General features: G+C 50.7%; 1 protein-coding gene and 6 non-coding genes across 7 annotated transcripts in view; 3 read left to right on the plus strand and 4 right to left on the minus strand.

The window, feature by feature from the left end:
• Window positions 1–16292, minus strand: part of LOC120381684 (zinc finger protein 850-like) — a gene marked incomplete at both ends in the record, with an annotated part of 320266 nt that extends 303974 nt beyond the window's left edge. The window contains one exon of the mRNA XM_039499810.1: window positions 15551–16292. Coding sequence (XP_039355744.1) covers window positions 15551–16292 — 742 coding nt within the window. The remainder of the gene's footprint in view (window positions 1–15550) is intronic.
• TRNAN-AUU lies at window positions 4162–4235 on the plus strand. The gene has a single exon. It is a non-coding gene; the product is annotated as a tRNA-Asn (tRNA).
• On the minus strand, window positions 7149–7221 carry TRNAV-AAC. The gene has a single exon. It is a non-coding gene; the product is annotated as a tRNA-Val (tRNA).
• On the plus strand, window positions 11045–11116 carry TRNAC-ACA. Its single transcript has one exon. It is a non-coding gene; the product is annotated as a tRNA-Cys (tRNA).
• Window positions 16293–46416: 30124 nt separating the features above from the next.
• Window positions 46417–46498, minus strand: TRNAS-GCU. The gene has a single exon. It is a non-coding gene; the product is annotated as a tRNA-Ser (tRNA).
• A 6820-nt stretch (window positions 46499–53318) lies between these two features.
• TRNAC-GCA lies at window positions 53319–53390 on the minus strand. The gene has a single exon. It is a non-coding gene; the product is annotated as a tRNA-Cys (tRNA).
• A 6347-nt stretch (window positions 53391–59737) lies between these two features.
• On the plus strand, window positions 59738–59809 carry TRNAV-AAC. The gene has a single exon. It is a non-coding gene; the product is annotated as a tRNA-Val (tRNA).
• The last annotated feature ends 8341 nt before the right edge of the window (window positions 59810–68150 follow it).

Raw genomic sequence — 68150 nt, forward strand, 5'->3', positions numbered from 1 at the left:
ATGTCCGGGGCTCTCCATGTCGACGCCGCCACCGCCGTTCGGGGCGGTGGAGTTACGGAATCGATAGAAGCGCGTTCGGGGATCGATATATCGCGTCTAGATGAGACGCGATATATCGATCCCTGAAAAATCGATCGCTACCCGCCGATACGGCGGGTAGTGTAGACGTAGCCTCAGTCCTCAGAGAGAGACCTGGAGAAGGAGACTTGCTGGAGCAAAGCCACAGGGGTCTCTGAGGTTTCCCTGGCCCCTCGCCCCTGTCCTGCCTGGCTGATGTCAGCATCTCTCTGTGAGGTCACCACCTCCCCCCCACACCTTTGACCAATAGTCTGAGGTCCTGCAAAAGGCCTTTGTGATGTCACTGCCACACCCCTCCCTTGCTGTGCCAATGTCCTGCCCCTGGCCAGGCACTTTGCAGGTTTCAACTAGTCCCTGTGGATCACCCCACTCAAGGAGCGTTCGTTCTAGGCAGCAAGCCGGCTAGACAGGGAAACATCAGATGCTGCTCCCAATGCTACACTCAGTTTTTCAGAAATTAGTTGACTTTATGGCCAAAAGAGACCATTAGAGCATCTAATCTGACCCCCTGCATATCACAGGCCTCCTGTATGACACAAGAGCTACTTTTGGGGCAAACACATTCCAGAAAGGCATCTAGTCTTCATGAAATGACATCACGAGATGGAGAATCCACCACATTCCTTGGTAGCTTGTTCCTGTGGTGAATCATCCTCGCTGTTGAATATTTGTGCCTTAGTTGCAATATGAATTTGTCTCTTTTCACCTTCCAGCCATTGGATCTTGTTATGCCTTTCTCTGCTAGATTCAAGAGCCCTTTAATACCCAGTATTTTCTCTCCAATATGGCACTTCAACGGAAGTCACCTTCAATCTTCTTATGATAAGCTAAACAGGTTGAGCTCTTTCAGTAGCTCATTAGAAGGGATTTTTCTGCAGCCCTCAGAACATTTGGTGGCTCTTTGCTGCCCCAGCTCCAATTTCACAACATCTTTTTCAAACGAGGACACCAAAACTGGAGGCAGTATTCCAGTATCAGTCTCACTGATGCCGTGTCACCTCCTGTGACGTTATTGACATAATGTGTAACTGTATAGATCACCGTTGCCACCACTGTTCTATATTTGCAGCCAATATTGTAGAAAGGTGTTGTGCAAGGGGTCTATGAAGAGGTTCTGATTGGCTGATTATAAGGATGCTATCTCTAGATGTCTATCATTTTTGTAGTTCACGTTATGAACATTGGCTCTATGCTGCCTGTATTTCAATCTTGTGCTCTGCTTCCGGGGAACACCCCAGACAAGCTGGTGTCAGTTCTGCGTAGCCTGCTTGATGGCCCATTAAGGACCATCAGCTGTACAATCGCCCCATTGAGAGAAGGCAGATACGCCTTGTGACTCAGCAAGGTAGCAGGGACCTGCCTATGGAGAGAACTCTAAGGTTTTTCTATGCCACGTGCTAGACAGAGTGTCTTTGGGACAAAGAAAGCAAAGACCACATGGCAAGAGACTATAAAAGGCTGATGCCTCGTCTCCATCTTGTCTTCAATCCTGCTTCATACCTCTGGAGGGACTTTGCTACAAACTGAAGATCTGTACAAATGACTGAATGACTCATCCCAGCTGTGGATGGACTCCAGAGACTTGATTTGAACCTGCAGTTTATTCCATCACTGTTACAAGCCTGAACCAAGAACTTTGCCATTACTGTATGTGAAGGGTTCAAATCCATGTGCATTTTATATAACAACCTGATCTATGGATTGTGCCAGCTCTTTTCCAGACCCAAAATCCAGAGTATGGTCAAGGACCAGAGGCATAGCAAATAGTGACCAGCTAAGAGAAAGCTGGGTAAACAGAAAGCCTTGCTTGCTAAGATAGGCCTGGTGAGCAAATTGCCAGGTGTTGGAGCTAAGAACTAAATGATTGTGTCTTATTCAGAATTGCAGACTGAACAAAGAATCCCTATTCCTATTGTGTTTGTTTCTTCTCTAGGGAGACATTCTTCCCACAGATCCAACCTTGAGTTTATGAAAAGTTGGCACGTCAGTATAAGATATGGCATCCTTCCACCTCCCTTCCAAGGGACCAATGCCTGCCTTAAGACACACAGAAAACAATCTTTATTGCCATATACTTTCACTCTTTCTTTGCTTTAACCCCCAGGAATGTACCTATTGGACAATCAAAGGAGTTGCTCCATTCCTATGGATCCCAAATCAGAATTCAACATATATTTTTTATACTAATAACATTTTATCAAAGTATTAATGAAATGTTAACTTGAGACCATGGGTGGAGACATTATGTAACCTGTTAACCATTGGCTACTGTGCTATCTTGTCTTGCTGCAAAACCTGTCCCAGGGTTTGGAACTGCCTACGCCGTCACTTTCCCCCGCCCATGGAAAATCTATATATTCTATTGTAATTAATTAATTAACAGTGTCTCTGAGCCTAATAAGCCCACTCCGCCAGCGTGGTGTGTAATAAAGTCATATTCTTGACCTCTACACGATGGAGATTTATGTCCTTCACAGACACCTGCTGAATAAAGAGGAGATTCAGCATCCAGCTTGGCTGAATGCGTCTCCTCTCCCCACAGCTTGGTGATCTTTTGAGGAAATGGAGAAGACTGCCTTTACCTAGCTATACATCGCTTGCAAAAGAAACAGGTCTTTTTGGTGACAAGTGTTGAAAAGAGCCATTAGACAAATGTGGAGACAGGAAAAATGCCCCCCAATTGAACTGGCATCCGTGGAGGCTGAAGCCACAGCACAGAGCGCTAAACACTATATGAGAACGGGTGGTGTCAGAAGAGTCTCTACCAAAGCCTTTTCCCACCAGCAGGGGCCTCTCTGTGCACAGAACTCCTGGTAGCATGATGGCTGCAGGCAGTGGAGAACTCCATTTTGGCATCTCTTTTGTGGTGAACATCTGCAGTGGCTATTAAAAGGTCTCTAGATAGTGATCTTTGTGAAGAGCTGGCTGAAGAACCTTCCTACTAATCAGGAGAGCCTGACTTGGTCTGCCAGTTCTTCCTTGCCGAACCTAGTGTGTCTGTTGGCTCCTTTTTTTGTATCTCTTTTCAGAAAAAGAAAAGATCTGTCAGCAGAATCCTTCTAAGTGCTTGTTCAAGACAGAGAGAGCCTTCCTTGCCGCTGAGTCTTGGTGCTATGGGGCATGCCTCACTGCAGCACCTCCTGCTGACCATCCTAGCAATTAGCTCTGGTTCACCGGTGCGCCTTCATCTAGTAGCGTCTGGCCACCATCGGTTCTATCATTAGGACCCATGTTGCTCTCAGGACTTCAGTGTCCTCTTATGGACACAGCCCTCTGGCTGTGCCCCACTCAGTTCTCTCCCCCCTGCTGGGTGGGTGGGGGTGTCCTCTACCCAGACACTTGCCTCAGTGGCCGGCTGCAGTCCAGGGTGTAGCCACCTGTGTCAGTGGCTACTGAGGCAAAAAGTGTGAACCTCCAACCCTGCCATCTGTTTCCCTGAACCATTTCCCAACAGACCTAGAACCTTCCTCCACCTTTGTATCAGGGCCTTAGTCTGGCAGTAGTCAGCCAGGAGGTCACTCATGCACCCATTACCCCAGCACTACTCTGATCATGGTGCCCTCCCGGCTCCTTCCTTCCTGGCAGCCAATCCTCCCTCCTCAAACTCCAAGGAGTGATTAACTCTTGCTGTGCTGAGCAGCTCTTTATATATGGGCTGCTCCAGCAAGCCTTCTCCTGATTGGCTCTCCCAATAAGCCCTTTCTTGATAGGCTGGGTTCTGCACCGCCTCTTCAAGGCTGCCTTAATCTTTCTCCTGCTTGTTTCAGGCAGACAGCCGACCACACATGGAAAGTGGCAAATGAGAAGTCTGGAGCTGAAGGAAAGGTTACCATGACTCAGAACTGAGCTGAGGTTGCTGCGACTGAAACACAGATCACTAACCATTATCTGATCACAGTGACTGGTGGGAGAGGCACATCTTAGAAGCCCTCTGTCTACTCAGCTGTGGCTTTCTGTGCACAGAGAGCCAGACACCTCAAGGTCTGCAAGTCTTGAGGGAAATGGGGAACGTCTGTACTTTCAAATTTGCAGGTGTTGACTTGAACCATCAAATGAAACAGTTGCAAATACTTTCTTCAGGCAGGCACCATGGCTTAGCTGGCTAAAGCACCTGTCTATTAAACAGGAGATCTTGGGTTCAACTCCCAGTGGTGCTTTGGTTTGGTGTATGGCTTTTGTCTCCTCTGCTCACATTTTCCTGTGTCTTCCTAGGAAACAGAAGAGGCCTCCCTTGGTATCCAAGTCATTGCTTGCTAAGGAAAAGGCTTCTTTGGAGAGAAGCATTGGAAACAATCAAATCATAAACCTGGAGTTGATGAAAACGCTGCTATGACTGGCATTGGCATGGCGGTTGCTTCGACTGCAATTGCTGCAACACGAGAGCCTGCGCCACACATCCTTGTGATTCCCTGGAGATGTTCACACACAGATGTCATGTCACCTTCCTTTTGATTGTCACTGATGAAAAATGGAGCGGTTGGGAGAAAAGTCCCAGAGAGTCGCACCGTGGCTAAGCTGGGTGACTCACCTGCCAGGTAAAGTGGAGTTAGGGATGCAGCTCCCAGTAGTGCCTTAACAAATGTGTCTGCTCTTCCCACCTTTTGGTGACTCTTTTGCGGAAACAGAGAAGACTGCATCTGCCTTGCAATGCAAATGCTTGCAAAAGAAACCAGTTGTTTTTTCTGACAAGTGTCAGAAGGAGGCACATAAGAAATGTGGAGACAAGGAAAAGGTCATCGTAACTCAACATGCATCCATGGCTCTTGAGGCCAGAACGCAGAGCACTAAGCACTTTATGACCACAGCAAAATGTAAACTTTACACCTTATTACACTAGGCAGTAGTTAGGTCAAGCAATTTTCTCATCCTACTGGATGTTACCCTCCTTAATACATAGAATTCCCCCTAAAACCTGGATTACTGTCCTCAGATGACCTTCATTTTCTCAGGATTCCTGCTGCTTCCAGAATAGGTGGGGGAGGAGAAAGGCAAAACATGATGCCACAGTCTCCTATTTTATATCCTTAGTTCAAGTGTCTAAGAGACATTTGCCCAGACGTGTCCGGGTGGGCTCTGCTGAGTCACTAGGTTGGGGAATCCTCCTGGTGTGGTCTTGTGCAACTGAGTCATAGACTTGAGCGGTCCCCACAGTGTTGTGTTTGGGCATCTGTCACTGAAATGGAAATCCCTTAATTACAATTCCTCTGCTGATTCATGGCTGTTGAACACCCTCCTCGGCAGGGGTCACTAGCAAAATTATAGCCTATTTCAGTAACAACCATACAGCAAAATGCATAACTTCACACACCCTCATGCTATACATATTTGGACAGAATAACCGATTTCAGCAGATCATGACTTTTCATACGATAACTTACATGGAATGGTTTGTAGGACATATCACAGCCATATATGAATGATGACTATGTGAGCTACAGGGAGCTAGTTTGAAGTACATCATGTCACAAAAGCCTCTAGAGACTGGCCTTTGGGAAGTGCTGGCTGAAGAGCCTTCTGAGTAACTGAGAGATCCAGGCTTGGCCCTGCCAGTTTGTGCTTGTGAACTAAACTTGTCCGTTGGGCTCCCTTTTTTGTGTCTCTTTCACAGAAACTGAGCAGAAGTTCTTGGCCAATCCTTGAAAGTGCTTGTTCAAGACACAGGGAGCCTCTGTGCTGGGGCAGGGGTAGGGGTGCAGAGGTGCTTTCCTCGGGCAGCACAGCTCCCAAAGTGACTGGCACACACTCCCCTCCGGCAGTGGCTCCTAGGCAGTGGGATACGAGGGCGGGTCAGCTGTGCAGTTTGCACTCAGGGCTGCAGGGATATGCCGGCCACTTCCAGGAGCAGTGTGGCAGGGAGGGAGGGGGCAGAGTGGGCAGGGAGCCGCCTTAGCGCTGCTGGCACATCTCCGTGTGTCACTTGGGGAGGCATCAGGTCTCTGTGGGCTGCCGGGGGCAGGGGCAGGGGCCGAGGGGGCTTGGGCCACCCCTTTGCCTCCTCTCTCCAGGCTCCCAGCCCATCTTGCCGGCCGACAGGGATTTTAGGGTGCAGCAGCACAGGGAGCAGGAAGGGCAAACCACAGCGGCTGCCTCCCCCCCCGACATGCAGGAAAATGGCTTGACCTGCTGGCCCCACGGACTAAGGCACCAGGCCTCCAGCTTGCCCCATTCGACCCAATGGGTTGATCTTGTGGCCAGAATTATTTGCAGTTGGGATTTCCCCCAACAGTGCCCCACGGGGTCCAGGGTCAGCTCCAGCACGGGCCACGCAGGAAGGCTTAATGCTCGAGCTGCAGCACATGCTGGGTAGGCTTAAGGCCGGGCTCCCCATGGCAGGAGAGAAGAAGAAGACTGGGCCCCTGGAGGGGCAGGCTGGGGCTTCCTGGATCCCATTTGCTCACAGCCAGCGCCCTGCCCCCACTCCCATGTCATCAATGGCGCCCCCAGGTCAGCCAGAATGGAGCAGCGGTTTTCACTGCACCAAGTCCACTTATGGCTTACAGGCAACTCCCAACGCCCCACCACAGCCCACCATCTGGGCCAGAAAGGAGCCCACTCAACCTCGCCATTGCTGCTTTTCCGTCCCCCTAGAACCCCGCTTCTCCTGGGCTGCAAGGAACCACCCCTGGGAAGCCAAGAGGCAGGCACAGGATTCTGCCTCCCAGCAGCCAACAGCACCTCCCCCGGCTTTGCAGAACGAATGGTGATGCTCTACTAACCCGATTTAGCCGCAATGATGTGCTTACTTTCTGCCCTGCCTTTCTCAGCTCGACTTTCCTCTTTTGCCCCATTCCTGCCTCACTTCCTCCTTTGGCAAGTCACGCAGAGGAGGCCAGCAGGAAGAGCCGGCCTCCACCGGCCAACCTCCAACAGCAGAGGAGGCCAAGCCACAAGCCTCCAAAAGGTGACATGCCGCACTCCTCTAGGTTCTCCAGACTGATGCCAAGGTGCTTTCTCCACTGCTGTCAGCACCCTCTGTCATGCGGGGGTTGGAGTTATCCCATGGACAGGCCAATAGGAGAAGGAGGAGGCCTTCCTGAACAGCAAGGGGATCTGGGAAAAGGAAGCCAGCATATTTCTGCCTGGTTTTGAACCAGGGACCTTTTGCATGTTAGGCAAATGCGATAACCACTACACTACAGAAACACCATCTGCTTGGTTCTTGCTCACCCTGGCACAGACCGATGGACAAACCTGGAGAAAGTGGTGACAGCCCTTCAATAGGTCAGCTGGCAGAGCAGAGCACTGGAGCCGGCGCTCAGGAAGTCGTCCTTACGTCGCCCTTGTGACTCCAGCTTGAGGGAGAGCTTCTTTTTCTTCCCCTTGCTGACAAAGAGCAAGAGAAGAATGAAAGGTCAGGGGGGCCAACTCGGTGCAGAAGCCCATGCTGTCTTTTCCTGCTGCATAGCCTGAAATGAGGGACTCGTGGCAGTTAAAGGAACTGCTGCACTTTCAGAAAACATCCCACCCGTGCACAAAGGGGGATAGACGAGCGTGTTAATCTAGCACGCTCCCAACTGAGCTACTTCAGCAGCTGCTCAGTTTCTTTTTGGCCTCCTGCTTTTCTGTCTGGGATGTTGTTGTCAGCTGTGGCACAGAAAAAGGACGTCATTGCGAACGGCCCATGCAGACAAGATTCACTTTTGCCTTCCTTGCTCGGCTTTACTTGCTTCCTCGCCCTATTCCTGCCTTAGTTCCTGGGTTACCTGAAGGCAACGGGGAGCCAGCAATACCAGGAGGAAGTTGGGCAGCTAGACCCTGGTGGCAAAAGTCCTGCCGCCACTTGCCACTCCACTCTCTTCTCCCAGCGTCACATATTGGTCACCAGGGACTTGGGGCCCAGCAGCGCAATGGAAGGCAGTGGACAGAGCCACCCTCGCCTTGAAGCTCCAGCTCATTAAACCACATCTTCAGTCGCTGATGGCCAATGAGAGACAGACATCACTTGCTATTTTAGCACTTAGAAATGCCATTGGTCAGTCATTGGATCTCTGTAATGCTGTTACAGAACAAATGAACACAGAATCTCAGTGTGACATTCTATACCTTTCGGGGAGCGGCTGTAACCCCCATAATCATCGTGATCTTACATATAGAGCATGACTTGTAAGGTATCAGGGAAAGGATATGATCGGCTGAAAGTCACTTCTCTACCCATAGATGTAGACCACTCATGCATATGAAGTCATGAGAATTGTGCAGTGTGATTGTCACTGTGCTGCAAGGTGGGGGAGTCAGCCAAATATTAGCTCCCTAGTGGCAACAGCAAGGAAAATAACCAACACCCGGACAGGGTGTCAAACAACCAATCGACAGTCATTGTCCAGCAAGGGAGCTACAATGCAATGACTCACCTGCATGAGGACACCCCAGGGGAATTGCTCAGACTTGCTTGGAGAGACGCAGTGATGCTCACCTGACTCTGAAGGGGGGGAGGGGGGGCAAAGCCATGAGGGAAGAAAGGACATGATAAAAGGAGAGACATTTGCTAGGCTTTATCTCTCTCTGTCACCTACATCTACAGCCACCCCCACACCAAGCAACTGAAGTGCTGATGAAAGGGGAGAGCCTGGCTGAAAAGCCACCAGCCAGCCTGTGGTGAGAAGCATCTGAGTTTGCAAGGGTACTGAAAGGGTTAAGATCAGCTTAGTATTAAAAGCAATGAGGAGTCCGGTGGCACCTTAAGGACTAACAGATTTATTTGGGCATAAGCGTTCGTGGGTAAAAAGCCCACTTCTTCAGATGCATGGAGTGCAAATTGCAGATAGAGGCATAAATATAGATTGGAACATGAAGTGATGGGAGTTACCGTACAAGGGGAGAACCAGTGTTGAAGGCTAATTCAGTCAGGGTGGATGTGGTCCTCTCCCCATAATTGATGGGGAGGTGTCAATACCAAGAGAGGGAAAATTGCTTTTGTCGTGAGCCAGCTACTCCCAGTCCTTATTCAAGCTCAAATTAATGGTGTTAAGTTTGCAAATCAATTGTAACTCTGCAATTTCTCTTTGAAGTCTGTTTTTGAAGGTTTTTTGAATGGCTACTTTGAATTATTAGGTGTGAATGTGTAAATGTGCTATTGATTATACAAGTCCCATATGATCTCATGATTTGGATTCCTGGTTTTTCACCCAGGCGGCCTGGGTTCAATTCCCAGTGTGGGAACAATGCAGAGCTTTTGCTCAGAGGGGAGGCAGGAAATGAAAGGAATGGGAAGGGATCCTGCCAGCAGGGGAGTTGGACAGTGTTGGAAGGGGATCCCAGAAGTGGGGGTGGGGCAGTGGTCCTGGGGGGAGATGAGGGAAGGATCCCAGCTCTGTGGGAAGTTGACATTCTGGAGAGCACAGGCCTGGCATGGGGGGTGGGAGGAGTGAGTGTGTCCCTCTAAACTCACCACCAGCAGACTTGGAAGAATTACGTATTTGTTGGTAAATGTCAATTTCTGTGTAAACACACGACCCAATGGCAAAATCTTTCCATTGATAATCATCAAAACTAACAGATGGGCAAAGTAAGAAACATGTTGCTTGAGAACTTATCCTATTCTAATCCTCTAGGGTTCCCTTTTGCCTTAGGCACCACCACGTGGGCATTTCATATCCCTCCTCATTTTCACACAGACACACAATTTCCTTTGCACAGATCCATGAACAGCAAAACCTCCCTGTGTCTATTGTCTGAGCCAGGGCATTCGATTCCACTGAAACCTTCTCTCCTGCAATGGCAATGGTCAGACAGAGGGAATGCGTCCACCTTCCCCCTGGCAGTGAGATATTCACTCTCCTCTTCATGCTGCTGTTATTCCTGAGTCATCAAGGATGGAATAAAAAGCTGAGTTTACTCCAGGGTGAGGAAAGAAAGGAGCCACCAATGCTCTCAAAAATCTCAGCGCCCAGAGAAAACCTGCCTCTGTTATTGGACTCACAGAGGTGCTGGCAATACAACGGGAAAAGGGACTGTCTGAATTTCCAGGGCAGGGAATGAACAATCTACAGCAACATCATTAACCACAAACACACCCTCATCATGCTCCAGCCAGTAGGGAAATGGGCAGGAATTCTTGCTGTTCAGCCATGGCCACACGTACAGAGCTGCACAGCAGTGAGTGTGCTGGGGAAGCTGGTCTGAGCAAACAATTTGTAATGACCCTTCAGTGAGAAGAGAACCAGAGTGTAGAAAGGCCCCTGTGTTAAGTGGTTGTGGCTGAGGCCTTAGGTAGCTGGGCTAGAAAACCATGGGTGTCCTCCTGTGGAGGTTTGATCCTTGCCAGCTAGGCAAGGCTGGTGTGTGGTGTCTCCATGGCTGTACTTCCAGGGTCTGATCACCCACGGTGCCATAGGGAGCCAAGCCTAGACATATTCAGAGGCTAAGGCCAGGTCAATGTTTCAAACAGTGAGTCTATGCTGCTGCAGCTCAGTAATGGACATGCTCTGTGCCAGGGTTTCTCAAACGTCCTTTCACTGCAACCTCCTTCTGCCAAAATAACTTAATACGTAGCCCTGGAAAGAGGGACCAAGCCCCTCCACTTGGGGGGGGGTGCCAAAGACTGAGCCCCAGTGGGGGGAGGGCAAAACCAAAGCCTGAGGGATTCAGCCCTGGGTGGGGGGGCTCAGACTTTTGGCTTCAGCCCCAGGACCCAACAAGTCTAATGCCAGCCCTGGTGACCCCATTAAAACAGGATCACAACCCACTTTGTGGTCCTGACCCACAGCTTGAGAACCACTGCTCCATGCTAAGGGGGGAGAGTTTTCCTGTTGGTGTAGTCAATCCACTTCCCCAGGAGGTGGCAGCTCTGTCATGGGGAGAAGCTATATCGGTGGGTGTGCAAGCTGTGGTGTTTACCACATTTAAGAAGTTTAATCAAACCCCATTTTTAAAACCACCTGTGGTCTGGGAATGGCAAAGGAGCTCGATGAAGCAGGATCTGTCCTTCAAAGTCCTGGAGACCACGATTCCATACTCCTGTTGTAATGGGGGTATAGCTCAGTGGTAGAGTGTTTGATTACAGATCAAGTGGTCCTTTGTTCAAACCCAGGTGCTCTCTTAAAGAAAAGAAAAACATTTCCATTCTCCATTATGTTCAGGAGCTCCACCATATGAGGATGCTTGAAATGAATGTGAACACTCAGCATTTTGCTGTCCAAATGCATAAAAACCTAGCAAACCTGCCCATCAGCTGAAATCAGTTCCAATCCTCTAAGTGTCTAGTTTATGTTTTCATCAATTAAACAAAGGTATCATTCCCTGAAGCAGAGCACAAGTTTGAAATACAGGCAGCACAGAGCTAATATTCATAATGTCAACTACAAAAAAACGATACACATCTAGAGATAGCATCATTATAATCAGCTAATCAGAACCTCTCCATAGACACCTTACACGACCACTTCTCTGTAATATTGGCTGCAAATATAGAACAGTGGTCGCAACGGTGAGCTATACAGTTACAGATTATGTCAATAATGTCACAGGAGGTGACACGGCATCAGTGAGACTGATACTGGAATACTGCCTCCAGTTTTGGTGTCCTCATTTGAAAAAGATGTTGTGAAATTGGAGCTGGGGCAGCAAAGAGCCACCTAATGTTCTGAGGACTGGAAAAAATACCTTCTAGGGAGCTATTGAAAGAGCTCAACCTGTTTAGCTTATCAAAAGAAGATTGAAAGGTGACTTCACTGAAGTGTTGAAGTGCCTTAATGGAGAGATAAGATTGGGTATTAAAGGGCTCTTTAATCGAGCAGAGAAAGGCCTAACAAGAGCCAATGGCTGGAAGGTGAAAAGAGACAAATTCATATTACAACTAAGGCACAAATATTCAACAGTGAGGATGATTCATCACAGGAACAAGCTACCAAGGAAACTGGTGGATTCTCCATCTCTTGATGTCATTTCATGAAGACTAGATGCCTTTCTGGAATGTGTTTGCCTCAAAAGTAGCTCTTGTGTCCTACAGGAGGCCTGTGATATGCAGGGGGTCAGATTAGATGCTCTAATGGTCTCTTCTGGCCATAAAGTCAACTAATTTCTGAAAAACTGAGTGTAGCACTGGGAGCAGCATCTGATGTTTTCCTGTCTAGCCGGCTTGCTGCCTAGAACGAACGCTCCTTGAGTGGGGTGATCCACAGGGAGTAGCTCAAACCTGCAAAGTGCCTGTCCAGGGGCAGGACATTAGCCCAGCAAGGGAGGGGTGCGGCAGTGACATCACAAAGGCCTTTTGCAGGACCTCAGCCAATTGGTCAGATTTGGTGACCTCACAGAGAGATGCTGACATCAGCCAGGCAGGACAGGGGCGAGAGGCCAGGGAAACCTCAGAGACCCCTGTGGCTTTGCTTCAGCAAGTCTCCTTCTCCAGGTCTCTCTCTGAGGACTGAGAGAGTATTCGGGTGTGAGCACCAGGAGGAACCTCTTTCGAGTTTTCTCCTTCCCTTTTCGTGATTTTACTAGAAAACAGCCGTCCCTGTTTACAAGGTAAGAGGCACCTGGAGGTTTGAAACCTGTTCAGTCTGATCCATCTGGTGACAGTTGAATTCTAGGCATGGAAAACACGAGCTTAAGGAGGCAGAACTTTATTCTGCACCTGGGATTTTGTCCCTTAGAATTACTGGGGCCATTAGGGTTTGTTCTTTTTGCTTCCCCTCTTCCTCCCTCCTCTTTTTCTCTTGCTTCCTTTGTCCTTTTACCTGTTCCCCTCCCAACACCAGGAGGGTGTGCGTGTGTGTGTTGCGGGGGAGTGTTCTGCAGCTCCCACTGTGGGAGGTCCACCCAAAAATATGGGGCTGAAATAGTGCTTGGGCAGTGATCCCATCAGTGACCTGGGCCATCCTTTGGGCTCGCTGGTGAGAACCCTCAGCCTCCCATCCTCAGTCTCTACCCCGATTGGCTGAGCATGGGGTTATTGACAGGGAGGAGATTCTGGTCCTTGGTGTTCTCTCTTAAGAACAAGGAAATAAGTCAGAACCAGTTCTATTTTTGATGAATTTTGCTGCTTCTCTGCATTAATGGTCTCTGAGCAGTTCACAAATCTCTCTATCGTTGCAGTTCTCCTCAAATACTTGCTGAATAATTACTGTCACTGTTGTTGGTCTGGAGCTCATCAGAGCACTTTATTCAGGTCATTCACTGTCTGAAATTCAAGATCCGATGGTTAGTTTGAAAATCAGGGCTCTTAGGTCCTATTCCCAACTCAGCCACTGACTGGCTGTGTGACCCAAGACAAGTCAATTCTCCTTTCTCAGCCTTAGCTTCTCCCTCTTTCAAGTAGGGATAATAATGATCCGCTCATACCTACCTCACGGTGAGTGGAGGCAGGGCCGGCTCTAGGTTTTTTGCCATTCCAAGCAAAAAAAATTTTGGCTGCCCCCACCTCAGCCCTGGGGTCCCCCGGCAGACGTGCCTGCTAACCGAGCCCTGGGCTTCCCCCCACCCCCACAGCCCCCTGCCACCCCAGCCCTGGGCTCTACCCCCGACACCCTGTGCCAACAACATAGGTTTGGTTCTCCCCAGTCCACCCAGGCTGAGCTGCTCCCGTTTATACTCCGTCTCCAGTCAGAACATGCCCAGAGAGGGTGAGGGGGTGTGGCCTCTTCAACCCACATGGCGCAGTTAACCCTAGCAGTGCCAGTGCAGGGTGGATGCACCTCATCACAGACAGCATTTCCCAAAATGTTGGGATTAACTAGGAGATCTCTTCAGGAGTAACCTCCTGTAGGGACTGGGTCACAAATACCTTGGGAACCAAATACCTGGGCGTTTTCCTAGTTCTGAATCACTTGCTGTGGAATTCTATCCCTGGATCATCTGAGACAATATTGACTTAAACAACTGAACTACCCTGTGACCATGTGCACTTACTTCGGTCAGTTGCACCCATTTGGGGTCTGCTGCTGTTCACCTTTTCAGAGTGGAGATTTAAACATAAGACTGTTTCTCTGATAATATGTCCAACAGCTTGGAGTATTCTCTCCTGTTGACTGAACTGCATTTGAATTTTCTCCATGTCATCATGCAGGGATAGGGGGGGAAAACAAACCTGAAGTAAAAACATGGTAATTTGTCTGAAATTTCCCCAAAAATCTGAGCTACATTCTGTCAAACAAAACTAACATGCAGTTATATGACCAAGGAGCCTTCATGAAAGATAGAAAACCCATATCACAGAGAGGTAGAAGACACTTTCATTTTAATTTAAAGTGAAATTCCAGACTAGGTTACATCTGATGTCTCAGAATCAGGATGAGAGGTTCTCCCATGATCCAGTGAAACCTGCTTCACCCAGCGCTTTCTCATGCATCCGACGAAGTGGGTATTCACCCACGAAAGCTCATGCTCCAAAAGTCTGATAGTCTATAAGGTGCCACAGGATTCTTTGCTGCTTTTACAGATCCAGACTAACACGGCTACCCCTCTGATACCTTTCTCATTAGTGTTATTTACAGGAAAACAGCCGACCTTCCCAGAAGCGGCTTTGCCATTGAGGGAAAAGGGGATTTGAACGGTGCTTGGGATCCATTTGAAATCCCCTTCCAAGTCTGACACTTTCATCTCCTGCCAGACTGACTCTGATTTAGGATCAAAGACGTGTACAAGCACCATTCCCAAGCATGGACAGGCAAGAACATGACCCCACCAGACACGCTGGGAAGCGAAGGAATACGAAGGGGTGAACTGTGCATGGCTCAGGCACAAGGTAACAGTTCTGGGGTGATGGGGAAGGATGGAATGTCTGAGTCGCCCCATCTCCTTCCAGTGTCACAGAGCCTAAAATGACCCTTATTTCCCTGACACTGCTCCAGCTCTTCTTCATATTTAAATATATTTTAAATGAGAAAAAAAAGTCAGCAAAATAACTGCTGTTCTGCACAATCCAGGGTACTGTGAGAACAACTGGGAATGAGACAATCTGTCCTCAAAGAGGAACTTGACGTCTCTAACAGTAACTTTGCACTGGGAGGAGGAGTATAAATGTGAATCTCCAGGTTTGTTTAGACAAGGAAATGTGACGATGGTTAGCTCAGATCAGGAGGAAATGTGCTAGATAACCCCACTGACTATCCATAGCCCATGTCTTTACTGCAAGAATAGCTGTCTTATTACATCAGGAAAATGAACTCAAGCTAGCTAACTCCATGGCAACCACAGTGATGAGACCCAGGTAGATTTTATCTCAACGTAGCTGGTTGAAGACACCCCCCCATCTCCCCCACCTGGGGTGATGACATTCCTGGTAGAAAGGACACAGGCTCCCATGACTCGCAGGACAATGGAGTTGATACAAAGGACCACAGAATCCACCCCAAAGATGGGCGAGCTTCAAAAGTGGGCAACTCATGTGTGGGAGCTGAGGGACTACAGTATGCAAAAGATGCAAACAGCCTTAACACTCACTACCTGGGAACTGTCAAAAGAATTAAAGAAAAAATCTCCTGACAGCTCTAGAGAAGGTTTTTATGAAGTTTGTCTCCTTTATGGATTCTCTGATGTTTAGAAAGGCCTGAACTATGAGTGAAGCTTTTCCCACACTCGCAGCATTCATATGGTCTCTCTCCGGTGTGGACTCCGTAATGTGTAACAAGGGTTGAGCTTCGAGAGAAGCTTTTCCCGCACTCACTGCATTCATAGGGTTTCTCTCCCGTGTGGACACTCTGGTGAGAGATAAGAGAGAAGAGGTGAGTGAAACTTTTCCCGCACTCACTGCATTCATAGGGTCTCTCTCCTGTGTGGATCCTCTGATGCATAGTAAGATTTGAGCTCCGAGAGAAGCTTTTTCCACACTCGCAACATTCATAGGGTCTCTCTCCCGTGTGGACTCTCTGGTGAGAGATAAGGGAGGAGAAGTGACTGAAACTTTTCCTGCACTCACGGCATTCATAAGGTCTCTCTCCTGTGTGGATCCTCTGATGCACAGTAAGGTTTGAGCTTCGGGTGAAGTTTTTCCCGCACTCACAGCATTCGTAGGGTCGCTCTCCTGTGTGCATTGTCTGATGAGAGATAAGGGCTGATCTCTGAGTGAAGCTTTTCCTGCACTTGCAGCATTCGTAGGGTCGCTCTTCTGTGTGGATTCTCTGATGAGAGTAAAGGGTATATCTCTGAGAGAAGCTTTTCCCACACTCACAGCATTCATAGGGTTTGTCTCCTCTGTGTATTCGCTGATGCCTACTAAGGGCTGAGGTACGATTGAAGCTTTTCCCACACTCACAGCATTTGTAGGGTCTCTCTTTCGTGTGGATTATCTCATGTCGAATAAGGACTGAGCGGTAATGGAAGTTTTTCCCACACTCACTACATGTATTCTCTCGCTTTTCCGTGAGGATTTTCTCCTGGGACGTAGTTTCCTTGAGGTCCCTGTGAGTTCCCTGACAATTAATGGGTTCATCCACTCTCTCCTCTGAGTGGTTTCCCTGCTCTCTCTCTGGTCTGGGGTAACTTTCACCAGCTTTTCCCTGCTCACGGGGGCTGGACACACTCCCTTTGGCTCTTCGCAGTAATTCCCCATGCGCTTCGGCGAGCTCAGCATCTTCCTGGTGAGGATTCTGCTCCTCGCTCTCCCTCACCACCCCATCACCTGCTAGAAGAGAGGAGAAGTCTCAGAATTGGGGATGGAAAGGCAGAGAGCAAACCCAAGTAAGTGCTGGAGAGACAGAAAATAAAAATCAGGGACTGAATTCCCCCTAACTCTTCCCCACAGGGGACAGTGGAGGGGATCAATTCTGCTCCCCACCCAGGACCGGCCTTTCGGGGGGGCCGTACCCAAGGGGGTGCCGGGCACAGGGTTTGGATTCCCACCTGACCTGCTGCCGAGAGGCTCGCTGGGCTGATGAACGCGGCACAGGGAGCAGATAAGCAGCTGCGTGGGGGAGTGGGAGAGACCCGAGCTGCAGGGGGCAGCTGGACGACCAGCCGTCAGAGTCAGGTGACTGCTCCGGAGCAGAGGGGCCCCTCCACGGCCCTGCTCCACGTGTGCAGCTGCTGCTGTTCCTGTCCCCCCACGCCCCGTTCACCCCCGGAGTCGCCCCGTCCACCCCCGACTGGGAGCATCCTCCTGACTGCTCTGCAGGGGGGAGGTGCTGATTGATGGCGGGGTGATCCCCTCCCCCCAACCCAGGTACCCAATTTCCACTGAGCTGGGGTGACGGGACGGGGGAATCTGCATGTGCTGCTGCCTCTCTGGGGCCGGAGCTGCCGGCAGCTGCTTGTGTCTGAACAAGCCTAGTTCAGGCTCCTGACCCTGAGAACTTTCTTAAAGAGACAGCGCGCTCACTCACTCAGGCACACACACACTCTTTAATATCCTCCCCTCAACACACACACACACAGTCCCCCCCAACACACACCCCAGGGCTCCCTGCATCCAGGTCACTTCCCCACCTGGGCGGTGCTGAGACATCAGGAGCAGCTGCTCTCCTGCCCTCCCCTTACACAGCCTGCAAGGAAGGTGACCTGGGTGCAGGAAGCCCTGACGTTGCTCCTTGCTCCCCTCTCCCAGCCCCCCAGGGCTGTGTGGGGCGGGGGAGCAGCAGTCCAGTGGGGGAGCGAGCAGCAGTGCCAGCTGCTTTGTGCATCCAGGTCAGGTTCCCCACTTGGGTGCAGGGGGGGATGCCGGGGTTAGAGGCAAAGGGGGCACAGTGCAGGGGTTGAGGGCACAGGAGAGTGGTGCAGGGGGTAGCAGTGAAGGGCTGCATAGAACCATAAAATATCAGGGTTGGAAGGGACCTCAGGATGTATCTAGTCCAATCCCCTGCTCAAAGCAGGACCAATTCCCAACTAAATCATCCCAGCCAGGGCTTTGTCAAGCCGGGCCTTAAAAACCTCTAAGGAAGGAGACTCCACCTCCCTAGGGAACCCATTCCAGTGCTTCACCATCCTCCTAGTGAAATAGTGTTTCCAAAGATCCAACCTAAACCTCCCCCACTGCAACTTGAGGTCAGTACTCCTTGTTCTGTCATCTGCTACCACTAAGGACAGTCTAGATCCATCCTCTTTGGAACCCTCCTTTAGGCAGTTGAAAGCAGCGATCAAATCCCCCCCCCCCCCAGTCTTCTCTTCTGCAGACTAAACAATCCCAGTTCCCTCAGCCTCTCCTCATAAGTCATGTGCTCCAGCCCACTAATCATTTTTTGTTGCCCTCTGCTGGACTCTTTCCAATTTTTCCACATCCTTCTTGTAGTGTGGGGCCCAAAACTGGATACAGTACTCCAGATGAGGCCTCACCAATGTCGAATAGAGGGGAACGATCTGCTGGCAATGCCCCTATTTACAGCCAAAATGCCGTTAGCCTTCTTGGCAACAAGGGCACACTGTTGACTCAGCCAGCTTCTCATCCATTATAACCCCTAGGTCCTTTTCTGCAGAACTGCTTCCTAGCCATTCGGTCCCTAGTCTGTAGCAGTGCATGGGATTCTTCTGTCCTAAGTGCTGGACTCTGCACTTGTCCTTGTTGAACCTCATCAGGTTTCTTTTGGCCCAATCCTCTAATTTGTCTAGGTCCCTCTGTATCCTATCCCTACCCTCCAGCGTATCTACCACTCTTCCCAGTTTAGTGTCATCTGCAAACTTGCTGAGAGTGCAGTCCACAACATCCTCCAGATCATTAATGATTGCGGCACAGGAGTGGAGTGCAAGGGCTGGAGTGAAGGGGGCACAGTGCAGGGGTTAGGGGCTCAGGAGGGGGCAGGTATTGGGGTGCATGAGGCGGGCAGAGGTTAGGAATGAAGGGGTGTAGGGATTAGGGGTGCAGGAGGGGGAGCAGGCATTTGGGGCAAAGGGACACAGTGCAGAGGTTGGGGGGAAGGGAACGTGGGTTGCCTAGGGAGCCCATGGGAGCCAGGGGCACCAAAATGCAAGTTTGCCCAGGGTGCCACTTCCCCAAGGCCGGCCCTGCCCACATCCCATCCAAACACTCAGTAGGAAGGGAGGGAGCTCCAGCCAAGGTGTCAATCATCATCTGTAGGAAGCCAGGAGTGAGATCTGCTGGGGACTGTCCTGAGCTCACAGAGTCTGTGTGGGGAATCCTAGCGGGTTCTCTCAGGCACTTACAGTTTCTGGGTTGGTTTAATGTTTCCTCACCTGTGCAGGGACTTCCCAGGATCTCGCTTTCCACTGAACCAGGGAGATCCAGGACCCACGGCTCTTCCCCTCCTTCCAGCTGGAAGATCACAGAGGGTTGGGAAACTGGAAACCCTGCTCAAGGGAAAGAAAACAAAGGAGATCAGGGGAATTCATAGGCCATTTATCATCATAAAAAACATTCTATTAGTTTAACCCCAGTCCACTTTAAACAATAAAATCGCAGGGCCAACTCCCCAGGTGCTCAAAGGTGCAGAACACTCTGCTTAGGAGGGATTTAATTATCCCCATCTTTGCTGGGAACACACACAGCCAGACACTCATTATCAAAGAGGCTCCTAAAAAACAGAGACTGGAACTGCATTTCCCAGAAAGTGAAGACTCCAGACAGAGGGCAAGTGTCCCTGGCACTGCTTCTTGCTGACAGACAGGTCCAGAGCCAAAGAGAGAGTCCAGGGGAAGCTGGGAACAGGAAGCATGGGCTGGGGGGTTCAGTGGAGTAAGGACTAGGAAGGGCAGGGATATCACTGAAGGCAGGATCTCAGCAGCATTAGATGTCAGGAAAGCACATCCTGCGGCATTAGGGAACCTAGTGAGTCAGATATAAAGGGAGGGAGCATAAAAAACACTGTGTGTGGAGAAAGCTGGCAAATTAGATGGTGTAGTTCAAGAGCCACAGACCAATTCTTCTGCCAAAGGAGAATGTGAAAAATAAGAATCAGGCCATGTGACTTCAGGAGGGACAAATTCGAAGATCCAAAGAACATGCAGAGAAGAGAGACGGCGGCTCTTGCAGGTGGGGATGGAAAAGGAAGAGTCTCCGTGGTTCATGGAGCCAATTAGTTCGTTTTATCATTCATTGATCATTGTTATGGTGATCTCATATGTTATTTCAGATGTAGTCACTGTGTACGCAATAGATTTAAGTTGTAGGTATAGACAGAAGTAAGACAGGTAGAGCCCTGCATGGATAAAAAATTTATATCCGCATTCGATCTGCGATCCGCAAAAATGGCCCATGGATATCTGCAGATTTTCAGGGCTCTAGGAACAAAATTTGCACCCACAGACGAGCCACAAAAATGGTTCGAATTCTCCACCAGGAGACGTGATCAAAGCGAAGGGCTAAGGCAATGAATCCTAAAATCTTCTAATATAGGCTGGAAGGGACCTCAAGGAGTCATCTACTCCATTCCCATCGCCCTGCGGCAGGATCAGGTGTAAATATGCCAGAAGTTTGTCTGACCTGTTCTTAAAACCCTCCTGGGACAAGAATTCCACAACCTCTCTTTGTAATCCATTCCAGCACTTCCCTATCCTTATCGCTGGAAAGGTTTTGGTATTACCCACCCTCAACCTCCCTTGCAGCAGATCAAGCCAATTACTTCTCCTCCTACCTTCAGTGGACGTGACGAACAGTTAATCACTGCTCTCTTATAACCACCCTTGACATATTTGAAGTCTGTTCTCAGTTCCCCACTCACTCTTTTCTCAAAACTAAACATGCCCAGTTCTTTCAACCTTCCCTCATAAGTCATGTTCGAGGACCAGGAGGGCGCTTTTTCCTTCTGAATGGAGATGCGCAAGGTGAGGTCAGAGAAAAGGATGTTGGAGTAACCGAGACAGGAGAGGATGACTAAGAGCTCTAGCTGCACGGATGGATAGGAAAGGCCAATTGTTAAGGATGTTACGCAAAGAAAATGCCAGGTGTACGCACAGCCTGGATAGGAGGCCCCAGAGGGAGCTCCGTGTGCACAGTTATGGGCCTGAGTGACAGGCAGCACAATGGTGCTGTCTGCGGCGGTAGAGAAAGAAGGTGGGGGGAGGGCTTGGGGGGAATATTAAGAGCTTTGCTTCAGCTGTTGATCTTTAGCTGATGGCTGGAGATCAGTGAGGAGATGAGAGAGAGAGAGAGAGGCGCCGAGATTTCAGTTGCGACAGAAGGAGACAGGCCAGAAGCAGAGAAGCAGAACTGTGAGTTAGGAGCACAGAGATGGTAGTTGAATGTGTGTGTGCGCGGATGAGATTCCCAGAAATAAGGTGCAGAGGAAGAAAAGAAGAGGCCCAAGGACAGAGCCCCGTGGAACCCAAACAGAAGGCTGGAACGGGGGTCAGCCGGCTCATTCTAAATACACTCTAATGCAGCGACTGGAGGAGGATATGACTCATCATGGACCTCTTGATGCCACCTGGCAGAGGGCACAGGGTGCCTAATGTTTTACTGGGTTCCCACGGACCAGGTACACGCATATTCGTTCACCCAAAGGGGGCGTGTCAGGTGTCTGTCGAGGAACTAGTTAGGTAGGTCTTAGGTAGCTCTTAAAAGCTTTGCCAGTCCAGCTCTATTGTTTAAGGCTGTGAAAAAGTGCACTCACGCATGCGCACAGACGCACACCATCCAACATGGCTCTGCTGGCCAAAGCTCAATTACAGACACAGCTATAGCGGCAAAAGCATCCATTTTTTAAAACAGGAAACTAAATGCTCATAAGCTACATTAATGCAGCGTTAAGGTTGCCCAGTGCTGTCTCCTGCCTTGCACCATATGGACAGTGAGTAAACTTAAACCTCTGCAGACCAGGAAATGAAAAGTTAATGTAAACTTTCCCCCAACCCTTAACCCTGTAGCTGGCCAGAACCAGTGAGAATGGTTCTGTGTGGGTCGTGCAAAGGTTAACCAACTGCCACAGGGACTCAGGTATTCAGCTCAATGCAGCAGTAACGGGATGAATTCTATGGTCTGTGGTATAAAGGACGTCAGAGTAGACGACCTAATAGTCACATCTGGCCTTCAAAGCTATGAACCTATAATCGACCCAAGGAAAGACTAAGACTAAGACGTTGTCTGTGCTGTGCTCACAGGTGGGAATCCCAGCATTTATCCGCATGCCTCCAGCTGTGTGCACTGGGCCTGCTGTAGCTGTGACTGGCTGATGGAGGGATTGGTTGCAGCAGCTGGGCAGAGCTGTGCCTGTGCTATGCAGAGAGGTGCATGTGAAACTTGGGGGGCAATTCTGCCTCATTTCCGTGCTGAGTGTTGTAGGCTTTGTCAGCAAAGGTGCCCAAGGGCGTGTTCTTGCCATGGGAGTTGTCAGCACCCTGGTGGCGTATGTTCGAGTGATCTGTGGGGCTTAGTGAGGGGTAAGTGAAGGCAGTGACTCAAAAGGAAAACTCAGGCTGAGGGCAAGGGGGTAGTAACACTGTGCAAGTCTCAGATGGCCTGTGTGCAGGCGGTTCAGTACTGGAGAGCAGGCCAGGGGGAGGAAGCTGCTGTTTGCTATGATGGAGTTGAACCCGAATATTATCTTAGCAAAGAGAAGAACATGTTAGACATTCTGCTGTACTGCTCTGTTCCCAGAGCGCTGTGTAACAGGGGAGGGGAGAGGGCTAGTGTGGGTGTCTCTGGCATGTCGGGGTGATGCTGAAACAGGGCAGAGCAGAGGTGGCACTGGGGGACTGGCATGAACCTTAACTCTGCATTTCTCCTTCTAAAAACTGAGGGAACAGGAATCCTTACCCAGCGAGGTCACATTCTCACAGTTCTCCTGCATGACGGCTCTGCAGAGGGCTCTCTGAGTGGGGTCCAGCAGAGCCCCCTCTCCCCTGGTGAAATACACAGCCACCTCCTCGAAGGTCACCAGCCCCTGAAAGAGCAAGAGCCCAACATTCAGCACCTGCTGCCACACTCTCAGCCCCACTATTCATGGAGGAAAGGAGCCAATCAAATGGAAGCTCAGAGAGTCAGCAGAGTCCTATCCCCATACTGCTGAGAGCAGCCAGGAGACATCTGGGTGAGGGGACGAAGTGAGAGCCCCTTGTCTCTCCCAGCAGATCCACCACAGACCTACTAGCCAGAGGCTGTTACAGGAGATGGAGTCCCCAGTAGGGTCCAGGCACAGCCCCATGGTAGAGGACCCAACACCCTCCCCACTGCCAGCAGCTGGATGTGAGGGGCCGGGACATCTTCCCTACACCTCCCTGCTGGGTGCCCCCTTTCCACGTCACACCAGCCCCTGGCTAGCAGGCTGAGGGTTCAGCACTGGAAGTCTGGTCAGTTTTCCCAGCCCCGCCCAGGGAGTTGCTTTGTCTGTTTCCTGTTTCACAAATTAGGGAATTTTCTCCCCCAACACCCAAGTGTTTGTTCTGAGGATCTAGGCCCATGTTAACATAAGAACATAAGAACGGCTGTACCGGGTCAGACCAAAGGTCCATCTAGCCCAGTATCTGTCTACCGACAGTGGCCAATGCCAGGTGCCCCTGAGGGAGTGAACCTAACAGGCAATGATCAAGTGATCTCTCTCCTGCCATCCATCTCCATCCTCTGACGAACAGAGGCTAGGGGCACCATTCTCACCCATCCTAGCTAATAGTCATTTATGGACTTAACCACCATGAATTTATCCAGTCCCCTTTTAAACATTGTTATAGTCCTAGCCTTCACAACCACCTCAGGTAAAGAGTTCCACAAGTTGACTGTGCGCTGCGTGAAGAAGAACTTCCTTTTATTTGTTTTAAACTTGCTGCCTATTAATTTCATTTGGTAACCCCTAGTTCTTGGATTATGGGAATAAGTAAATAACTTTTCCTTATCCACTTTCTCCACATCACTCATGATTTTGTAGACCTCTATCATATCCCCCCTTAGTCTTCTCTTTCTAAACCCCTAATCATTTTAGTTGCCCTTCTCTGAACCTTTTCTAGTGCTAGAATATCTTTTTTGAGGTGAGGAGACCACATCTGTATACAGTATTCGAGATGTGGGTGTACCATGGATTTATATAAGGGCAATAAAATATTCTCTGTCTTATTTTCTATCCCCTTTTTAATGATTCCTAACATCCTGTTTGGTTTTTTGACCGCCTCTGCACACTGCGTGGACATCTTCAGAGAACTATCCACGATGACTCCGAGATCTTTTTCCTGACTCGTTGTAGCTAAATTAGCCCCCATAATGTTGTATGTATAGTTGGGGTTATTTTTTCCCAATGTGCATTACTTTACATTTATCCACATTAAATTTCATTTGCCATTTTGTTGCCCAATCACTTAGTTTTGTGAGACCTTTTGAAGTTCTTCACAATCTGCTTTGGTCTTAACTATCTTGAGCAGTTTAGTATCATCTGCAAACTTTGCCACCTCACTGTTTACCCCTTTCTCCAGATCATTTATGAATAAACTGAATAGGACTGGTCCCAGGACAAGTTCCAGCAGGTTTGTCACACTCTGTCCCCACTCCCTATCCTCACCCAGACCTAACTCCCCAGAAGTTGCCACCTCTTCAGTATTTCCTGCCTCTCTCCCTCCAGCAGGAACCCACCAGCAACCCCCCAATAACCCCTACCTGAGCTGGCTCCACTGCAGCCATTTCTCCTGTCCCATGGGAGGCTGGGACGAGCTGGAGTGAGAGGTGGGCGTCATTCTGCAGCCTGGCAGGGCGAGAAGGGCAGTGGTGGAGGTTTCAGAACAGGCTTTAGTTCATTTCACATCACGATTCCCCCAGGCCCTTTCCCTGGGGACAGAGATTGTAGATTCTGCCAGGCTGGGAACATGCTCAGTCCCCACAGTGCAGCACAGACCTGGCCCCTGGCCCCTCCTTTCCCCCTTGTGCTCCCCCAGCAGCAGGAACCAACCAAGACATTTTGAAGCCCTCCCAGCAACAGGGTGTGAATCAAACCCTGGACCAGACCAGACCCAACGGAGCCCCCTTGGGGGGATCCCCCGACACTGCCCCCAGGGCAGCGCACTCCTGCCGCAGGGGGAACAGGGAGAGTCCGGGGCTGGTTCTTCCTCTCTCTGCTCCTCACCTCGGTCACAGGGCAGTGACCCTGGGCAGGGAGGCTGCAGTGAGTGTGCGGGGGGGGGGGGTCAGAGATCTGGGAACCTGCCCCCCCCCATTTCCCCTCACACCCTCTCCCGTCCCCTCCCCCCCTTCCCTAGCGCCCTGCCCCGGGCTGGGAGCCGGGGTCACCGCCCCGTTCCCGGGGGCTCCCCCCGCGGCTGCCCCGCTCCGCCCGTGCGGGGAAGGGGGCACCGGGCGGGGGGACCCGCTTCACCCCCCCGGTACCGGGCACAGCAGAGCCGGGGGGGGGCGGCTCAGACGCGCTGCGGGAAGGATCCTCCCGGCCTCAGCGCTGCAGCAGCTCCGGGCCCCGGGGCAGCGATGGGGGCACCGCGCAGAGCCGGGACCTGCCCCGCCCCGGGCTCGGTCACCGGGAGCCTCAGCAGAGCCAGGGCGGGGCCCAGCTGGAGAAAGCTCCGCCCCCCCCGCCGGGCCCCGCCCCCCAGCTGGGATGGGGGGGGCGGATCCTGCTGCGGCTCCGCTGGGGCCGGGGCGGCTCGGAGGCTTCTCCCGGGTTCCCCGGGGCAGAGTCACGTGCCCGCCCCCCGGGGTCTCTCACTCCCCGGGGGCTCCGGGCGGGGCTGGGGCGGGCAGAGCCCGGGGCTGCCCGGGGGGCGGGGCCCAGCTGGAGAAACCCCCCCCGGCCGGGCCCCCCCGCACAGACCCGCCCCCCCGGGGAGCAGCAGCGGCTCAGCCCGGGCCCGGCTCACGCGGAGGCGGCAGCAGCAGCTTTGTTCTCTCACCCCCAGCGGGGCTTGCACGGCGCATGCGCAGTAACAGCTGCTGGAACCCTCCCTTCCCTGGGCTGCGGAGAGAGCGGAAGCGGCCCCGGGGCAGGCTGGGAGATGTAGTTCCTGACTCTCCCTGGAACGGAAGTGACGTCGGCGGGGGAGCCGGAGCCGGAGCCGGGCTGCGAACGAGCGTTGGCTCTGCCTGGCTCGCGCGGGGCCGTTGGAGCCTCTCCCGGACCGGAGAAGGGTTGGGGCCGTTGGAGCTCTGGGCATGCGCAGATCGCGGCGGGAGAGCCCTTCATTAACCCGGGGGTCCCTGCGTGGGGCGGGCGGGAAATGTCGGTGCAGCCCAGACCTGGCCGGGGGGGCGAGCAGGTGACCCCCCCGAGGAGCGGGGAGAGAAAGGGGGGGGGGCTGAGATCCCCTCGGATTTACCGCTGCCCCCTCCCGTGGGGACCCCCCTCCCCTCCCGTCCTGCCCCCTTTCTCCCTAGAGAGCCACGAGCAGCGCCCAGGGTGACCCCCCTCCCCCAACCCCTGAGAAGTTCCCTGTCCCCCCCCCCCCGATTGTGCCCCATTTTCTCTCCCCTTCGCCAGTGGCCAGTTCAGGTCTCAGGTTTGGGGGTTTCCCCCATTTCCCCCTGCAGGGATTTGTCCTTGTGCGGGTGGGAAATGGTTCCCCCGAGGGATTCCTGAGCTGGGCAGAGGGTGAATGGGCAGAGGCTGGGGGGGCCCTGAGACAGGGACACCTCTGGGCTGGGCTGGGGGGGCCACTCTCTGCTGGCAACGGGGCCTGGGAAGGGCCAGGAAGGGGAGGGAGGAGCAAGTGTCCCCCATGGAGCCGGCCCAGCCCCAGGTTTCCCAGTCCCAGCTACTCCCCCCACATCACGTGCTAGTCACATTCCCAGACCCCACTGCCAGCCCCTCCCCACAGCCAGCGACTTTCTTACTCCAGTCCCACTCCTGTCCCCTGTGAGTGTGAGGCAAGAAGAATCTGTCCCATTCTGTTGTTGATTCAATATTCCTGTATAATCCCCTCACATTTCCCATCTTTTCTCTTGAATGGTGACATAAACTCTCCCCACATGTTGATGCTTGTCCCTTATATTGGCAAATATTTAGTTTGTGCCCCATTTTCTCCTCAGTTCTGAAATACTAATATCAAATTCTCAAAAATCTTCCCACTTTTCTCTCCAGGTGTGTGACTGAGATCAGGGCTCCTATCGTATTGAGCGTGGCCCTGTTCTGCCAGCTGCTGCAGAGACCCCAACTGAGATCTGGGCCCTTTTCTGCCAGGCACTGAAGAGACCCCAGGTGAGATCAGAACCCACTGTTGTGCCCGGTAAAACTGAGACCTGGACCGAGATCACGGCCCCCCTTGTGCCAGGCAGCGGACGACTGCGACCCAAACCACTGCCTTTATTGTGCTGGGCGCTTCAGAGACCTCAACTGAGATCTGTGTCCCCGTTGGGTCAGGCATTGCATTGACTCTAACAAAGATCACACCCCACCACTGTACTGGGCACTGCACAGACCCTGACAGAGATCCTGGCCCCACATTTTGCCAGTTGCTGCAGGGGCCCTAAACAAAATCCGGGATCCTGTAATGCTGGGAGTTGCAGAGTCCCCGACTGAGGTCAGGCCCCTGTTGCGCAGGGCTGTGCACAGACACCGAGATCAGGGTCCCCATTGTGACAGGTGCGGAACAGACACCAAGGGTATCTCTGCCCTGCCACTAAAAGCCCCGAGCTGGCCCATGCCAGGTGACTCAGGCTCACAGGGCTCAGATAAAGGGGCTGTTTAATTGCAGTGTAGGTGTCTGGGCTCGGGCTGGGGCCAGGCTGTAGGACCCTGCGAGGTGGGAGGGTGCCAGACCTTGGGCTGCAGCCCCAGCCGGAACATGGACACCACAATTAAACAGCCCCACAGCCTGAGCCGTGTGAGCCCAAGTCAGCGGGCATGGGCCAGCCGCCGGTGTCTAACAAGTTTGCATGGAGAATTTGGGGCAAAACTGGGAACTGAACCCAGATTGTTTGAATTCTTGCCTCTCCCCTTAACCCCAAGCCCAGCGAGTGTGTGTACAGTGTTGTTTTGGTCAGTGTTTGCCTTGCATTGGCTTCCAAGGGAGGCTGTGGAATTTCCTTCATTGGAGGTCTTTAAGACCAGGTTAGAGATACACCATCTGTATCCCTAGACATTCCCAGACTGGTGTATCTCTGGGATGGAGGGGAGCCCGGGGCCCGGCCGGGGGGAAGCTTTCTCCAGCTGTATGTTGTGTTTTTATATGTATATATTGCATCGCATCCTAGAAATGTAGGGCTAGATAGGACCTCAAGATGTCGTCAAGTCCAGCTCTCTCTGCCGAGGCAGGACAAGTATATGTAGATTATCTCTGGCAGAGCTTTGTCCTACTTGTTCTTAAAAACTTCCAGGGAAAGAGACTCCCCAGCCCCCCTTGTACGACTATTCCAGAGCTGACCTGCCTTAGCTCTGGGGACATCCACACAGACTGTAGTGGTGAGCAGCTCTGGAGAGAGAGGAGACCCCAGTGAGTGGCAGCTGGGTAAAGAGACTAAAGTTGGGAGGAGAAACATTGACGTGTCCAGGGTCACCCAGGCTGTCTGTGACCGAGCTAGAAATAGGTTCTAGTGCCACCGTACTGCTGTTTCTGAAGGTCTCTGCCACCCTGGTGTTTTAGGCACTGGTGCAAACCCTTAGTGTAGACAAAATTTACACTAGTGCACTCTGATTGGTACTGGTGCACCATGTCCCAGTTTGAAGGTTTGAGGGGGCGGGGGGAAGGTGACCTCACAGAGGCCTGGGGCTGGCTGAACAGTGCAGCTGGTAAGGGAGGGGCAGCAGTGAGTGCTGGAGGTATGAGCCAGGAGCGCAGCCCCACAGGGCTGGACACTGACTTCTCCTGACCCAGGGGACACCCCCCTGCGAGGTGGTTTGTCCACGGATGCACAGGCCGTCTTGGCAGGGCAGCTCAGCTGCAGTCCCTGCACACCTCTTCCTGCAGCCTAATACAGTGGGGACCTTTCCAAGCTGCGGGTGACGGGGCTCTGGAGCTAACAGGGTCTGTTCCTGGCTCTGTCACAGACCTGTTTAGTGACCGTGGGAAGTCACAGCCCCTCTCTCTGTAACGCTGTCTTCAGTGACTCGAGAGCACGAGCACCAGCCTCGGGCAGACTGGTAAGAAGCAGGGAACAAACCCCAAATTGGGTGTGAGGTCTGTATGGAGATTTCACCAACCAAGTATCCAGTGTAAACACTTCAGGCTCTGTAACAGCATTAACATGGAACCACAGACAGTCCTCTTGGGTGATCCCATATATCTTTCTGACCCCTGGTTGAGAACCCCTCCCTTACCCCACGAGTCACAGCGATGTTCAGGTTACTGCCAGGCCCAAAGGACCAGTCACTTCCTTAGGTCAATTGAATCTTAGATCTTCCAACAAAGACAACACTTGTAGCCAGTCCTGTCATAACCTGTATTAAGACTTTTTTAAAAGGAAACAAGAGTTGTTGACAAAGTTAAAGCAGGTAATCCTATAGATGCAGACGAGTTGCAGTCTTAGATTTCAAAGGTAATAGAAGCTTCTATAATAAGCAAGCTCTGCATATTCGTTAGGACTAACTTGGCTAGGCAGCTGGGGATCTCTTGCTTATGCCTAGAAACTTTGCCCCCCAGAGTCCAAGCAACATACAGATCATCAGTTCCTTTAGCATGGGGTTTTTCATCCCCTTCCTACCATGTGCTCTGTCCTGGAAACTCAGCTAATGGGAAGTCAAGAGCACAACAACAGTTTTTTGTGTCTTCGTTAACATCCCATAATAGTCTCTCTGATGTTGATGGACCTTTCCTGCCAGGCAGGGTGTAATGCATTCTGTTGCCAATCAGCACTTCGCACAGGTAAAGTCTCTCTCCTGTCTGGTGATTTACAGAGGCTCACAATGCAACTAGTCAGATGTTAACCCAGGCAGCAGCTCACAAGCATTCAATGAAGTGTAAACACTAAACACATTCTTATGTTCACTGTCTGTCTGAGGAGTATCTACTCATTGGGACTCGCTGGGGAGCCACAGAAAGGAACAAGATGTGCTGAGGCAAGAAGGCCAAGTCTCAGAACCCCCGGGGTCACGCTTCCCAAAGGCTAAAACTAGTCCCAGCCCATGAAAGGGGCACTCCCAGGAGAGACTGTATAAAGGCTGGAGCATCCAACAATTTTGTAAACCTGAGAGAGCTGCCTTGGGGACAGTGACAGGGCGAATCCCCAGAGTGACTCCTTTGATTCTGCTCGTCTCTGGCCTTTGGTTCATGGAATCACAGAACTGGAAGGGACCTCGAGAGGTAGCTAGTCCAGTCCCCTGCCCTCAAGGCAGGACGAAGTATTATCTAGACCAGGAGTGGCCAACCTGAGCCTGAGAAGGAGCCAGAGTTTACCAATGTAGATTGCCAAAGAATCACAGTAATACGTCAGCAGCCCCCCGTCAGCTCCCACCCCCTGCTCCCAGCACCTCCCACCCATGGGAAGCCACAATAATCAGCACCTCTCCTTGCACCTCCTGATCAGCTGTTCACACTATGCAAGACACTGGGGGGGGGGGAAATGGAGCAAGGGCTCTGCAGGCTCAGGGAAGGGGTGGAGTGGAGGCAGGGCCTGTAGCTGAGTAGTGAGCACAGCCAGCACACTGGAAAGTTGGTGCCTGTAGCTCCAACCCCGGAGTTGGTGCCTATACAAGGAGCCGCATATGAAATTCTAAAGAGCCACATGTTGGCCACCCCTGATCTAGACCATCCCTGAGAGGTGTTTGTCCAGCCTGCTCTTAAAAATCCCCAATGATGGAGATTCCACAACCTCCCTAGGCAATTTATTCCACTGCTTAACCACTCTGACAGTTAGGAGTTTTCCTAACGTCCAGCCTAAACCTTCCTTGCTGCAATTTAAGCCCATTGCTTTTGTCCTGTCCTCAGAGGTTAAGAAGAACAATGTTTCTCCTTCCTCCTCGAAATGAACTTTTATGTACTAGAAAGCTGATCATATCTTCTCCAGACTAAACAAAACAGTTTTTCAGTCTTCCCTCATAGGTCATGTTCTCTAGACCGTTAATCATTTTTGTTGCTCTTCTCTGGACTTTCTCCAATTTGTCTACATCTTTCCTGAAATGTGGCACCTTGAACTGGACACACTACTCCAGTTGAGGCCTAATCAGTGCGGAGTGGAGCGGAAGAATTACTTCTTGTGTCTAGCTTACAATACTCCTGCTAATACATCTCAGAATTATACTTGCTTTTTGCAACAGCGTAGCATTGTTGACTCTCATTTAGCTTGTGATCCACTGTGACTCCCAGATCCGTTTCTGCAGTGCTCCTTCCTAGGCCGTGATTTCCTGTCTTGTATGTGTGCAACTGATTGTTCCTTCCTAAGTGGAATACTTTGGATTTGTCCTTATTGAATTTCATCCTATTTACTTCAGACCATTTCTCCAGTTTGTCCAGATAATTTTTAATTTTAATTCTATCCTCCAAAGCACTTGCAACCCCTCCCAGCTTATCGCCCACAAACTTGGTAAGTGTAACAGAGAGACTCTGCTGCTGGGAGGGGTTCACCATGTGTCAGAGGGTCACACCCTGGTGGGAGGGGGCTAGGCCTGTACTGGGATATGGTCACTCTGTGCTTCACAGTGTGGCAGAACCTAGAGTGTCCATTAGCAGGGAACAATGCTGGGGGGAATCGACATGTGGAAAGGACAGAAACCCTGTCTGAATTCTCTCACATTGCCCTTCTCGCCCTGGCAGGTTACAGAATAACGTCCACGTTTCACCCCAGATCATCCCCTCCTCCCAGCGAGAAGTAAATGGCTGCAATGGAGCTGGCTCAGGTAAGGGATTCTCAGGGAGCTGGTGGTGGGTTCTGCTTGGAGGGAGAGAAGCAGTAAATGTATAGGAGGGTGGGAGGCAGGAACTATCTAGGGTATGGAATGGGAGGGGACAGGATGTGACAAACGTGCTGAGACTTGTGTACTCTAGGATGTGATGGGTTGTCACCCCGGGGTGCAGTCTGGGGAGCTTCTGGGAACCGCTGTGCCCTCTAACCCTGAAGCTGGGCTGGCCCTTCTCACACTGCTTTGCTGGAGATTCAGCCAGCCTCTCCAGGCCCTGTTATCACACAACACGACAGCAGGTGGCGCTATGCATCCAACTAACCTACCTGAGTGTTTTACCTAAGACACTCAAGGAGAGATAGAAGACAAAAGCCAATTTCCCAGCGATAAGTGATAGCAAACAGATCAAAGCAGATTACTTAAATAACCAAAAACTCAAACCAAGCCTAACATACTGTCTGGATAGAATTTGAATTAGCAATTTCTCACCCTGACTGCCGATAGAAGCAGTCCACCAAGTTTCCATATACAAGCTAGAAATCCCTTTACCCTGAGACCACCACATCCCCGAGTTCAGTCTTTGTTCCTCAGGTGTTTCCAGGAGTTCTCTTGTGTGCGGAATGAGGCCAAGAGATGACGTCACACCCACCTTATGTAGCTTTTCCATATGGCAGGAACCCTTTGTTCTAAACTCAGTTCCCAGTCCAGTTTGTGGAAAAATAGAGGTACCAAAATGGAGTTTAGTGTCATGTGGTCTGGTCACAGGCCCTACCATGGCCTGCTGAGTCATAGTAGCCATGACTCATAGGCTGGCTGAAACATTCCCAGGAAGGCTAAGCTCTTCCACGGTCCATTGTCTTTGTTGATGAGCCATGAACACTTTCTGGCTTCTTTGTTGTACCTGAAAGGCTCGTTGTGGGTGTTACCCAGAGTAAGCACATTTGAAATACAGATACAGAGTCAATATCCATAACTTCAGATACGAATATGATACATGCACACAAATAGGATAATCATATTCAGCAAATACTAACTTTTCCAAAGACACTGAACATATGATGCGTCTTGCACAAAATGCATCATAATTATGTCCTAATCATTTCATAATCATACCACTATGCTGAATGTGGGGTGTAGTGTCAGGGCCTAATTTCAAGGCACAGAAGTTGGGAATGGAACTTCCCCTCTTTGTGGAACAGGAAATAACCCTCTAGCCAGGGCTGGGAAAACTTCCCAGATTCCCAGTGCTGGAACCTGAACCTACTGACACTTTATTAGTTACCACCAACCCCAATCTTTGTGGCAACTGCAAACATTATCGGTGATGATTTTATATTCTCTTCCAGGTCATTGATAAGAATGTTAAATAGCACAAGGCCAAGAACCAATCCTTGTGGGAACCCCCTAGAAAGAAATCCACTCGACCATGGTTTCCCATTTATAATCCCAGTTTTTAATCTATTTAATGTATGTCGTGTTTATTTTGTATCTTTCTAGTTTTCTAGTCAAAATGTTGTGCTGAACCAAGTCATATGCCTTACAGAAGTTTAGGTATATTACATCAATACTATTAGTTGCAACCAAACTTTTGATCTCATGCAGTAAGGCTATCCAGTTAGTTTGATTGGCTCTGTTGTCTCTGAACCTTTGTTAATTGGTACTAATTATATTACCCTCCTTTAATTCTTTATTAATTAAATCCATGTAGTAATGAATCAAGCCAAGTCCGTCAGTCTATCCCAGTGGAGCGCCCCAAGCGGGGGTTTTCCATGTCTTTTATTATAATGGTTACATAAATCATTCTGTTATGCGCATGTGCTAACATAATCCAACTACTTCGCCCCCTCCCCTGATTGGTGCTTTATCCCTGTGTACTCCAGAAATATGCACCTGGTCGGCGCTTTATCTATGTGTCTCCTGATTGAGTGTGGGGGTGTGGGAACCACTTCAACCGCTTGAAAGTGTAACATTCCTACATCTCCATATTTGCTGCTCCATTATCTTGCCCAGTATCAGACTAACACTCTTGTAATTAGCTGGGTCATCTCTTTTACCCTTTTTAAATATTGGCACAGCATTAGCTTTAGTCCAGTCTTCTGGAATTTCCCCAGTGTTCCAAGTCCTTATTAAAATCAACATTAACAGTCCTCCACACTCCTCCGGCAGATCTTTCAAAACTCTTGGATACAAGTTATCTGGACCTGCTTATTTAAACATGTCTAACTGTAATAGCTGCTGTTTAACATCCATACCATTGTTAGGGATTAATTTTGTACTTAATATAATTTTTAAAAACTTCCTTCTTATTTTCATAAATTGGTCATTGATTTCTGATAGCTTCCGTAACCAATTTTCTACAATTCTGACTTTCTAACTTCTATTCTTTACTATTGACTTCCCCTTTCTTCCATATATTTTATTTGGAGAGTGTTGGGATTCCTACCAGGGAACCACCAGCATGGTCCAGAGACAGCCCCATCTCCTGTATCAAGCCCTGGCTAGTAGGTATGTGATAAATGTGATGACTCTGCCTCCATCTGTCAGCTGGCAGACACAAAAGGTTCTCTCTTTCTACCCTCTGATGCCTCCTGGCTGCTCTAAGCTAGGTGGGGTGGGACTCTGTTAACATGTGCCTCCCGGAGCTTCCATTTCCCTGGCGCTGCTGTTCCGTGAATAGTGGGGTTGCGAATGGGGGAGCAGGTACTGAGTGTTGGACTCTTGCTCTTTCAGGGGCCGGTGACCTTCGAGGAGGTGGCTGTGTATTTCACCAGGGAAGAGTGGGCTCTGCTGGACCCCACTCAGAGAGCCCTCTACAGGGGTGTCATGCAGGAGAACTATGAGACTGTGACCTCCCTAGGTAAGGAGTCCTCTCCTCTCGGTTATTAGAAGCTGTGGGGTCTTTTAAGAACCTGAGTTGTAATAACTTTATACCTTTATTTGTCATACAAGTTTTGACAAGTTTTCTTGCCCCCCCCCCTTTTTTGCCTTATCTCCCACCCACTAGTATCATTTTTGTCATGTGCCTTTTTGGTGCCATCAGTCATTTTAAAATTGCATTGAATGTATCCTTATTGGCAACATTCATAACTACATTAATAACTGTAACTTTGATGCCTTTTTCTCATTTTAAGAGGAAACTATGCTGCCTATAGAATTCTAAATTGAGTAAATAGGTGTGTGACTCTTGCCTGGCTTGTGTGACAGTCAGATGAGCTCCTCTTTTGATAGGAGAGTGTATAATGTTTCCATTCAGGACCCCGCCGGTGAAGGGAGAACAGAGCTGTGGGAGGGGAGGAGAAGGGGGGAGTAGATAATTCTGGGGTGTCAGGACCTGGGAGGGTGTGTGCAGGATTAGAGCTAAGAAGCAGCGGGGAGGGATGAGGTAGTGAGAGACGAGGAGGGAACACAAGAAGCTCCCAAGGTGCCTGCAGGTGGTGCTGGCTGAGAGTAATGGGAAGAAGTGGAGAGGAGGGTGGAGGAAGGGCACTGAGCAAGTGGCTCAGTCTCAGGTGTTGAAGCTAAGTGGCTTGGCCTTGTGGAAGAGTGGGACCCCTTGGGGGTCTAGTGCACTCAAGGGCACCTCCCAAGGACTGTTTAAAAGCCAGGGCATTGCACAGGTCCTATGGATCCATGACAGTGCCAGAGGTTCAGCCTTATGGGGAAAAGATATAAAACAAGAAAAGGATCTAAATGCGTGTTTACCATCGCTCCCTCTCAGTCCTCATGGGAATCCCTGATCTGTTCCAAAGTGTATTAAAACCTTCCTTAAAGGCTTACCTCTTGGTTATCAGGTCATGTCCATTTGTTAGAGGGTTTTCCCTTCACCCTCCCACTTCCCTGGTTCTTGTCACGCAGACAGCAAGCAGCGAAAGACTAGAAGTCTGAAGCACAGATAATGCGATGTTTATTGGGGTTATTTCCAAGCAAGCATATTCCACTGCCCTAATGAACTTACACCTAGAAAAATTAATTATGCAGCAGACAGAAACAATTAGAGAACCAGACTGATTGTGGCTACCACTTTTACCTTGTTAAAGATAAAACGGTACAGAAATTAGGGTTTCACAACCACAACCATTGAGAAGTGAATTCTTGCTGTCAAACTAAGTTTTCTTAACCATCTTAAGATCTGTTTCTTTATCTGGTGGTGATGGGCGCTATCAGGACAGGATCATCTTCCTAACAGCCCAGTAGCACCTTATTTCAGTGTGACTGGTTTGGGATGTGACCCTTCGCTTCCCAGCTTATGGCTGCCCCTGCTGCTTAGCCAAAGGCCTTAGCGTAAGAACAAGGCCCCTAGTGAGAGAAGGCCCATACACAGGCAGACTGAGATTTTGATTCTTAGCTAGTTACCGGGGTATAAAGACAAAGTGATAAAAATACCCCTAAGTTCTTAAAGTCTAGGCTTTACAGGCAGGCCTGAATATCTCTATTCTAACAGTGGGTTCTAGCCCTTCCCCCATTCTGTGTCTGTCTTGTCTATTTAGATCAGGGGTCAGCAACCTTTCAGCAGTGCTGTGCCGAGTCTTCATTTATTCACTCTAATTTAAGGTTCCATGTGCCAGTAACACATTTTAACATTTTTAGAAGGTCTCTTTCTATAAGTCTATAATATAGAACTAAACTATTGTTGTAAGTAAAGTAAATAAGGTTTTTAAAATGTCTAAGAAGCTTAATTTAAAATTAAATTAAAATGCAGAGTCCCCCCCCCCTCGGACCAGGGGCCAGGACCCAGGCAGTGTGAGTGCCACTGAAAATCAGCTCGCTGCAGGTTGCCTACCCTGATTTAGATTGTAAATTCTTCAGGGCATGGGCCATCTACTATTCTCTGTTTGCACTTTGCCTAGCACAATGGGGGCCCACTGTTAGTTGGTCCTTAGGCACTAAGGTAGTGAATATAACTTGTTATAATAGTAACTCTCCTGCCACTTTGAGCCAAGGAAGATGGCCTTGGGATGCATAGCCTTATTTGGGGTGTGTTAGTAATGTTGATTTGATTTATCAACTTAATTTAATTTGTATTATGATTATTTTAATTCATTAATAATAATACTTAATCATTTATATTAATTAATATGGGTTTAGGCTCGCCAATTTGTTTGATAAGAAGATAAAAGTTCGTGTTTCGAATCAGGTTCCACAGAATTGATAAAGGGACCTTTGGGGGTATGACAGGAAGCTCACAGGGAGACAGATAGAGTCATAATGACTTTTTATTAAACTCAATGAAATAGTAAGTAAATTGTAAAACAGGTAGAATTACAGAGTTACAATTGTATTACTGTTATTCAGGAGATACATATGATGATACAATATTATGTGCTGCAAACTTTGGTTAATATTCACACCCTGTTTTGATAAACTGGTGTTGGCCTCGCCTCTGGCAGTTCTGGTTTCACAGCTCTTGCAAGGAAACTAATGCAAAGAGCTGTCAAAGCTACTTTGGAATTTACTTTTAGCTCAACTAAATAATCTGATACACAAACTAAAATAACATTTAGAGACCAAGCTTAGCCGAGTCCCTTTTGAACTTAAAGTTTGAAAAGAAAATAAGTGCGGCCTATTACTGGTTAATAGCCGTCGTAGATGGATAGCATGAATATGTAGTTGAAGATGGTGAAGTGTAGTGAAGAAGGAGGAGGTCGAGGTGGGGGTGGGGCTACCATAGTGAGGTAGGTTACCTCTTTTATAGAAATAAATACCGAAATCCTTCCTCTTATGCCCAAATTTCAGTCTTCCCCCATAGAAATGTTAAGGTGCGCTTACTCCATAGGCTAGTATGTATGTGCGTATGGATGGCAGATATCTGCGCACTTGTGGGGTACTTGTTAAGTCTGTGAGTGCAACTTTGAAAAATCCCCTTTGCTATTCTTCATTGTCTGTTGGTCTAGGTAAAGGGTCTTAGACCTAAGCATAGGCACTTTATTTGGGTATAGGAAAAACAGTTCCTTTTCTGGGTTTAGCTTAAAATGCAGGTTTTTGGCCTGTAGGTTTCTTGCATTACAGCCAAACATATTTTTAATATGAATTAATAAACCTATCACAATACTGTACTTATAAGAAAAGAGATATTTATGCAGGCAAGCAGATGAATCCTGAGGGCTACATATGTTAAACTGTCTAAAAATGAGATGGGGTTAAAAATATGGAATATTTTTTGTGACAAGTATCCCTCAAATTCCACTGACCTCCCTTGTTTTCTTTGCCTGCAGTAGGGTTTCCAATTTCCAAACCTGATGTGATCTCGCAGCTGGAACGAGGGGAAGAACTGTGGGTCCCAGACCTCCAGGGCTCTGAGAACGAAGTGGTCCCGAGCTGCCTTCACAGGTGAGGAATTGGTTAAACAACTCAACAACTGCTTAGGAATGCAGGAAACATTTGGGATGCCCTACAAAGACCCTGTGAGCTCTTCAAGTTCAGGATTGTTCCCTGCAGATGTGGAATCATTATGGCAGATGTCACTCATGGCTTCCCTCCTATTGTGATTGACAACTGGCAGCAGGTCGCTCCCTGATCTCACTTTCCCCTGAGAGTTATGGTGCAGTGAGGACCCAGAACTGATCCCTTCCTCTCTTCTCTGTGGAAGGGTTGGGGAAAATCAGCACCTGATAGGTTTGATCTCTCCCACATATATTTTGGTTTGTTCATCCCTTTTTCCATTCCTCTCTCTGACATTTCCTTTTTCTCAGGCACAGGGAGTGACCTATGTCTGGATTCTCTCTGTCTCCCATCTGGCAATGGGATGGTGAGTGAGAACGAGGAGGAGAAACCCCAACAGGAAGACACTGTGCAAGTAGATGCAGATTGGATGTTATCAGGAAGATCCAAAGGGAATGTTTCCAGGAGTTGTGCACTCCCAGAAAACACAAAAGCCTGTGAGACTCAGCAGAGGACAGAGGAAAACTACAGTAGCCACTCAGACCTTATTCCACACAACAGAATCAACTTGGAAGAGAGACGCTACATGTGCCATGAGTGCGGGAAAAGCTTCAATCGGAGCTCTCACCTTATCAAACATGAGAGAATCCACACAGGGGAGATGCCCTACACGTGCTCTGAGTGCGGGAAAAGCTTCATTTGGAGCTCTCACCTTATCACACATCAGAGAATCCACACAGGGGAGACGCCCTACACGTGCCCTGAATGCGGGAAAAGCTTCAAGCAGAGCTTTGCCCTGAGCGCACACAGGAGAATCCACACGGGGAGAAGCCCTACACGTGCACTGAGTGCGGGAAAAGCTTCAAGCTGAGCTCAACCCTTATCAGACATGAGAGAATCCACACAGGGGAGACGCCGTACACGTGCTCTGAGTGTGGGAAAAGCTTCAATCAGAGCTCAACCCTTATCAGACATGAGAGAATCCACACAGGGGAGAAGCCCTACACGTGCTCTGAGTGTGGGAAAAGCTTCAATCGCAGCTCTGTCCTGAGTGCACACAGGAGAATCCACACAGGGGAGAAGCCCTACACATGCTCTGAGTGTGGGAAAAGCTTCAATCAGAGCTCAAACCTTATTACACATCAGAAAATCCACATGAGAGAGAACTGTTATAAATCCCTTGACTAGGGCTGGAGAAAGCAAATGTGATTAAAAAAAAAAAATCTAATTCCCACATAGTGATTTTTGCACCATCTTCACCGTGGTGTGTCAGCTCCCCCAGATCAGTTGCCTGCTTCTGCCTTTTGCAGCTCACCCTTCTTTGGGGTCAGTCCTGTGATCTTTTCTATCAACTCCTTTCCTTCTGAGTCGTAGGAGTGTGTGTCCCTCCTGCCAGGAATGTTCGTCAGCTCCAGGTGGAGAGAGGTTTGATTCAACAAGCTACACTGAAGCTAAAACTACCTGTGCCTGACATCCACTAGGGCTGCACATGGCGTTGGCTGCTCAAGTTAGTGATCTTGGTGTAACAAGACAATTATAGTTGTAGAGCAGATGCAGCCCAGGTGCAGGGGTTGGCATTAGCTTCCCCTTGACCTGACCTAAACTCCATCACTTTTCCTAGTCTAAACCAACCCTGAGCATCATGGTTGTACTGTTCCCCATTTCAAAGCCATTGTTAGTCATCGAGTTCACTCTTGGGGAAGAAGTTGTTTCACTCCCAGTTGCTCTGATGTTGGTTCAGGTTGTGCTGCAGAGCAGATATTTTTACTACCATTTTCTCACTTAAAATATATTGAACTATAACAAAGAGCAGGAACAGGGCAGGGATAGGGGAAAATGTCATTTCACCCTCTGTAACAACGGAAGAAGATGGGGTAAATCAGAGGGAGTCCCTTAGTCCCCATCACCATCCCAATCCCCCTGTTGTGCAGTTGGTTAGGTCAGTATTTTTTCTAAAGGGCTGGGAAGAGGATTCCCTCATAAATAACTTGTAATTAAACAAAGTACCCATGCATTGGGCTCTCAAAGCAGTTGTGGCCCAGGCCCTGCGGGAAGTGGCTCCTGAAGAGATCTCCTTCCTCATTAGCTGCATGTTGCCTATTATTTGGGAAATACAATCCCTACTGAGGTAGAGATGGGAAAAATGGAAGTGACTTTTCTCATCAGCTCACCCCTGGGAGATGCTGCAAATGTGTAGAAAATGAAATCCGTTTGAATGTGATATAGCTGCAGAAAGATACCTCTTTTTAATAGAGACCTGACATTTGTTGTCTTACAGGGATTCTAAATCGCACCTGAATTTAGTCCCTAATTTAAATCTGTGCCTCCAGATTAAAGAAATAAAAGGGCATATTTGGGGGAGTTGTACCTCACTGTCGCTACTGATCTGTTGTGCGGTTGGTGAAGAATTCTACACCAAAGAAGTGTAAAATTACTCCAAGTAAGGTCAAAGATTTTACAAGAACTCGGGTAGAAATTGCAGGTACTAGTGGTTGATTTTCACTCCTGAGATGGAAGCTATGGTGACCTGTGGCCCAGGTAAACTATTTTTAGAACCTGCTCCCTAGTTAAGTGGCATCGATCACACTCCTGAAGGACGCCATGATTAAATTGGGAACAACTGTCTTTTACCATTTGGATCCAAAGTTAGATGAAGCACAGAGAGAAACAGCTGATTCCTTCAGAGCCATTCCATGCCTACGGGTCCCAATCTGGCTGCCTTCTTGGACAAGAAGCACTTCCCTGCTGGCCAAACGATGGCAGCCAATGAGGGAATGTATCAGATGTGAAGTTCAGATTGCAGGATACTTGAATGCTGAGTCCAGAGTCTCTGGTTTAGTCTAGGCCTGCACAACTCGTAAAGCGGCGAGGGCAATATTACTCCAAAGAAAACAGCTGAGGGATGAAACCCCCCGGCCTCACCGAACACCACCCCCCCGTGCCGCCCCGCCCCGCCCCGACACAAACCCCCCCCAGCGGCAGCCACCCGTGAAACAAACCCTCCTTCCCCAGCACTGCCCCGCCAAAATGGTGGCATTGAACCTTGGTAATATGTTATAGCGGGCCTCTAAGGTAGTATAATTAAGGTAAAAAGAAAATGTCTTTTTGCTAGAAGTAGAATAAGATCTTCCCCCCACTTTGTAATCAGTTGCTCTGTGGAGTGAATGAGGTGGGACTGAGGAAGGCAGCACCTCCAGCCAGCTGCAACCCTTGGAGAGGGGCTGGGAGCCAGACCAGATCAGCAGAACAGGTCAGCCACCGACTCATAGCTCGTCTCCTCAGTCCCCTGCTGCCAGCTCACCAGCCCCTCCCACTCGCCTCCTCAGCCCCCTGCCTTCCGTGCTGCAGGCTCACCCACCCTTTTACCACTGCCCACCCACTCGCCTCGTCAGCCCCTCTCTCACACATGCTATTGTGCCATACAGGAGGCCTGTGATATGCAGGGGGTCAGATTAGATGCTCTAATGGTTTCTTCTGGCCATAAAGTCGACTAATTTCTGAAAAACTGAGTGTAGCATTGGGAGCAGCATCTGATGTTTCCCTGTTTAGCCGGCTTGCTGCCTAGAACGAACGCTCCTTGAGTGGGGTGATCCACAGGGAGTAGCTCAAACCTCCAAAGTGCCTGGCCAGGGGCAGGACATTGGCACAGAAAGGGAGGGGTGTGGCAGTGACATCACAAAGGCCTTTTGCAGGACCTCAGACTATTGCTCCAAGGTGGTGGGGAGGTGGTGACCTCACAGAGAGATGCTGACATCAGCCAGGCAGGACCGGGGCGAGGGGCCAGGGAAACCTCAGAGACCCCTGTGGCTTTGCTTCCGCAAGTCTCCTTCTCCAGGTCTCTGAGGACTGAGAGAGTATTCGGGTTCACGGACGTGAGCGCCAGGAGGAAACTCTTTCGAGTTTTCTCCTTCCCTTTTAGTGATTTTACTGGAAAACAGCAGTCCCTGTTTACAAGGTAAGAGCCTCCTGGAAGTTTGAAACCTGTTCAGTCTGATCCAGCTGGTGAGAGTTGAATTCTAGGCATGGAAAACACGAGCTTAAGGAGGCAGAATTTTATTCCGCACCTGGGATTTTGTCCCTTAGAATCACTGGGGAGATTAGGGTTTCTCCTTTTTGTTTCACGTTTTCCTCCATCCATCCCTCCCTCCTTTCTCTTTGTCTCTTGCTTCTTTTGTCCTTTTTCCTGTTCTCCCAACACCAGGAGGTAGGGTGTGTGTGTGTGTGTTGCGGGAGTGCTCTGCAGCTCCCACTGTGGGAGGTCCACCCAAAAATGTGGGGCTGAAATAGTGCTCAGGCAGTGATCCCCACCAGTGACCTGGGCCATCCTTTGGGCTCTCTGGTGAGAACCCTCAGCCTCCCGTCCTCAGTCTCTACCCTGATTGGCTGAGCAGGGGTTATTGACAGGAGGAGACTCAGGTCCTTGTTCTCTTTTAAGACCAAGTAAATAAGTCAGAACCAGTTCTATGTTTGATGAATTTTGCTGCTTCTCTACATTAATGGTCTCTGAGCAGTTCATGATTCTCTCAAATGTTGCAGTTCTCAAATACTTGCTGAATAATTTGTGTGCACTGTTGTTGATCTGGAGCTCATCTGTGAGCACTTTATTCAGGTCATTCAGTGTATGAAATTCAAGATCCGATGTTTAGATTGAAAATCAGGGCTTTTGGGTCCTATTCCCAACTCTGCCCCTGACTGGCTGTGTGACCTAAGACAAGTCAATTCTCCTTTCTCAGCCTGAGCTTCTCTCTCTTTCGAGTAGGGTAATAATGATCCGCTCCTACCTAGCTCAACACAGTCACTCTTCCCCGGCACACACTGTCTCTCCCAGAACACAAACAGTCTCTACCCCGCCACACACTGCAGTTGAAAAGCAGCTGGCAATCTAGTAAGATGCCCGTGGAACGGTGGGATAGAGAAACCTGCATCATGTGATGCTGTACCAGTCCGTGAGGCATTGCAAACCCTTCCCAAAACACCCCGCAGCCAGTTGCACAGTGGGATAGTTGCCCACAGTGCACTGCTCTCTGTTGCCATCCACGAACTGCTAGCATGGATGTGCTCTGGTGACACAAGGGGCATAGGGAGGACATTCAATAGCTGTTTTAACTAAACACTTTAACTAAAGCAGCAATGCCGGGGGGTTGGTGACTTCTTTGTTTCCTCACCCTGGAGTAAACTCAGCTTTTTATTCCATTCTTGATGCTTCATGGAATAACAACAGATGACCGAAGAAAGACATGGACAGGGTGGGTCTCAGGGGAGGGGCAGAGAGTTTCGAGCGGTGGGCAGAGCAGGTCTTGGAGGTGGGGGCAGTGAGCAGGGCAGGTCTCAGGGGAGAGGCAGAGAGGTGTGGGTGGTGGGCAGGGTGGGTTGCAGGGATGGGTCAGAGAGGTCACGGTGGCGGCTGGTGGGCAGACCTTGTGGTAGCGGGTGGAGAGGCACGAGCAGGAGGCAGGAAGGCCTTGGGGGAGGAGAGGAGCGAGCGAGAGGTGGCTCAGCCGTCCTCAGCCAAAGAGGAAGCGCGAGGGTGGGAAGGGGCCAAACAGGAGCAAGGGGGGAGCACAGGTGGGGCCTCAGAGAGAGGAGAAGGGGGGGCAGTGCCATGGTCTGGGCACCAATGGGCCCCCCACTTCCAAGGAGCTTCCAACGCTCACACCCAGCCTCCCCAAATGCAAGAGCCATGGGCCACCTATTCTCTTCATCTTCACTAATCAAGCCCCTCCCCAAGCTATGTTGATGGGAGAAGCCCTCCTGTTGGCACAGCGCTATCTGCACCGGGGTTAGGCTGATATAACTGCATTGCTTAGGGAGGTAAATTTTTCACACCCCTGAGTAATGTAGTTGCAACCTGCGCCGTCTTTCCTGACTCGTACATGGTCCTCACGTTCCATGTGCCGATGGTAATCCTCCTGGCTGCAAGAAGGGTGATCGGCTTAGTGGCTTCCTCGCGGCTTTCACCACCCAGCGTCATGCATCTTCGAGTTGAAGACCCTTCTTTTTCCAGGCTAAAAGTCTCTGTTAACTCTATTGTTGGCGTTTCTGTAGCAAGCTGATTTCTACAGGGTGGAGTTGCTAGCCCCACGCCCAACCCTCCTCCTTTACCCTGACTTGGGACAGGCAGATGGCCCCAAAGGACCTCTCTGGTGGAGTTGAGTAATGTAGTTACACCGATCTAATTTTGTAGTGTAGACCTGTCCAAAGAACCTTGGGAGTAAAACTTCACCTGCTCCTCTGCTTTACTGAATCCAAACACCAGCAAAGCTTGTCAGGCCCAGATGGAGGTTGGCAGAGAGTCAGGTGTGTGCAGACATGATCCCTTCAGCAGCTGAAGACACCATGGCTTAGCTGGCTAAAACCACTGTTTTGTATGCAGGAGATCCTGGGTTCAAGTTCCAGTGGTACCTTACTGAGTTGCTTTTGGGGCATCTGGTATTGGCTACTGTCAGAAGACAAGATTCAGAGTTAGATGGACCTTCGGTCTAGCCTAGTGTGGTTTTTCTTATGGTTTAAATTACACTCACAGGCACTGAGGATAGAGTTACTGAAAGTTTGGGAGTTAGGAGCTGATAGGTCAGTGGTCCAGTTCCTTCTCAGATGACCCCGTCCCTCTGGGACAGGGGCAGGTCTGAGCTCTCTCACCAAATGCTCATTGTGGCTGCCAGAATCTGTGGGCAGCTCATTTAGTTTATGCCGAGGGTTGAGTCCTGTTTTGTGCACTGTGTCTGCGAATGAAAATCCTAACCTGCCCTTTGAAATAACAAAAGCAGCAGGACGTGTTTCTGTCCCTGCCCCAGAGCAGACAGACCGATGGAGAAATGCCATGAGTCCAGGGTAATACTCCCCTGCGGTTTTACCATTTCCACTTGCTAAACCCCCTCCCAACCTTCTGGGCTCCTGGAGCAGGGGACTGAGCCTGAGCCGAGACACGGACACTGCAACTTTACAGCCCAAGCCGCATGACCCTGATTAATGTGACACGGGCCAGTCGTGGGTGTTTCATTGCACTGGAGACGTAGCCTAATGTTATGTCTACACTGCGATTAACACACCCAGGGCACCTGTCGCAAAGCCCGGGTCAGCTGACTCAGGGTTATGGGGCTTGGGCTGCAAGACTATAAAATTACAGTGCAGACAGATGGGCTTGAGCCCAACCTCTGAGACCCCATGAGGGTGAGGTTTCCAGACCCAGGCTTCAGTGTGAACACAAATATCTGCACCACAGTTTTTAGCCTCTCAGCTTTAGCTCCATGAGCCCACGTCAGATGGTCCAGGCCAGCCATGCTGCCATCTTTATCCCAGGAGAGATGGACTCTAAGGGTCCGTCTCCATTGCAGTGTCAGCCCAGGTGTGGCTCGCTGTGCTCAGAGCAGCACCCTGGAAGCCCCATATTCACTGCTCGCATATAATGATGATACGGTTTGTACAAAGTCTGCCTGGTGAGGTGTCATTTCAAAAGTCTTGGTCTGTTGAACATTACTATTGTGTTGGATTGTGTGTGTAGCATTGGCTGGGAAGTTTTGCTCTGTGTGTGTTACTGAGATGAGGTTGGGAAATGCCCACCACCAGCCTTTCAGGTGTGACAATGGAGGAGCCAGACTCGCTGCTGGCCCATTAAAGGGATCCACACTCCCAAGGACTATCCCAGGAACCGTGTACAATGCAGACTTCTCCGAGATAGCACAGCGACAATGGACACTGCTTGCTCACATCCTAGCAAAGGTACTTCCTAGCCAGTTGGAAGAAACTATGAAAGGGGGGTAGAGACATTATGAGTTGGCCTCTCTCCCCCACAACTCAACAGCTGGAAACACACCTGGATGACAAAACTGATTCAGAAATCAGAAGAGAATAATAATAGTACATTCAAACCAAGTCCCCAAACACACTAGTAGTGGTTTTTCAGCAGAAAATTTTCAGTTTGGGGAATTTTGGTTTCTCAGTCAGACTTTGCAAAGGGAAGCAGAGAGAAAATGGTTGAGTTGTCTCCTTCAGAACAGCTTGGCCTAGACACTAGTTCTGGTTCACTGTTGTGGCCTTGCTCAGGTTGGAGGTATTTTAATTATGTGGGAGGTCCCAGGGTGTTTGGGGAGATTATGAGGCTGTTCCTTTTGAGATAAAAACTAAGACATGCTGGACTAGAGACTTTTGTTAGAAGTCGGGGATGTGGCGATGTTATTTTAAGACAAGGGGAGGGGGGAAGAGATTCTGAGCAGGTTGTTGTTTGCCAGAAGCAACATTGTTTGATCTGTCATTGTACCAAGGGGGGGAGATCATAGAATCCAAGATCAGAAGGGACCATTATGATCATCTCATCTGACCTCCTGCAAGATGCAGGCCCATAAGTCGATCCACCCACTCCTGAACTAATTAGGAGATGGTTGTCTATAAACACACTCCTGAACATAGAGATGGTTGTCTATAAAGGAGGGTGAAGACTAAATGCAGCTGATGAGGATGGGATTTGAACCCATGTGTGCAGAGCACAATGGATTAGCAGTCCATCACCTTAACCACTCGGCCACCTCATCCAAGCTGTCAAAAAGTGGACAGGAGGAGAAATCTAAGGCCAGCAGAGATAGGGACACTAAGGAGTTTTTAAATACTAAGCGTAGGCAGGGGCTGAATGAGCTCCCCCCTCACATCTAGTGAGGAGCTGGGGGAAGACTTCAGGAACAGGCCGTGTTTGCATAGACACCCCTACTCTGCCTAGCTATGCAGCATGAGGGGGCCGCTTCCCCAAAATGACCACTTTGGGATGGTGGTGGGTTGCAAATCACTTTAGCATTGAGTGGAATGAAATGTTATTCTCCTTCCTGTACGAGTGAAGGGCAGCAGAACGTACCTAGGCCGTCCTGACGGAGGGGTGGGTGGGTGAGGAATCGCTTTCATTGGACGGCAGAGAAGTGATTGAGGACGTCACCCTAACCCAGTGGTCCCCAAACATTTCACACTGTGCTCTCGTATCCATGGCTGTGGCCCCTCGGAAGCCACGGTTGAGAACCGGGGCTGGGAGTGGGGCCGTTGCTTGCTGGGGAGAGGGGTGCGGACAGGGGTCAGGGGGTCGAGGCCGGGCTGGGAGCCAGGGGCCCAGGCTGAGGGTAGGGTTGGGGAAGAGCTGGGACAGAGTGGGGCTGAGTGGGGCTCCCTCCCTGCCGTCCATGGGGGCTGGCTCAGGCCCTGAGGTGCCCCCATCAATCTTCCTCTGTGTCCCCCTAGGAGTCACGCCCCACATTTTGGGGACCACTGACCCCTACTCGCTAAGCAGGGGCTGGTGATGCCAAAGTCCAGGGAAAGGGAGAACAAGTGTGGGGGCCCCAGCACCGGAACCATGACCCCCCCACTTCTGAGTGTGGCTCCGCCCCCTTCCACACCTTCCACCCACGGCCCCACCCACTGTCACCTCTGTTCCACCCCTTCCCCCACTGGCCCCACCCTGTCACTCCTTTACCCCTGCCCCGCTGCGGCCCCGAGACCAGAGAAGCTCTGTGCCCCTGCTGCAGCCCCCGGGCCGTAGCAGGGAGTGGGAGCTCCTCCAGCCCTGGGGCTGACATGGGGGAGACTTTCCCAGCGGGTCCCAATTTGGCCAGGGCCCCTAGTCATGGGCCCCACTGCCCCCTTGGCGACGCAAGGTTTGGGGAGGCTGAGCCCCCCCCGATCCTCCATTACGAGCCGCCCAGGCTACCTCTGCTCAGTGGGTGGTCAGTCTCCCTGTGTCTCTGCTGTTCGTGCTGGGGAGCCCGGCCGGCCTTAGGGGTGGGGCCCCCGGCAGCCGCCCAGGGCTCCAGGGGGTCAAAGGGCACCGTGTGGCCGTGCAAAGGTGCTCACTGCTCTCCCCTGCCCCAATGCTCCTCCATGGCCCCATAGAGGGTGGGGGGAGCGAGGAGCAGCACTATGTGCTCCATGCGTCCTGGTCACTTTCCCCACCTGGGCTGGGCTGTGAGGGGAGCATCAGAAGCTGCTGCTCTCTGCCCTCCCCTGACGCAGCCCGGCTGAGGAAAGTGACCTGGATGCAGGGAGCTCGAATGATGTCCCTTCTCGCCCCCCTCCCCCTGCTAGGCAAGGCTGGTGTGTGGTGTCTCCATGGCTGCACTTTCAGTGATGCAGGTTTCTCTCTCCCGTTGTTCCCTGGGCATCCTACTAGATTGCCAGCTGCTTTTCAACTGCAGTGTGGAGACTGTGTGTGTGTGGGGAGAGACAGTGTGTGTGTTGGGGAAGAGTGAGTGTGTTGAGGTAGGTAGGAGCGGATCATTATTATCCCTACTTGAAAGAGGGAGAAGCTAAGGCTGAGGAAGGAGAATTGAGTTGTCTGAGGTCACATGGCCAGTCAGTGGCAGAGTTGGGAATAGAACCCAAGAGCCCTGATTTTCTAACTAACCATCGGATCTTGAATTTCAGACATTGAATGACCTGAATAAAGTGCTCTCAGATGAGCTCCAGACCAACAACAGTGCACAGGAATTATTCAGTAAGTATCTGAGGAGAACTGCAATGTTAGAGAGAATCATGAACTGCTCAGAGACCATTAATGCAGAGAAGCAGCAAAATCCATCAAACATAGAACTGGTTCTGACTTATTTCCTTGGTCTTAAAAGAGACCAACAAGGAGCTGACTCTCCTCCCTGTCAATAACCCCCTGCTCAGCCAATCAGGGTAGAGACTGAGGCTGAGGGTTCTCACCAGAGAGCCCAAAGGATGGCCCAGGTCACTGGTGGGGATCACTGCCCGAGCACTATTTCAGCCCCACATTTTTGAGTGGAGCTCCCACAATGGGAGCTGCAGAGCACTCCCCCGCAACACACACACACACACTCACGCACACCCCTCCTGGTGTTGGGAGGGGAACAGGAGAAAGGACAAAAGAAGCAAGAGACGAAGAGAAAGGAGGGATGGAGGAAAAGGTGAAACAAAAAGGACAAACCCCAATGTCCCCAGTGATTCTAAGGGACAAAATCCCAGGTGTGGAATAAAATTCTCTCTCCTTAAGCTCGTGTTTTCCATGCCTAGAATTCAACTTTAAATCGGCTTCGGTACCCAATGACTGGAAGTTAGCTAATGTAACGCCAATATTTAAAAAGGGCTCTAGGGGTGATCCCGGCAATTACAGACCGGTAAGTCTAACGTCGGTACCGGGCAAATTAGTTGAAACAATAGTAAAGAATAAAATTGTCAGACACATAGAAAAACATAAACTCTTGAGCAATAGTCAACATGGTTTCTGTAAAGGAAATCGTGTCTTACTAATCTATTAGAATTCTTTGAAGGGTCAACAAACATGTGGACAAGGGGATCCGGTGGACATAGTGTACTTAGATTCCCAGAAAGCCTTTGACAAGGTCCCTCACCAAAGGCTCTTACATAAATTAAGCTGTCATGGGATAAAAGGAAAGGTCCTTTCATGGATTGAGAACTGGTTAAAGGACAGGGAACAAAGGGTAGGAATTAATGGTAAATTCTCAGAATGGAGAGGGGTAACTAGTGGTGTTCCCCAAGGGTCAGTCCTAGGACCAATCCTATTCAATTTATTCATAAATGATCTGGAGAAAGGGGTAAACAGTGAGGTGGCAAAGTTTGCAGATGATACTAAACTACTCAAGATAGTTAAGACCAAAGCAGATTGTGAAGAACTTCAAAAAGATCTCACAAAACTAAGTGATTGGGCAACAAAATGGCAAATGAAATTTAATGTGGATAAATGTAAAGTAATGCACATTGGAAAAAATAACCCCAACTATACATACAACATGATGGGGGCTAATTTAGCTACAACGAGTCAGGAAAAAGATCTTGGAGTTATCGTGGATAGTTCTCCGAAGATGTCCACGCAGTGTGCAGAGGCGGTCAAAAAAGCAAACAGGATGTTAGGAATCATTAAAAAGGGGATAGAGAATAAGACTGAGAATATATTTATTGCCCTTATATAAATCCATGGTACGCCCACATCTCGAATACTGTGTACAGATGTGGTCTCCTCACCTCAAAAAAGATATTCTAGCACTAGAAAAGGTTCAGAAAAGAGCAACTAAAACGATTAGGGGTTTAGAGAAGGTCCCATATGAGGAAAGATTAAAGAGGCTAGGACTCTTCAGTTTGGAAAAGAGAAGACTAAGGGGGGACATGATAGAGGTATATAAAATCATGAGTGATGTTGAGAAAGTGGATAAGGAAAAGTTATTTACTTATTCCTATAATACAAGAACTAGGGGTCACCAAATGAAATTAATAGGCAGCAGGTTTAAAACAAATAAAAGGAAGTTCTTCTTCACGCAGCGCACAGTCAACTTGTGGAACTCCTTACCTGAGGAGGTTGTGAAGGCTAGGACTATAACAATGTTTAAAAGGGGACTGGATAAATTCATGGTGGCTAAGTCCATAAATGGCTATTAGCCAGGATGGGTAAGAATGGTGTCCCTAGCCTCTGTTCGTCAGAGGATGGAGATGGATGGCAGGAGAGAGATCATTTGATCATTGCCTGTTAGGTTCACTCCCTCAGGGGCACCTGGCATTGGCCACTGTTGGTAGACAGATACTGGGCTAGATGGACCTTTGGTCTGACCCGGTACGGCCTTTCTTATGTTCTTATGTTCTTATGTTAACTGTCACCAGATGGATCAGACTGAACAGGTTTCAAACCTCCAGGAGGCTCTTACCTTCTAAACAGGGATGGCTGTTTTCTAATAAAATCACTATAAGGGAAGGAGAAAACTCGAAAGAGGTTCCTCCTGGCGCTCACGTCCGTGAACCCGAATACTCTCTCAGTCCTCAGAGAGAGACCTGGAGAAGGAGACTTGCTGAAACAAAGCCACAGGGATCTCTGAGGTTTCCCTGGCCCCTGGCCCCTGTCCTGCCTTGCTCATGTCAGCATCTCTCTGTGAGGTCACCACCTCCCCACCACCTTGGACCAATAGGCTGAGGTCCTGCAAAAGGCCTTTGTGATGTCACTGCCGCACCCCTCCCTTGCTGGGCTAATGTCCTGCCCCTGGCCAGGCACTTTGGAGGTTTGAGCTACTCCCTGTGGTCACCCCACTCAAGGAGCGTTCGTTCTAGGCAGCAAGCCGGCTAGACAGGGAAACAGCAGACGCTGCTCCCAATGCTACACTCAGTTTTTCAGAAATTATGGCCAGAAGAGACCATTAGAAAATCTAATCATAGAATCATAGAATATCAGGGTTGGAAGGGACTTCAGGAGGTCATCTACTCCAACCTACTGCTCAAAGCAGGACCAATCCCCAACTAAATCATCCCAGCCAGGGCTTTGTCAAGCCTGACCTTAAAAACCTCTAAGGAAGGAGATTCCACCACCTCCCTAGGTAACCCATTGCAGTGCTTCACCACTCTCTGAATGAAAAAGTTTTTCCTAATATCCAGCCTAAACCTCCCCCTCTGCAACTTGAGACCATTACTCCTTGTTCTGTCATCTTCTACCACTGAGAACAGTCTAGATCCATCCTCTTTGGAACCCCCTGTCAGGTAGTTGAAAGCAGCTATCAAATCCCCCCTCAGTCTTCTCTTCTGCAGACTAAACAAGCCCAGTTCCCTCAGCCTCTCCTCATAAGTCATGTGCTTCAACCCCGTAATCATTTTTTGTTGCCCTCTGCTGGACTCTTTCCACTTTTTCCACATCCTTCTTGTAGTGTGGGGCCCAAAACTGGACACAGTACTCCAGATGAGGCTTCACCAATGTCTAATAGAGGGGAATGATCACATCCCTCGATCTGCCGACAATGCCCCTAATTATACAGCCCAAAATGCCATTAGCCTTCTTGGCAACAAGGGCACACTGTTGACTCATATTCAGCTTCTCGACCACTGTAACCTCTTGGTCCTTTTCTGCAGAACTGCTTCCTAGCCATTCGGTCCCTAGTCTGTAGCAGTGAATGGGATTCTTCCGTCCTAAGTGCAGGACTCTGCATTTGTCCTTGTTGAACCTCATCAGGTTTCTTTTGGCCCAGTCCTCTAATTTGTCTAGTTCCCTCTGTATCCTATCCCTACACTCCAGCGTATCAACCACTCCTCCCAATTTAGTGTCATCTGCAAACTTGCTGAGGGTGCAGTCCACGCCATCCTCCTAATCATTAATGAAGATATTGAACAAAACCGGCCCCAGGACCGACCCTTGGGGCACTCCACTTGAAATTGGCTGCCAACTAGACATGGAGCCGTTGATCACTACCCATTGAGCCCGATGATCTAGCCATGTTTCTATCCACCTTATAGTCCATTCATCCAGCCCATACTTCTTTAACTTGCTGGCAAGAATACTGTGGGAGACTGTATCAAAAGCTTTACTAAAGTCAAGGAATAACACATCCACTGCTTTCCCCTCATCCACAGACCCAGTTATCTCCTCATAGAAGGCAATTAGGTTAGTCAGGCATGACTTGCCCTTGGTGAATCCATGCTGACTGTTCCTGATCACTTGGCCCTCCTTTAAGTGGTTCAGAATTGATTCCTTGAGGACCTGTTCCATGATTTTTCCAGGGACTGAGGTGAGGCTGACTGACCTGTAGTTCCCCGGATCCTCCTTCTTCCCTTTTTTAAAGATGGGCACTACAGTAGCCTTTTTCCAGTCATCCAGGACCTCCCCCGATCGCCATGAGTTTTCAAAGATAATGGCCAATGGCTCTGCAATCACATCCGCCAACTCCTTTAGCACTCTTGGATGCAGTGCATCCGGCCCCATGAACTTGTGCTCGTCCAGTTTTTCTAAACAGTCCTGAACCACTTCTTTCTCCACAGAGGGCTGGTCACCTTCTCCCCATACTGTGCTGCCCAGTGCAGCAGTCTGGGAGCTGACCTTGTTTATGAAGACAGAGGCAAAAAAAAGCATTGAGTACATTAGTTTTTTCCACATCCTCTGTCCACTAAGTTACCTCCCTCATTCCTTGACTTTCTTCATGTTGCTAACATACCTGAAGAAACCCTTCTTGTTACTCTTAACATCTCTTGCTAGATGGAACTCCAAGTGTGATTTGGCCTTCCTGATTTCACTCCTTCATGCCTGAGCAATATTTTTATACTCCTCCCTGGTCATTTGTCCAGTCTTCCACTTCTTGTAAGCTTCTTTTTTGTGTTTAAGATCAGCAAGGATTTCACTGTTAAGCCAAGCTTGTCGCCTGCCATATTTACTATTCTTTCTACACATGGGATTTTTTTTCCTGCAACCTCAATAAGGATTCTTTAATCCTTTAGAGGATTGGAACTGATTTCAGTGAAGGCACGTTTGCTAGGTTTTTATGCATTTGCACAGGGAAACATTGAGTGTTTCTATTCATTTCAGGGATCCCTATTCAGTGGAACTCCTGAACATAATGGAAATGACATTATTTTCATTGAAGGAAGAGGTTTGTAAGGGGGCACTTGGATTTGAACCAAGGACCATTTGAACTGCAGTCAAACACTCGACCACTGAGCTATACCCCCATGACTGCTGTGTAGGTAAGTCAGAGATCTTAAAGATTTTGAAGGACAGGCCCTGCCTCAGGGATCTCCTGTTCTGTTCCCAGACCACAGTGCTTTTAAAAATGGGGTTTGATTAAACTTATAGATCCATGTAAACACCACAGCTTGCACACCCACCCACATAGCTTCCCCCAGTGACATAGCTACCACCTCTCGGGGAGATGGATTAACTACATGGACGGGACAGCTCTCTCCCCTCCGCTTAGAGCATCTTCATTATTTATGAATAGCTGGGAAATAACCTCCTGAATGGACAGTAACCAATTTATCAAATATTGCTGGGTCTGCATTCAATATGGGTACCTGGTCATATTGGCTGGGTCAGTAGGAGCATTGCCGGCAGATCGAGGGAAGTGATTATTCCCTTCTATTCGGCACTGGTGAGGCCCCCCCCCCACTACAGAAACAAATTGGAGAGAGTCTAGGGGAGGGCAACAAAAATGATTAGGGGGCAGGGGACTTACGAGGAGAGGCTGAGGGCAGGGCCACCCAGAGGGGGGAAAGGGGGGGCAATTTGCCCCAGGCCCTGCAGGGCCCCCACGAGAATACAGGATTCTAGAGTATTGCAACTTTTTTTTATGGAAGGGGCCCCCAAAATTGTTTTGCCCCAGGCCCCCTGAATCCTCTGGGCGGCCCTGCCCACTCCCCCCCCTTGACTCGTTCGCCTCCCTCTCAGGCCCCCCCTGTGTTCTGCCCTCACGCCCATTTGACCCCTACCCACCCCCCCGCGTCCACAGGGGCTGAGGCCGGCGGGTCCACCTTTCGCTCCCTCCTCTCCTCCTGAAGGCCGCCTGGTGTCTCTCCACCCCCTACCCCCCGGCCTGCCTGCTGCCCCCACCTCTCTGCCCCTCCCCTGAGACCCTCCCTGCCCACCGCCCCCACCTCTCTGCCCCTCCCCTGAGACCTGCCCTGCCCACCGCCCCCACCACTCTTCCTCTCCCCTGAGACCCGCCCTGCCCACCGCCCCCACCTCTCTGCCCCTTCCGTGAGACCCTCCTGCCCACCGCCCCACCTCTCTGCCCCTCCCGTGAGACCCTCCCTGCCCATCGCCCCCACCACTCTGCCCCTCCCCTGAGACCCGCCCTGCCCCCCACCCCACCTCTCTGCCCCTCCTGAGACCCGCCCTGCCCCCGCCCCCACTCTCTGCCCCTCCCCTGAGACCCGCCCTGCCCCCGCCCCCACCTCTCTTCCCCTCCCCTGAGACCTGCCCTGCCCCCGCCCCCATCTCTCTGCCCCTCCTGAGACCCGCCCTGCCCACCGCCCCACCTCTCTGCCCCTCCAGTGACACCCGCCCAGCCCATCGCCCCCACCTCTCTGCCCCTCCTGAGACCCACTTGTCCACCTCTTTCCTCGGTCGTCTGTTGTTATTCCTTGAAACACCAAGGATGGAATTAAAAGCTGAGTTTACTCCAGGGTAAGGAAAGAAAGGAGCCACCAACCCCCTGACAAATCTGAGTGCCCCAGAGAAAACCTGCCCCCTGTTATTGCAATCACTGCTGTGCTGGTGATATGGCAGGAAAGGGACTGTCTGAATGATCAAGGCAGGAAATGGGCAACAATCTACAGCAACGTCATTGACCACAAACACACTCTCCTCATGCTCCAGCCAGAAGGGAAATGAGCAGGAATTCTTGCAGTTCAGCCGTGGACACACTTACACAATGGCACAGCAGTGTGTGTGTTGTGGAAGCTGGTCTGAGGAAACAACTGGAATTGATCACTCAGTGAGAACAGAACTAGAGTGCAGTGAGAGACACAGCTTAACCAAGTAGTTGTGGCTGAGTGGTTAAGGCGATGGACTAGAAATCCATTGGGGTCTCCCTGTGTAGGTTTGAATGCTGCCAACTACGGAGAAAGTTGTGGTTCTTTAGTTTCAAAGGAGCTGGGTCTTGTCTCACTCTCAAGCTGTGTCTACACTGTTGGGTAATGCAACTTTAAAGTGTTTTAATTAATCACCTGTTGCATGTCCACACTATGCCCCTTGTGTCACCAGAGCACATCCACGCTAGAATCTTGGATGGCCACAGAGAGCAGTGCACTGTGGGTAGCTGTGCAACTGGCTGCAGGGTGTTTTGGGAAGGGTTTGCAAAGCCTCATGGGCCGGTACAGCATCACATGATGCAGGTTTCTCTATCCCACCGTTCCATGGGCATCTTACTAGATTGCCAGCTGCTTTTCAACTGCAGTGTGCGTGGTGGGATAGAGACTGTGTGTGTGTGGGGAGAGGGAGTGTGTGTGTGGGAAGAGGGAGTGTGTCGGCACACTGTCTCTATGTTCAGACAGCTGCTGCAAGCAACCAGTCCTGAGGCAGGGGGAGGGGGCAGCCCCAACATCAGTCCCCGCTTCCCTCACTGGCTCAGCTCAGCACAGCAGCCTCTGACACACGCACACACACACACTGCTGCTGCTTAGCTCTGTGTCAGGGGTGCAGGAACAGGGGGTTTAGAGGGCCGTGGCCCCACCACTCTTAACTGGCTGTTAGGACAAATGATGGAGTGGGGAAAGGGGGAGTCTTGTGGGGGGGGAGAGGAATTCTGTGGGTGTGGCCTCGGGGGGAGAGGCGGTGTGAGTGTGGGTCCTTAGGGAAAGGTTTTCATGGGAGTGCCACAGTTCAGACAATAGTGACCCCCCCACTGTAAGGAAGCTCCCGCCGCCCCTGCTCTGTGTTCGTAGCGCAGGAGAGAGCAGCGTTCCAGGGCAGTGATTTGCTCCCCGGGGCTCCGCCAGGGGGGCTTGGGAGGCTGCAGGGAGCCCTGGGCCCTTTAAATCACCAGCCTGGTGAAGCCGGGCCGGGCTGGCACAGCGTACCCGCTCTTGCCAGGACCTCATACCGGAATGTACCAGCTTACGTTCACCTCCGGAAGGTCCTCGCGTGGATCAATAACTGGTTAAAAGCTAGGAAACAAAGGGTAGGAATAAATGGACAGTTTTCAGGATGGAAACAGGTAACTAGTGGTCCTGTACTGGGACTAGTCAACATCTTCATAAACGATCTGCTGAACAGCGAGGTGACAAAATGTGCGGATGATCCAAAACTACAGAGGATAGTTAAGTCCAAAGCAGACTGGGAGGAGCTAAAAAGAGATTTCACAAAACTGGGTGAAAGGGCAACAAAACGGCAGATGAAATTCAATGTTGATCAGTGCAAAGTGATGCACATTGGCAAACATAATACAACTACACATAGAAAACGATGGGATGTAAAATAGCTGTTCCAACTCAAGTGAGAGATCTTGGAGTCACTGTGGATAGTTCTCTGCAAACATCCACTCAATGGGCAATGGCAGGCAAAAAGCGAACAGAATGTTGGGAATCATTAAGAAAGGGATAGAGAATAACAGAGAAAATCTTATTGCCACTGTATAAATCCATGGTACACCCATATCTTGAATACTGCGTGCAGATATGGTCGCTCCATCTTAAAAAAGATGTATTGGAATTGGAAAAGGTTCAGAAACGGGTATGGAGTGTCTGCCATATGAGGAGAGAATAACAAGACTGGGACTTTTCAGCTTGGAGAAAAGCTGACTAGGGGGAAATATGCTAGAGGGCTATAAAATCATGACTGGTGTGGGAAAGTAAATAAGGAGTGTTACTTATTCCTTCTCATAACACAAGAACTAGGGGTCACCAAATGAAATTAATAGGCAGCCCATTTAAAACAAACAAAAGGAAGTATTTTTTCACACAACGCACAGTCAACCTGTGGAACTCCTTGCCTGAGGAGGTTGTGAAGGGCAAGACTATAACAGGGTTTTAAAAAAAGAGCTAAATCGCTTCATGGAGGACATGCTCTGAGCCAGGATGGGCAGGGATGGTGTCCCTAGTCTCTGTTGGCCAGGAGCTGGGAATAGGCGACAGGGGATGGATCACTTGGTGATTCCCTGTTCTGTTCATTCCCTCTGGGGCACCTGGCTTTGGCCGCTATGGGAAGACAGGATACTGGGCTAGATGGACCCAGTCTGGCCGTCGTATGTCCTTACATCCTTATGCTCCTTTCATAAGATGCCTGGGATTCTGCCTCACAATGTGTCCCTGAGGTCTCAGCCAAAATGCCCAGACAGGCAAACGCTCTGGGCTCCTGAAGCCTTGGCCACCCACCTAGTGCCCTATGGCTCATCCCTGACCCTTGCTGCTGCTCCTTGCTGTAGACTGTGAGAGGAGCGGAGGTAGCGCAGGAGCCTTCGGGGGACACAGATCTGAGGCTTTGGGAGAGACACATTGTCTGAGACATCAGAGCGCTGCAAACCCTGCAGCCACCCCCTCAATCCAGGGCCTGTTCCAGCCCACAGATTACAGCCTGGAAATAGGCGTGTGAGACTAACTCCTGTTCTCCCTGACAGGGCCTCCCCTAGACCAAGTGGAGTCCCAGGCAAGACATGTCTTCGGTGCCCCCCCCCATATGTTAAAATTTTGAATATCTTATTTTTATTGCATTTGTAGCTCAGCTCATGATTTTGACGCACAATTTCGATGCATGATTTTCTCTGTCATATAAGATGATAAATTTGCAGGCTAGGTTCTGTAAACCTGTATTTATTCATGCCATATATAAGCAAATAAAACAAATGCATTTTCTTTAAGCATATAGAAACTTTTTTATTTTGACAGTAAGTGAAATGTACTAACATCTAGAAATGGAGCACTCACCAGCACAGGGTGGGCCGGTATTAAATAGTGTTACAGTCGGAGACGGACAGCGTTAGGATGTTAACCCCAGGCCCTTTGTTCAAAGGTCGCTTCTCTCGCCTTTCCCCCATGAACTGAAGCACAGCATTAAAGAGATCCAAAGATTGGCCAATGGCATTTCAAAGCTGATCTTAACCCTTTCAGTACCCTTGCAAACTCAGATGCTTCTCACCACAGGCTGGCTGGTGGCTTTTCAGCCAGGCTCTCCCCTTTCATCAGCGCTTCAGTTGCTTGGTGTGGGGGTGTCTGTAGATGTAGGTGACAGAGCGAGATAAAGCCTAGCAAATGTCTCTCCTTTTATCATGTCCTTTCTTCCCTCATGGCTTTGCCCCCCCCCCTTCAGAGTCAGGTGAGCATCACTGCGTCTCTCCAAGCAAGTCTGAGCAATTCCCCTGGGGTGTCCTCATGCAGGTGAGTCATTGCATTGTAGCTCCCTTGCTGGACAATGGCTGTCGATGGGTTGTTTGACACCCTGTCCGGGTGTTGGTTATTTTCCTTGCTGTTGCCACTAGGGAGCTAATATTTGGCTGACTCCCCCACCTTGCAGCACAGTGACAACCACACTGCACAATTCTCATGACTTCATATGCATGAGTGGTCTACATCTATGGGTAGAGAAGTGACTTTCAGCCGATCATATCCTTTCCCTGATACCTTACAAGTCATGCTCTATATGTAAGATCACGATGATTATGGGGGTTACAGCCGCTCCCCCAAAGGTATAGAATGTCACACTGAGATTCTATGTTCATTTGTTCTGTAACAGCATTACAGAGATCCAATGACTGACCAATGGCATTTCCAAGTGCTAAAATAGCAAGCGGTGTCGGTCTCTCATTGGCCATCAGTGACTGAAGATGTGGTTTAATGAGCCGGAGCTTCAAGGCGAGGGTGGCTCTGTCCACTGCCTTCCATTGCGCTGCTGGGCCCCAAGTCCCTGGTGGCCAATATGTGACGCTGGGAGAAGAGAGTGGGGTGGCAAGTGGCGGCAGGACTTTTGCCACCAGGGTCTAGCTGCCCAACTTCCTCCTGGCACTGCTGGCTCCCCGTTTCCTTCAGGTAACCCAGGAACTAAGGCAGGAATAGGGCGAGGAAGCAAGTAAAGCCGAGCAAGGAAGGCAAAAGTGAATCTTGTCTTCATGGGCCGCTCGCAATGACGTTCTTTTTCTGTGCCACAGCTGACAACAACATCCCAGACAGAAAAGCAGGAGGCCAAAAAGAAACCGAGCAGCTGCTAAAGTAGTTCAGTTGGGAGCGTGCTAGACTAACAGGCTCTTCTATCCCCCTTTGTGCACAGGTGGGATGTTTTCTGAAAGTGCAGCAGTGCCTTTAACTGCCACGAGTCCCTCATTTCAGGCTATGCAGCAGGAAAAGACAGCATGGGCTTCTGCACCGAGTTGGCCCCCCTGACCTTTCATTCTTCTCTTGCTCTTTGTCAGCAAGGGGAAGAAAAAGAAGCTCTCCCTCAAGCTGGAGTCACAAGGGCGACATAAGGACGACTTCCTGAGTGCCGGCTCCAGTCCTCTGCTCTGCCAGCTGACCTATTGAAGGACTGTCACCACTTTCTCCAGGTTTGTCCATCGGTCTGTGCCAGGGTGAGCAACAGCCAAGCAGATGGAGTTTCTGTAGTGTAGTGGTTATCGCATTTGCCTAACATGCAAAAGTCCCTGGTTCAAAACCAGGCAGAAACATGCTGGCTTCCTTTTGCCAGATCCCCTTGCTGTTCAGGAAGGCCTCCTCCTTCTCCTATTGGCCTGTCCCTGGGATAACTCCAACCCCCGCATGACAGAGGGTGCTGACAGCAGTGGAGAAAGCACCTTGGTGTCAGGCTGGAGAACCTAGAGGAGTGCGGCGTGTCACCTTTTGGAGGCTTGTGGCTTGGCCTCCTCTGCCCTGGGAGGTTGGCCGGTGGAGGCCAGCTCTTCCTGCTGGCCTCCTCTGCGTGACTTGCCAAAGGAGGAAGTGAGGCAGGAATGGGGCAAAGAGGAAAGTCGAGCTGAGAAAGGCAGGGCAGAAAGTAAGCACATCATTGCGGCTAAATGGGGTTAGTAGAGCGTCACCATTTGTTCTGCAAAGCCGGGGGAGGTGCGGTTGGCTGCTGGGAGGCAGAACCCTGTGCCTGCCTGTTGGCTTCCCAGGGGTGGCTCCTTGCAGCCCAGGAGAAGCGGGGTTCTGGGGGGAAGGAAAAGCAGCAATCGCGAGGCTGAGTGGGCTCCTTTCTGGCCGACATGGTGGGTCTGGGAGTTGCCTGTAAGCCATAAGTGGACTTGATGGAGTGAAAACCGCTGCTCCATTCTGGCTGATCTGGGGGAGCCATTAATGACTTGAGAGTGGGGGCAGGGCACTGGCTGTGAGCAAAGTCGTCTTCTTCTCTCCTGCCATGGGGAGCCCGGCCTTAAGCCTGCCCAGCATGCACTGCAGCTCGAGCATTAAGCCTTCCTGTGGCATAACCAAACTACGGCCTAGCGTAATAAGATGTAAAGTTTAGATTGTGAATTTATCTTTAATTTCCAGGGTAACTTACTTTGCTCTTTTATGCCTACCACTTATAATCCTTAAAACTCCATCTTTCTGTAGTTAATAAATCTGTTTTATGAAACTGGTGTATTTTGCTTGAAGTTCTTGGGAAATCTTAGCTCCATTACAAGGCTGGTTCATGTACTATTCACAGTGAGGGAGGGGTGGACCCTGCGTAATAAACTCACTATTGTGTCATACAGGAGGCCTGTGATATGCAGGGGGTCAGATTAGATGCTCTAATGGTCTCTTCTGGCCATAAAGTTGACTAATTTCTGAAAAACCGAGTGTAGCATTGGGAGCAGCGTCTGATGTTTTCCTGTCTAGCTGGCTTGCTGCCTAGAACGAACGCTCCTTGAGTGGGGTGATCCCCAGGGAGTAGCTCAAACCTGCAAAGGGTCTGGCCAGGGGCAGGACATTGGCACAGCAAGGGAGGGGTGTGGCAGTGACATCACAAAGGCCTTTGGCAGGACCTCAGCCTATTGGTCCAAGGTGGTGGGGAGGTGGTGACCTCACAGAGAGATGCTGACATCAGCCAGGCAGGACAGGGGCGAGGGGCCAGGGAAACCTCAGAGACCCCTGTGGCTTTGCTTCAGCAAGTCTCCTTCTCCAGGTCTCTCTTTGAGGACTGAGAGAGTATTCGGGTTCACGGACGTGAGCGCCAGGAGGAACCTCTTTCGAGTTTTCTCCTTCCCTTGTAGTGATTTTACTAGAAAACAGCCGTCCCTGTTTAGAAGGTAAGAGCCTCCTCGAGGTTTGAAACCTGTTCAGTCTGATCCATCTGGTGACAGTTGAATTCTGGGCATGGAAAACTCAAGCTTAAGGAGGCAGAATTTTATTGCGCATCTGGGATTCTGTCCCTTAGAATCACTGGGGACATTGGGGTTTGTCCTTTTTGTTTAATCTTTTCCTCCATCCATCCCTCCCTCCTTTCTCTTTGTCTTTTGCCCTTTCTCCTGTTCCCCTCCCAAAAGCAGGAGAGAGAGAGAGAGAGAGAGAGAGAGAGAGAGGAGGGCTCTGCAGCTCCCACTGTGGGAGGTCCACCCAAAAATGTGGGGCTGAAATAGAGCTCGGCCAGTGATCCCCACCAATGACCTGGGCCATCCTTTGGGATCTCTGGTGAGAACCCTCAGCCTCCTGTCCTCAGTCTCTAGCCTGATTGGCTCAGCAGGGGGTTATTGACAGGGAGGAGACTCAGGTCCTTGTTGTTCTCTTTCAAGACCAAGGAAATAAGTCAGAACCAGTTCTATGTTTGATGAATTTTGCTGCTTCTCTGCATTAATTGTCTCTGAGCAGTTCATGATTCTCTCTAACCTTGCAGTTCTCCTCAAATACTTCCTGAATAATTACTGTCACTGTTGTTGGTCTGGAGCTCATCTGAGAGCACTTTATTCAGGTCATTCAGTGTCTGAAATTCAAGATCCAAGGGTTGGTTTGAAAATCAGGGCTCTTGGGTCCTATTCCCAACTCTGCCACTGACTGGCTGTGTGACCTCAGACAACTCAATTCTCCTTTCTCAGCCTCAGCTTCTCCCTTTTTCAAGTAGGGATAATAATGATCCGCTCCTACCTACTTCACAGTGCATGGAGGCAGGGTCGGCTCTAGGTTTTTTGCCGCCCTAAGCAAAAAAAAATTTTGGCTGCCCCCATCCCAGCCCTGGGCTCCCCATCACACCCTCCTGCTGCCCGAGCCCTGGGCTCCCCCCAACCTGCAGCCGCTGCAGCTCTGGGCCGCCCCACCCCTGCAGCCCCCGGCCACCCCACCCCTGGGCTCTTCCCCCCCCCCACCCACCCCCCCTGCCAGTCCAGTCCTGGGCTCCCCCCCACATCCTGTGCTGCCCCAGATCTGGGCTCTCCCCTTCCCCCCCACCAATGCTCCCGAACCCACACACCCCCTGCCACCCCAGGCCTGGGTGCTCCCCCCCACCTGCACCCTCCTTCCACCCCAGCCCTGGGTCACTGGTAACTCGCTCCCAGGATGGGTCATTCAGCAGGAATTTTGGATGTGCACAGAACACAGACAGGATTGGTTCTCATATGGTTACAGAACTGCAGTAAAATGGAACAATTTTCAACTTGTGTGATTGGAGGATACCTGGATGCATATTATAAGACTGTCCTCCATAAATGACGAAAAGTTGAGGTGCCTTTATTATTCTTCATTTCTATAGGGAATTTGCCAGTGCAATATCGCTGTCTTCCTTTCAAACAAAACTAGAAAAAATGGCAATGGCTGTTGAAAATAACAATTCCAGTCCTAATAACCCCTGGGAAGCATTTCTTGCTCAATTTTATCCTACTTTTTCTACAGCAAATGACAGTGGATCAGCGTATTTGATTTGGGAGAAATGAAGTAACAGCTGCCCAAATTGAGCTCGAGCACTCCTGAATTTTGAGGTGTTCAGATCTGGAAGGCTGGTGCTAGATTCTCTTTCTGAACATTAGCTAAATCTGGAAAGGAAAAGTCAATTTCTGCTTCCATGACTCAGAAGCGGAAATCCTCCTACGTGCCTGGTGCTGTATCTAGATGTAAGTGGGGGAATGGTCCTGCTATTGTGGGGAACTTTCCTGGCTTCTGCACTACCCCGGAGAAGTGGGCTGGCAAAAGGATCTGAGTCCTCGCTCCCACTTCCTTTACCCAGAGGCCTCCCTGCCCTTGAGGACTCCCCTTCCACTCTCCTGTCTGGCAGAGTCCTCGTAACCCCAACAAGGCTGGGCCCAGGATTCCTGGGGGGCTGAACCCCCCAACCCTGCTGTGGTCACCCAGGACAGGGGCTAGGGTGTCCCTCTCTTTGCACTGCGCAACTCCTTGACCCACTGATCACATCATACAATTTAAAGCAAATACAAGTTATTTAATTAACAATAAAATTTAAAAAATAAGAAAAAATGGGAAAGGTTAAAGGAAAACACATCACCCCGCTCTGAGGCGGGGACCATCACAAAAAGTGTCTCTGGACATCAGGGCACTTCACAGTCTGTTCCTTGTAGGTCCCAGGCCGCCTCCTCAGGCCCTGGCTGTGCTGCAGGGATGCTGCAGGTTGGACACTTGCTCTGGCGGTGGCCACACACTCTCAGGCTCTGGGTGGCAGGACCCTTCTCCCCAGCATCACCCCTGCCCTGTCAGGGTTACGATCCCCCTCCAAGTCTGTCCTGCAGGGCCTCTTGGCTGAGGCGTCTCCCTGTGCTGGGCCCACTCCCCAGGGCCCCCCTCGCTATCCCCAGCTGCTCACTGCACCCAGCTCCGGACTGCTCCAGCTCCGCTCTGCCTCAGCACGGCTGCTGCTGCTGCTCTGCCTTCAGCTCCCTGGGCTGCTTGTCTGGCCTCTCTGGCTCCAGTTGTTACAGCTCTGCTCCCAGGGCAGGGCTGCTCTCTCTGGGCTGTGCTCTGGCTTTGGGGCTGCAGCTCTGCTACCATCAGCTCAGCTTGGGTCCCCTGCTCTCTCCTTAGCTCGGCCCCACTCCATGTGACTCAGACAATTCCAGCTCACAGGGAGGACGGGACCCCCCTGGCCTCCTGACTCCTTGAATAGCCTGCCCGCCCTGTCAATCAGGCTGACCTGGAGCATTGGCCTCTCCACATTGTTCCTGGGGACTGTCAGTCTCAGGCTCCTGATTTCCCATCGACCCCTCCCTTTTTAGTGCTGGGAGCTAGCAACCAAACACCCCCACTGAATGTTAGTAAGGGGGCAACAGTCCCCTTACATAAAGCATCTAAATCCCCTGGGCACAGCTCACCAGGGCACAGCTTGGGAGCTGCACTGGGAATCCATCCTGCAGGAAATCCCTTCCCCCCCCTCTGCTAGCTTGTGTTTTGTTACAGCCCTGGAGATAATCCCGCTGCCTGCACGTGTTCCGCAGAGAACAGAGGAGCAAATTCTCTCCCTGTTCCCCCTTCCACAGCCATTAAAGGAAGGAATAAACCCCCAGCAGCGCCCTGCCCCACGGAGTCCCCCACTGTAAGGGGAGAGATGTGCAGTGACTAGGGCTCCAGCTCAGCATCACCAGGTTTATATAACTTTTGGTGATGCCCAGAACTGGTCCAAGTCCTGCCCGTCCTTCCTCGCCCCCCCTCAAAGCGCTGGGGGGGAGTTTGGGTACATGAGGTGCAGGCTCTGGGATGGGCAGGGGGTTGGGGTGCAGGGGAGGCAGGGGGTGGACCCTGGGAGGGAGTTTGGATGTGGGCTCTGGGCTGGGGCAGGGAGTTGGGGGGCAGTGGTGGGCTCTGGGAGGGAGTTTGGGTGTGGGCGGGGTGTGGGATCTGGGCTGTGGCAGAGGGTAGGGGTGTGGCACCTTGTAACGAGGTGGTACTCACCCCTGCCGCGCCTCCTGCTGGTTGGTCCCGGAATGTCCCTCAGTCCAGCCCTGGAGCGCCCTCAGCCCAGCCCTGGAGCGCCCTCAGCAGGCTGGTGACCCACCTGTTCTCTGGCCCCGGCGTCCCTCCCTGGACCCAGTGCCCGCTATCTATACTTGGGTCTCCCCCTCCCAGGGGAACCCCATGCTACTATCCCCGCCTTGCCTCAGTAGTGGCTACTGACAGTCATGGTCTAGCCCCACACCCTGGGGCAGACTGCAGTATCAGCCCACTCATCATAGGCAATAGGGGGTTTGGACCTGCTGCTCCGTCCTACCCCTGGGCTGCCCTCTGCAACCCCCCAGTACCTATGGCCCTTTGCTAGGCCGCAGCCTGGGGCTTTCCAGGCCGGAGCTTCCCTAGCTCCTCAGCCTGTCCCCCAGCCCTGCTTCACACAGGTATCTAGTCTCAGCTTCTAAGCAGCCAGGCCCATCCCTCTCTGAAGCAGAGAGAGACTCTGTCTGGGCTCTGGCTTCCCTGCTTCTTATAAGCCCCAGGGCTTCAGTTTGGGGCGTGGCCTCCAGCTGCAGCCACTTTCCTAGTCAGCTCAGCCAAAAGCCCCTTCCCAGGGCTGTTTTAAAGCCCCACCAGGCGGGAGCGGATAGCCACTCCGCTACACACCTATCTTGGGCAGCTCCCAAAAGTGACCCACACCCCCATCTGGCAGCAACTCCTACATGGAGGAGGCCCAGGGGGCGTGGGTCTCCTGACACCACTGCCCGCTGGCACCACCCCTGCAGCTCCCATTGCCGCAGTTCCAATGGCAGAGTTGGCACTTGGGGTGGGGGCAGCGTGCGAGAGACACACCCCACGGGGGCTGCAGGGATGTGCCAGATGCTTCTGGGAGTGGTGCGCCGTGCGGAGAGAGGGTGGGCAGGAATCCACTTTAGTCCCGCTGTGCTGCCGGTAGTGGTGGCAGGAGCCCCCAGGCCCTTTCAAATCGCCTGGGGCCAGCTGCTCAGGCTTTCTGACTTTCTGATGGGGAAGCAAAGGGAAGGCACATGTGCCCCTCATGAGCAGTTCTGGGGAGTCTTTTTGGGGCTCCTGAAGCAGGCAGCAGAGAGGTGCAGCCCCACCACCAAGTCTGTTTCACTGGAGGAGAGTGGGGGCTGCAGGGTGATCTCCCACCTCCGTGCATCCAGCAGCCTGTGCTCACCACTGCAGTGCTGGAGCCTCCACATTTATTTATTGACTAATAAAATTTGCAGAATTTTAAAATATTGTGCACAGAATTTTTTTGGTGCAGAATCTCCTCAGGAGTGAGACTGACTCAGGGAACCTCCTTGGATTGTCACTGCTTGGTGAACCACTCAGCCACCACACCAATGCACAGAGAGTGCCAAGCCCCACTGCTATGTGGGGCTGGGGGCTGGGGTCGGGTCATACACATTCAGACTGTGCGCTCCCCCCGCTACAAACCGCTGCTGATTTCCCAGTTAGGACATTAGCCGTTACTGACAAGGTTTGTCTGTGTTGTTTTTTTTTATCTCATTGTTAGGTGTAAGAAGTATAAATTGTTTAATAGGTTCAATTAGTTGGTTAATAAGATGTTTATGAGGTAAATCACTGGCTTTAAAATAAGATCCAATCTGGAGCATATGAACTATTGACCCCTGGACTCCATCTCTGAGAGGGGACTTGTTTACCATCAGGACACAGGCTCAAACCAGTCCAAACCGTTTTTTCCCGCCAAAACCAGCCCTCAGCGTTCCATCTCCTCAGCACTTTTCCCGCCACAGAAGTGATATAAGGACGTGCTCAGCGCCTGCACGGGGCCGTCCCCCCCCAGCGACGGCCCCTCCACGGTCGGGTCTTCCCAGCGCTCCCGAGCCGGAGAGTGACGAGCCCCCTCGGTCCCGCCGTGAGACTGAGGAACAGGAGGCCTGTCACCCCCATTCCTGCCGTCCTGCATCCCTGGTGTCCAGCCTCCCACGGAGCCCCCTGGGGAGTGAGAGACCCCGGGGGGGGCACTGGGGCTGGGCAGGAAAGTGACTCTGCCCCAGGGAACCTGGGAGAAGCCTCAGAGCTGCCTCAGCCCCAGTGGGATTTGGGGGGCAGAGACTGGGGCCTGGCGGGGGGGATCCCCTGTGATGTGGGGGAGATGGGGGGTGTCTGGCAGGGAGGGGAGAAGCCGGAGTTGGGTGGGGAAGGTCAGTGGGACGCGGGGCGGGATTGCACTGTCTCTGGGCAGCCAGGAAATTCCCGGGGGCGGGGAGTGGCGGGTGGGCGAAGGGGGGAGGGGGGTTAATTGGATCCTGTCCCTGTTTGTGCCACTTGCCTCTCACCCCCGATACAAATTCTCTCCAGTTCTGCCCCTTTTCTCTCTCAGTATCTCACACGGGGCTATAAAATCTGGGGCGATTCCCCCTTTCCCCTCCAATGATCAGCTCTCCCATCCCCCCTGATTACCCCCGTTCTCCTCATGAGTCTCAAACATCAGTTTAAAATCTTCTCTAGTGAGGGGCATTTTCCCACCCATTTGATCTGCAGCGATTTGTCCTTGTTTAGGTGGGAAATTGTTGCCCTGAGTCATTCCCCAGCACATGGCTGCCCCTGGAGTGGGGGTGGGATGGCTCAGTGGTTGGAGCACTGGCCTGCTAAACCCAGGGCTGGGAGCTGACTCCTTGCGGGGGCCATTTGGGGATTTAGTTGGGGATTGGCCCTGCTTTGAGCAGGGGGTTGGACTAGACACCTCCTGAGGTCCCTTCCAGCCCTGATAGTCTAGGAGATGCCGGGTCTCTGCCAGGGCAGGGAAGGGAGGCGCACGTGTTCCCCATGGGGACTGCCCAGACCCCCGTTTCCCACTCCCAGTTGCTTCCCCCTAACTACCAACACAGTAACCCCCAACCATCAGTTTCCAGTCACCCGCCCGTCCCCCACTGCTGCCCCCTTCCCTCATCCAGGGACCTTTCAGCTCCCCCTCCCTTGCCCTTTTAATCAGCTCCTCAAAGGGCTCCCTGCTGCCCATGGCAATGGTGGGGGTGGGGGAACCATCACTTTGTGTTTATGTATTGGACAGTCGTATAAAATCCAGTCCAACAGTCCCCATTTTCATAAAATCATAGAATCATAGAATCTCAGGGTTGGAAGGGACCTCAGGATGTCATCTAGTCCAACCCCCTGCTCAAAGCAGGACCAAACCCAACTAAATCATCCCAGCCA

Source organism: Mauremys reevesii, linkage group 14 (genome assembly GCF_016161935.1).
Source record: "Mauremys reevesii isolate NIE-2019 linkage group 14, ASM1616193v1, whole genome shotgun sequence".
Classification (NCBI taxonomy): Eukaryota; Metazoa; Chordata; order Testudines; family Geoemydidae; genus Mauremys; species Mauremys reevesii.